This window comes from Salmo salar, chromosome ssa02 (assembly GCF_905237065.1).
Source record: "Salmo salar chromosome ssa02, Ssal_v3.1, whole genome shotgun sequence".
NCBI lineage: Eukaryota > Metazoa > Chordata > Actinopteri > Salmoniformes > Salmonidae > Salmo > Salmo salar.
Genome location: NC_059443.1, coordinates 54,403,681 through 54,466,196, shown reverse-complemented (window position 1 = coordinate 54,466,196; position 62,516 = coordinate 54,403,681). Strand labels below are relative to the sequence as shown.

At 42.2% G+C, this 62,516-nt stretch overlaps 5 protein-coding genes across 6 annotated transcripts; 2 read left to right on the top strand and 3 right to left on the bottom strand.

Moving 5' to 3' along the window:
* Window positions 1-3,957: 3,957 nt before the first annotated feature.
* Window positions 3,958-18,955, top strand: LOC106588405 (E3 ubiquitin/ISG15 ligase TRIM25). Its single transcript, XM_014177350.2, has 10 exons — window positions 3,958-4,263; window positions 5,799-6,509; window positions 6,920-7,015; window positions 7,222-7,455; window positions 7,623-7,791; window positions 10,437-10,481; window positions 10,728-10,838; window positions 13,311-13,430; window positions 15,038-15,097; window positions 15,870-18,955. The coding sequence occupies exons 2-10, from the start codon at window positions 5,901-5,903 to the stop codon at window positions 16,400-16,402; spliced, it is 1,977 nt and encodes a 658-aa protein (XP_014032825.1). The 5' UTR covers window positions 3,958-4,263; window positions 5,799-5,900; the 3' UTR covers window positions 16,403-18,955.
* Window positions 18,803-29,269, bottom strand: LOC106588413 (diacylglycerol kinase epsilon-like). 2 transcript variants are annotated; one of them, XM_014177363.2, is made up of 11 exons: window positions 28,145-29,269; window positions 27,661-27,844; window positions 27,362-27,481; window positions 25,743-25,886; window positions 25,219-25,376; window positions 24,812-24,860; window positions 24,228-24,341; window positions 23,778-23,849; window positions 23,106-23,233; window positions 22,664-22,775; window positions 18,803-22,273 (listed from the first exon to the last, which is right to left on the bottom strand). In XM_014177363.2, the coding sequence occupies exons 1-11, from the start codon at window positions 28,594-28,596 to the stop codon at window positions 22,055-22,057; spliced, it is 1,752 nt and encodes a 583-aa protein (XP_014032838.2). In that variant the 5' UTR covers window positions 28,597-29,269; the 3' UTR covers window positions 18,803-22,054. The 2 variants fall into 2 exon arrangements, with proteins under 2 accessions (XP_014032838.2, XP_014032853.2); XM_014177378.2 differs by having other exon boundaries at window positions 27,685-27,844; window positions 28,145-29,264.
* Window positions 29,270-30,528: 1,259 nt separating this feature from the next.
* cq067 (CQ067 protein) lies at window positions 30,529-34,599 on the top strand. Its single transcript, NM_001146412.1, is given in 3 exon segments — window positions 30,529-30,631; window positions 33,324-33,412; window positions 33,770-34,599. Coding segments are annotated over 3 exon segments (264 nt in total). The 5' UTR covers window positions 30,529-30,573; the 3' UTR covers window positions 33,887-34,599.
* A 1,878-nt stretch (window positions 34,600-36,477) lies between these two features.
* cbx8b (chromobox homolog 8b) lies at window positions 36,478-40,290 on the bottom strand. The gene is made up of 5 exons (XM_014177406.2): window positions 40,071-40,290; window positions 39,929-39,972; window positions 39,641-39,706; window positions 39,427-39,493; window positions 36,478-38,196 (listed from the first exon to the last, which is right to left on the bottom strand). The coding sequence occupies exons 1-5, from the start codon at window positions 40,137-40,139 to the stop codon at window positions 37,327-37,329; spliced, it is 1,116 nt and encodes a 371-aa protein (XP_014032881.1). The 5' UTR covers window positions 40,140-40,290; the 3' UTR covers window positions 36,478-37,326.
* Window positions 40,291-52,906: 12,616 nt separating this feature from the next.
* On the bottom strand, window positions 52,907-58,248 carry LOC106588430 (E3 SUMO-protein ligase CBX4). Its single transcript, XM_014177420.2, has 5 exons — window positions 57,952-58,248; window positions 57,723-57,766; window positions 56,661-56,726; window positions 54,995-55,061; window positions 52,907-54,718 (listed from the first exon to the last, which is right to left on the bottom strand). Exons 1-5 carry the CDS (start codon window positions 58,018-58,020, stop codon window positions 53,279-53,281), a joined length of 1,686 nt encoding a protein of 561 aa, XP_014032895.2. The 5' UTR covers window positions 58,021-58,248; the 3' UTR covers window positions 52,907-53,278.
* Window positions 58,249-62,516: the final 4,268 nt, after the last annotated feature.

The window sequence follows — 62,516 nt, the reverse complement described above, 5'->3', positions numbered from 1 at the left end:
GGTAATGAAAAGGGTCTCACCAGTCAATTACCTCATCAAACAACCCGACAGGAGGAAGAAGGTCCAACTCTATCACATAAACCTGTTGAAGAAGTACCATGGAAGAGAGGAGGAGGTGGCTTTGATGGCCATGGAGGGCCAAGGAAAAGAGGAGGTTCTACCACAGGTGCGCCATGGCCATACTCTCCTGCCGGAACAGTCGAGACAGCTAGACAAGCTGATTATTAACTTCGGCCGGGTCTTCTCTCCATTCCCAGGACAAACAGATGTCTTGTTCCACCATATCCACACTAAACCCAGCAAGAAGGTGCATATCCGTCCTTACAGGATTCCTGAGGCCCGCCGAGTCATCGCCAAGAACGAGGTAAGGGAGATGCTGAGGATGGGTGTGAGCGAGCCATCGACGAGTGAGTGGTCCAGTCCCATAGTCCTGGTCCCCAAACCCAATGGTAGTATGAGACTCTGCAACAACTTTAGGAGCGTGAATGCAATCTCTACATTCGACGCGTTTCCCATGCCCCGCGTGGATGAACTCTTGGAGCGCTTAGGAAAGGCCAAGTTCATCACCACCCTGGATTTGACGAAGGGATATTGGCAAGTGCCGGTGGCTCCAGAGTACCGCCCAAAGACTGCCTTCGCCACACCGGAGGGGCTTTTTCAGTATGTGAGGATGCCCTTCGGACTGCATGGTGCTGCTGCAACTTTCCAACGCCTCATGGATGCCATTCTACGGCCCCATCAAGAGTACGCAGCGGCGTACATAGACGATGTGGTCATCCACAGCGAGGACTGGGATAGTCACCTCCTACGACTACGGGCGGTGCTCATGAGTCTGGAAGCCACAGGGTTGACGGCCAATCCAAAAAAATGCTGCCTGGGTCTGTCCGAAGCGGAATACCTGGGGTACACCGTAGGGAATGGGAAAATACGCCCACAGGCAGAGAAGACCAGGGCAATTCGGGACTGGCCTCGACCCCAGACCAAGCGGGACGTTCGGGCCTTCTTAGGGATAACGGGATATTATTGCCGTTTTATCCCTGGATATGCAACCATTGCCAACCCCCTCACAAACCTCATCAAGAAAAACTTGCCAAACCGGGTAGAGTGGAAACATGAGGCGGAAGAGGCCTTTCAATTGCTAAAAGAGGGCCTGTGTTCTGATCCCGTCCTACAGGCTCCGGACTTCTCACAAGAGTTCATTGTACAGGTAGACGCCTCGGCTACGGGGCTCGGGGCCGTACTAGCTCAGGGTGAAGGCGAAGCAGAGAGGCCGATTCTCTTTATAAGTAGAAAGCTCAGCGATCGGGAACAGAGGTATGCTACCGTAGAGAAAGAGGCCCTAGCCATTAAGTGGGCCCTCGATTATCTCCGGTACTACCTACTGGGTCGGAGGTTTGCATTAGTTACGGACCATGCGCCCCTCACGTGGATGGCTGGTAAGAGAAACAATAACAACTGAATAGCCAGATGGTTTCTTGCTTTACAATCGTTCTCTTTCCATGTCATCCACAGGGCCGGATCGAGGAACGGGAATGCAGACGCGCTGTCCCGACGCGACCAAGACGGTGCGTCTGGCGCCCGACCCTCCGGTCCGGTCCTGAGGGGGGAGGTATGTGGAAGGACCACCAGAGGGCAGGCTGAGCTCACGGATAGTAGCACAACAAGAGAGAGGATGGATCCAGCAAGAAGGGAGGAAGATAAACTATCTCTGGAGAATGGCTACGGAGAGAGAGGTACTATCCAAGAAGATCCATTAAGACGGCGACGAATATGTGATTGTTGTTATAGTTTGAAGATAATCGTAATGTGATCCTGTGTCATCTCAAGAAGAAGATGTATGTTGTTCCTTTGGAGATTCTCATTGACTGTGTTGGAGTGTTTGTATTGTCAGAAATCCCTCAATAGAGAACTGTGTTGAATCAAGAAAACCTACTCGTTTATTCCACCTTTCCGTTTTAGAGTTGGTCCGCTCACATGACGTTATTTTTCCTGCAAGCATCCTTGCTAACTTTAGTTTATCTACTGAAACACATATTGTGTATTGCTGGCTAACATAGCTACTACTGTGTTACAGTGTGTGTGGGGGGAAGAGTTTTTACAAATCGGAGCCCTTTTGTATCTCGATTGTAAAACCTCTCTTTTAAATTGTAGATATGGCTAGCTACTAAACAGCAAGCTACAACATTTTTTATTTTACCTTTATTTAACTAGGCAAGTCAGTTAAGAACAAATTCTTATTTTCAATGACAGCCTAGGAACAGTGGGTTAACTGCCTTGTTCAGGGACGGAACGACAGATTTGTATCTTGTCAGGTCGGGGATTTGAACTTGCAACCTTTCGGTACTAGTCCAACGCTCTAACCACTAGGCTACGCTGCCGCCCCATTACAACCAGCCACCCAAAATTAGGTTTAACAGCAAACGTTAGCACATGACTGGAGTTGGCCAGATATTTAGCCTGGCAGCTGCTAACTTGTTAGCAAACATGTGTAACATCAGAAACTGTAAATAATTTTACTAGCTAGCTATGCAACATAATTGATGAGGGTTGACATTGGTTATGATTATGACCATGGATGCATTTCAATATTACAGAATTATAGGCATGATGCAAGATACGATTCCAAAAGATGTAAATAACAAGTATTGCATATCCAGCAAACTACCTAAGTTTACTAGCAAACAGTGAGGAAAAACAACTATACAACAATTTCCTGTTGTAAATCTCTAAAACTATAGCTGGTTTTACTATAAAAATATTTGCCTAAGCATGCCTGATAGACATGGCTGTAGGTAGATACTGTCTGCCTGCCTGCCTACCTACCTACCTAGGCATATTTGAATGGTCTGGTCACTGTGCAAAGGTTGAGGGTTACGCAATATTTCATTCTATTAGTCTAGATATTGTTCTGTGCCTGTGCACATGTATGCATGTTCAACTAGTCTACCCTAATGTTGATGTTACGCTGGCACGGTTCAACTGTTGTTCAAACTGTACAATAGAGTATTTGCTTTTGACTTATAGACAATACCGTGTGGTGCCTGGGCTTCTTCCTGGAGTGGACTCTAGATACAAAAACAGAATTCCTTTGCCTGTGTGTGTAACTGTAGCATAACTGTATCCAGTGAGCTGTTTCCTTCAAGGGATTAGACATTATTCTGGATTTCAAGCTAATGACTCATGAGGAGCTGAATGGCAGTTTGATCATGACAACTGTCCTCCCACAGCTTTACAAGTATTCCCTGAACTTACTGTATGTTTCTTTGGAATTGCAATTTCTCTCCATCATCTGCTGATCCTAAATTCTCTTAGCTACAGATTGTTGCACCAGATAATGTGATTTAACCAAAAAATGTTGGTATCCATTACTGGGTGTTATAGGATAGGTACTGTTTGGTGTAGCACAGAGAATTTTCAACCAACCTTAGCGATGCGGTCTTCATCCTTGATTCAGGGAAACAGGAGTCTCACAATGTCAGTGTCCAGGTGCATAAAGTAATCCAACAATATGTGCGCCGCCATCGTGTCTTTCAAGTCTTCTCACTCATTGATCGATACGGGTCTCTGTCATCATGACATGCAGAATTTTGGGGTGGACACCCACCTTTTGTTCAACTTACCTTCCCCTTGTGCAAAGCTAGGGGTTGGAAGCTCATGTTGGTGAAATCAAATTGGTTTCAAACGAGCAAGGCAGAGGCAAAAAGCCTGATATGGACAGTGGTGGTGCAGAGATGGCAGGAGCAGTAGAATAGCGATACTAAGGGCAGGCATTTATTCTAAGTACAGAGGAAAGTCGGGAAGGGGAGGATGGCAGGAAGAGACAGAAGAGAGGGAGCTATTTTTACAAGATTAGGGGTGGGACACAGCCGGTTAAATAAGACTTTATGGGAAAGCATCCAACAGGAAAGTGTGATTATTGCCAGGAAACAGAGACAGGGGAGCTTGTATTGGCATAGTGTGGGCAGTATGAGGGGGGAAGAGGCTGAGATCCAGATTAAGGGAGAAGTGGATACAGGAAATTAGTTTAAAGAGTATACTAAGTAGAACGTCATTATATACAGTCTATATTTTTTGTTATCTTTTTTTAAGAGAAACTGGGACACACTCCAGTACAGTAGCTGGCGGTAATGCACCATAACTTTGGATGCCAACTGCCGATAAACCCCACCGAAGAAGAATCCACAGACAGCTACACCGAACTCGTACATGTCAGGGGACGTACGTAGAACACGTTTGTCAGCTGTCAGTGCACTTTACAGCCTGGTAAGTTTGATTCCGTTGGCTACTTTACTTATTAAAATATACGTGTTCAGGAACATTTTATAAAAAATAAATAAAATCATGAAGGCCTAATACAGATACAGCTGGCCACTTCATTCAAGCAAATAATGTAATAACACAACATCTTTGGTAATAATTTCTCTATCCAAAAGGGGAAACGGTAAAGTTAGAATCAAAATAAAGTAGATAATGATTTCGCGCAACGATAGTATCTTCAAAACCCAAATATTCCGTAGCTGCACCACGTAAGCAAAGACTGTCAATAAGTTTCGTTTCGCCAGAGTGACGCACTGAAACTAGAATACAGTTCTCCACTAGCGACAGGATGTTCTTTCAAAATAAGAGTCTCCCTGCAAGGACATGGAAAGCTTTGTGACTATCCTTTTGTTTATTAACAGTAGTTACGTACAACTGTTTTTCAAAGCATTGCATCCACCTTGGAAAAATAACCAATTTTTTTTATTTCATTATTTATACCAGCGTTTCATTTGAAAGTTCACACAAATACTGTAATGCAAAAAAAAAAAAAAACGATGTTTAATTTTTTTATTTAACCTTTATTTAACTAGGCAAGTCAGTTAAGAACAAATTCTTATTTACAATGACGGGCCTACCCTATATACACTATGAATTACATACTGGTTTATAGAGAAAAAAACAACTATTATTTGTGCCGATATTCCCCAAGTTTTTACAATCATTGTAAAGCCGTAGTTATGTTGTTGCAACCTGTGTGAAATGGCTCGGTAGTTAGTCGTGCTTGCTAGTAGCGTTTCAATCAGTGACGTCACGCCCTCCAGACCTTGAAGTAGTTATTTCCCTTGCCTTGCAAGGGCCGCAGCTTTTGTGGAGCGATTGGAGGGGCCAAAGCAATACTGTTACACTGACAGTCATTTCTGAAGATTAAATAACTAAATGTGATTAATTTAAGGAATTAAACAAAGCTGTCCAAGATTTTAAGGTCAACCCTGTTACATTAACTGAACTCGCATTTTAATATGGTGAAGCTATTCCTGTAAAAGATTTAATTGGACATCTAATAGTCAAATCAGTGTAAAGGCAGGAGAGCTGGTTCTGCTCTTTTTGCCCATTTTCTGGTGTTCTGTGTTGGAAAACTGAGCGGGTCGAGAATAACACATCAACTCTGTTACTTTATTTATGGTCAACCCTGTTTATTTATGGTCAACGTTCAACCTTGCTACTTTATTTATGGTCAACCCTGCTACTTTATTTGTCACCCCCAAAAAATATTTAAGGGATTGGGATTATTATTTTTTTAATTAAGTTTAACATGTGCGTTTTGACATGTTAAAATTCAGCTAAATAAACTTTTTCGCTACCCCAGTATTGTGAACATACCAATAGCTATACCAAGTGGTCTTCATTTTTTTTTTTTACACTTAAAAAAAATACCTTGCATATAAGCACCATGTACATGGCAATTGATTACAATTTAATATCTTTAGAATGGGTTATCAACATTGCAATGTTTTGAAATGTGGGCTTTTATTTTGAAGGTTTCCATACAAAGGTGACGTCATCGTTTCTGCTGTTGGCAGAATAGTAGTTTAAACAGAATACTCACAGACAACACAACAGCGGACAGTTGTAGTTCCATCATGGCGGAGGATATGTTTTCCCTCATGAATCTCGAAGACGAACTGAGCTGTAGCATCTGCCTCTGTGCTTTCGACTGTCCGGTGACAATTCCATGTGGACACAACTTTTGCCAAGAGTGTCTCCTAGAAACCTGGAAAGACAACTACAGCTGTCCACAATGCCGGACCCACTTCACCACCAAACCAGAGCTGAAGAAGAACACCGTCCTCAGCACTGTTGTGGAAACGTTCAAAATGAAGTCGAATAAAAGCGCCCTCCCCAGTGAGATGGGCGACTTAATCATGTGGGATGCGGTCAAGATGGAGCCCAAAGAGGTGGTTATCTTGTGCGACACCTGTATGGAAGCCAAAGCATTCAAAACCTGCCTCACCTGTATGGCGTCGTTCTGCCTTGAGCACGTGAGGCCTCATCATGAGAACCCAGTGTTTGGCGCGCATCAGCTGAACGAGCCTCTGGGCGACCTGCGCGACCGTATCTGCCCCGACCACCACAAGCTGATGGAGTTCTACTGTGTCCAACATGGCCGCTGTATCTGTGGTGTCTGTCTGCAGCAGGTGCATAAAGGCTGTACCTTCTCCAACCCTGATGAACAACGGGCACTGCAAGAGGTAAGTTCACAATAGATGTTAATACATCCCATCCACAGTCAGGCATACAGTAGTGTTGTGCCAGCCCATTGCCCCCATGTAGTGCATTACAACTGTCTAGAGGTCTGGACTTTTTTATAAGGGAAAGGGGATAGACCAGAGCCTGTCGTTTCAATGGGAGCAAATGAATCATACAGAGCCAAGCACGAGCTAGTGAGATCCTATTGGCTCGTTCTAGCGCTCTTAACTGCTAGGCTACAGGCGTAAGGTCACTGGTTCAAGCCTCAGTACTGACTGTTTACCCTATTTTGCTACAGAAGGGATGTCATTGGTCAAATCACTAATCCTAAAAGAAAACCAAAGTTAACCCATCTTAAGAGTTAGAAATGTTTTATTTGGTTGAAGATGATATTCATTCATGTCTCATTCAGTCTGATTTGAGGGGCAAGTTGAGTCTGCTGGATGGAAAGATTGACAAGAACCAGATGGTCATTTCTCAGATGAGTGACCAGCAGAGCATGTTGAAGGTGAGATATCACTTTTTAAACCAGGGACTCAAGAAAATGTCTTAACTGCTGTGTTCACTAGGAAGTAATCAACATGTGAAGCCATTTGAAAGCTTTGAGCACCCGGAAAAACTAAATATCGAACAGCCACAGTAAGAGCGGTGTGAGATGCTGTGAGAGAGATCAATTTGAGAACTCCACGTATACTGTGTGTCCGTCTCCTCCAGGACTCTGCAGCCAGCAGGAAGAGAGCTCTGGAGGACGAGTACCGCCAAATCCGCGAGCTGCTGGACCGTGATGAGCGTGAGGCTCTGAACACTGTGGACCGCGAGCAGGAGAGCGGTCAAACCAAACTCCAGAACCTCATGAAGAAGTTCAACCAGAACATTGTGAAGCTTAGCGCAGCAAAAGATGACATCAACAGCCTGCTCAGTCAGACTCAGACCGTGGCTTTCCTACAGGTGAGTCCAGTGTAGATAAGGTGGCTTCGGTGAACTGCTCTCACTCAGGTGATGATGAGCAACCTTACCTGAAAGCAGAAGACTTGGGTCAGCTCCCGGCCTTAGCTCAGTGGTCTTGAAATTATATTATATCTTATTGTTGGTTTTTACCTTTTCCTTTGGGACAGGCCTCAGTTGACATGCCGGCAGTGGTGGCCTTTGACCCCTATACCCCGAAGGTCAACCTGGACTCTAAGGCCTTGGCAGTCTGGCATGCCTACTCTGCAGTCCTGAGGGAGCATCTCACACATGTACTGAAACAGCCTGTAGAGGCCAGACTGCAGATACTCAAACCAGGTGTGTGTGTATACAAGTGTATGAAATGTGCTTATGGGCGGCATTTCTATGATGCCTTGTGATATTTAATTTAATTCCAGAACTTTGCATGGACATGTTTGACAATGGTGATTTTATTTTATATTGGAGATCAATAAGGGATCAAACAATGAGTCCAATCAAACAATAATTCACAATCCAACAACTCATCCCTCAAATTGGTTACCAATCTGGTGGTGTGAGGCGTTTGCTTTCCAGATTCTAAGCATTATACTTAAAATACCTAAGTGAAATAGTCACCACTAGCCGGCCTCCGCCCAGTACCCTGCCCTGAACTTTAATCACTGTTACTAGACGGCTACCACCCAGTACTCAACCCTGCACCTTAGAGACAGCTGCCCTATTTACATAGTCATTGAACACTGGTCACTTTAATAATGTTTACATACTGTTTTACCCACTTCGTGTGTTTATATACTGTAGTCAAGGCCTATCGTATTTAACTACGGATTTAAATACAATTTCTATTCATAATGTGTATACACACCATCATATACATAGTGTACAAACCATTAAGAACACCTGTTTTTTCCATGAGACTGACCAGGTAAATCCGGATGAAAACTATGATCCCTTATTGATGCCACTTGTTAAATCCACTTCATTCAGTGTAGATGGGGGTATTAGACATGTTAAAAAAATTATTTTGAAGCCTTGAGACAATTGAGGCGTGGATTGTGTATGTGTGCCATTCACAGGGTGAATGGGAAAGAAAAAATATTGATGTGCCTTTGGTAGTAGGTGCCAGGCGCACCAATTTTAGTGTCAAGAACTGCAACGCTGTTGGGTTTTCACATGTGTATCAAGAATGGTCCACCACCCAAAGGACATCCAGCCAACTTGAAACAACTGTGGGAAGCATTGGAGTCAACATGGGCCAGCATCCCTGTGGAACGCTTGACACCTTGTAGAGTGGGGATGGGCAGGACGTTAAAAATCTCTCTAACCATAGATTTTAAAAATAAAATACTGTGAGACAAAGTGCCAGGCACGTCTTTCTCCATGCTCACTCTCCCGCCAATTCATACATATTCATTGTTGTCATGGTGTGAATTGTTTGTCAATGATTATGAAATCCCTGCTATTATCAACAGTAGTAGATGTAGGCTACTGTTAATCATTGCCATTTCCCCATTAATCTAGAATGTTTGGTTATGGTAATTTCCATTTATTCAATGTATTAATACGGCATAGCGTTCTCATTCTCATAGTGTGCAGGTTGTTTGGAGAGCTCAAACTGTCTGTTTATCATAGAAAGAATGTAACCAGCTACATTTCCTAATCTAATGTTTTGCTTGAAGTTAATCTAGCATTTTACCAGAGAGAAACAAAGAGGCTACACATCAGAGAGCTGTCTGTTGATAGAATGCCAGTTTGTGAATTCTCATCCGAGTGGAGAAGTGAAACTGAAGCAAAAAATGTGTCTTATACCGAGCAGAAACTACAACTAGATCCATGACAAATCACATGCTTATCAAGCACAAAGAACCGTTCTCGGCGCTGGACAAGCAACAGCAGACATCTCGCGTTGTGTCTTTTGCCACTGCAAAGTGCAGCTGTGGCCACCAGAGCCGAGCATGTAAAAGCATGCTTCCCAGGCGAAACAGTTCCGTAGAATTTGTGCATATTATTGTGACGTTTTTGTTAGTTATGGACTTTGGTGAGATTTTTTTGGGGCTGTTCGGGCAGACAAAAAATGTTCTGGAGGCAAGCCGAAGTTCAGAGCCGAAGTCACGCCCATTCGTCAGTGATTGGTCAACAATAGGGATTCTTCAATAAAGTCTGTCATTCAAGGAGACACGACTCTTTCATGCACATTTTTTTATTGTAAAAAAACTGCACAAAACATCTTAGTTAGATGTAAAATTGCGTGACTAAGATCGTCGGCAAAAACTCAAATGTAATTAATTTTGACGATATTTTAGATTAATTCTGACTATTTTGAGGAAGTGTATACTGGCTACAGCGTCTCAAAATGGACAAACAGTACTATTGCCGCTTTTTTCTCTCGTTTTTCAAGCGAAGGTCTTACGGGAGGGAGTATGCGAGCACACTCGTTCGGTTAGGCTAGCCAAGGTTGGCTAAGCGCCAGCCGAACTAACTGATGCCTTAACATAGCTCATTATAGTTTCAATGAATGGCAATCGAGCGATTAGAACTTATCTGTAATGGTTATAAGTTATGCATGGTTGCGTGCTGTTGGCATAGACAAATGCACACATTTTCCAGTGTGTTCCATTTATTATAATTTTGTCATTAGAGCACTCAAATTATGCAAGTACTAGAACAGTAAAATGTCATATGCCCATCCCTATTGTAGAGTCCATGCCCCGACGAATTGAAGCTGTTCTGACGGCAAAGGGTGGGTGCCACTCAATATTAGGAAGGTGTTTTTAATGTTTTATACACTCAGTGTATACATTTATTTTCCGCACTCTTGACATTGCTCGTTGTAATATTTCTTAATTCATTTTTTATTTTTGAGATTTGGGTGTATTGTTATTACTGCACCGTTGGAGCTAGGAACATAAGCCTTTCGCTACAACGGCAATAACACCTGCTAAATATATGTACATTACCAATAAAATGTGATTTCTTCCCAACAGCTGAGAGGTTTGGTCCTCCTCTGCTGCCAAACTTCCATGAAATGGGTGAGTGCCGTTATGCCCTCGTCTTTATAATAACTACATAATAACTCCTGCTGGCATACAGTAGCGGTTGTAACTTTCCAGAAAGGTATGGCTTTTGTCCGGCTAAGTTGTACAGCCACAATAGTTAGTGAAATAAGTAATAGACTCGTTGTGGTGGTCACTCATAGCCTAATCACGACCTTGGGCACTGTATTTACTTTGATACAGTGTGACACTATCTTAAGATTCATCTGGTCTTTGTTTCAGGAGGCATGCCACCACAAGGTCATCCGGGAATGCGTAGATCCCACAGCCCAGGAGCCCCCCTCAGGGCAAACCAGAGGAAGAAGCCTCCACACGATTCAAACCGAGGGAGAAGTAGGCTATTTTCAAGATGGGTCGTTGTGGCCTTGTAGCCTGATAAAGATTGCCTTTTTAGTGTCTAGGTACATTCTACCAAGACGCTACATTGAACCATTCAACAAACATAGAATGCGATGCACCGACTAGGTCTCTCCATTTCCTTATCAGACCAGACAGAAACAGGACAAATACAGCTCGTTCTATTCAGTCAGAAACATCGGTGACATGAATGGTTCAAAAACCAGATGGCAGATCATTGTTGTACTGTCAATAAAGACTTACTGCCAATTATAACACTATTTACACCTCTAAAGGGTCAACTATGACACAGTTACTTTTTTTGATCCTACAAGTCTCATCCATTTCTCCCTTTCGGAGTCAGACAAGAAACGAGATCACAAGGAAGGGAACGAACATAAGGCAGACTGAGAACAGATTTTTCTGTGTTTTTCTGTGTGTTTACAGTGGGGGGAAAAGTATTTGATCCCCTGCTGATTTTGTACGTTTGCCCACTTACAAAGAAATGATCAGTCTATAATTTTAATAGTAGGTTTATTTGGACAGTGAGAGACAGAATAACAACAAAAAAATCCAGAAAAACGCATGTCAAAAATGTTATAAAATGATTTGCATTTTAATGAGGGAAATAAGTATTTGACCCCTCTGCAAAACATGACTTAGTACTTGGTGGCAAAACCCTTGTTGGCAATCACAGAGGTCAGATGTTTCTTGTAGTTGGCCACCAGGTTTGCACACATCTCAGGAGGGATTTTGTCCCACTCCTTTTTGCAGATCTTCTCCAAGTCATTCAGGTTTCGAGGCTGACGTTTGGCAACTCGAACCTTCAGCTCCCTCCACAGATTTTCTATGGGATTAAGGTCTGGAGACTGGCTAGGCCACTTCTTGAGCCACTCCTTTGTTGCCTTGGCCGTGTGTTTTGGGTCATTGTCATGCTGGAATACCCATCCACGACCCATTTTCAATGCCCTGGCTGAGGGAACGAGGTTCTCACCCAAGATTTGACGGTACATGGCTCCGTCCATCGTCCCTTTGATGCTGTGACGTTGTCCTGTCCCCTTAGCAGAAAAACACCCCCAAAGCATAATGTTTCCACCTCCATGTTTGACGGTGGAGATGGTGTTCTTGGGGTCATAGACAGCATTCCTCCTCCAAACACGGCGAGTTGAGTTGATGTCAAAGAGCTTCATTTTGGTCTCATCTGACCACAACACTTTCACCCAGTTGTCCTCTGAATCATTCAGATGTTCATTGGCAAACTTCAGATGGGCATGTATATGTATTCTTGAGCAGGGGGACCTTGCGGGCACTGCAGGATTTCAGTCCTTCACGGCGTAGTGTGTTACCAATTGTTTTCTTGGTGACTATGGTCCCAGCTGCTTTGAGATCATTGACAAGATCCCCCCGTGTAGTTCTGTGCTGATTCCTCACCGTTCTCATGATCATTGCAACTCCACGAGGTGAGATCTTGCATGGAGCCCCAGGCCGAGGGAGATTGACAGTTCTTTTGTGTTTCTTCCATTTGCGAATAATCGCACCAAATGTTGTCACCTTCTCACCAAGCTGCTTGGTGATGGTCTTGTAGCCCATTCCAGCCTTGTGTAGGTCTACAATCTTGTCCCTGACATCCTTGGAGAGCTCTTTGGTCTTGGCCATGGTGGAGAGTTTGGAATCTGATTGATTGATTGCTTCTGTGGACAGGTGTCTTTTATACAGGTAACAAACTGAGATTAGGAGCACTCCCTTTAAGAGTGTGCTCCTAATCTCAGCTCGTTACCTGTATAAAAGACACCTGGGAGCCAGAAATCTTTCTGATTGAGAGGGGGTCAAATACTTATTTCCCTCATTAAAATGCAAATCAATTTATAACATTTTTGACATGCGTTTTTTCTGGATATTTTTGTTGTTATTCTGTCTCTCACTGTTCAAATAAACCTACCATTAAAATTATAGACTGATCCTTTCTTTGTCAGTGGGCAAACGTACAAAATCAGCAGGGGATCAAATACTTTTTCCCCCCCACTGTACTTCAATTACAGGTGTGCTGTGCATGACATGTTTTTTGTTTATGATCCGGTTTAACAGGGTTATGGCTGTTCAGTCTGTTCCGCAAACCTTATTTGGAGAGAGCGCTTAAAGGGATATTTCGACATTTTGTCAAATAAGCAAATTTTGGCTAGATGCTCCCATAGACTTCCAGTCATTGTGCTACTACTAGTTAGCAATCGCGTCAGAAACTACCCTCAACTTCCTTCAAACTAAATGCAGACACTAAAATGGTATCAATGAGTTCATCGGACTCTGGGTAAGTAAAAAAAAAAAAAGGGGCTTAATTGCCAAAAAGTCTAACTATCCCTTTAACCTACATGCTTTAGGCAGCAGCTGACTCATACAATATTGCGTAAAAGTACTGCCTGCAATCATTGGATATGAAAATATATTCTAAATTAGTTGTTTGTCTTCCCTCAGAAAATCCCCAAAAGCCACCTAATGCTCCCAGAGAGTTTACCACAACTGTTCCACACACACCAAGGGACCACCCCAGAGGACAGTCAGCAGAACCCAGACCCAGGAACAGAGAGGACCCAGGTAGAACTGTTGTTCATGCAAATAAATATCTATACACTGGGGAAATGTTGCTTAAAATGATATCCTCTGCTCAAGCAGCTGAATTCCATAAGTGAGCCTCCAATGACAAATTTGAATGCAATTCTGGATACTTGTCGCAACTGGGGGGTATTTCAGAAAGATGGTTTTACATATTTAGGATTCCCTGAAAATATCCCGCTTCTCTTAACCAGATGAGGGAGTACGTGATTTCTTGGTTCCAGAACATCTGCTTCTCGTTTAAGTAATTATGCTAAGCGAATTGCAGATTGGTTGATCCGACAACTGGCACGCAACATTCAAAAAGGGCCTCGTGTCGATGACAGAAATAAACTACAGCTATGGATTCAGAAAGACAGAGCCCAATATTTCACAAGTTTAGAACAAGAAACTATTGTAACATACAACAAATATGTTCACATATTTACCAAAAATGTAATATAGCCGCCGCTGCAAAAGCCAGAGAGGGTGCCTGGCAGAAAATTGCAGACCGAGTAAATGCTTAAGTGAAGCGGCACAATTCCAATATCTAATAGGCCTAGCTTACACACATGGGTGACTAGTAATGATGCTTTCACTTGATAGAGCACTGTTATTGCAGTGCTGGTGATATTCGTGTCACGGCTATAGGCTACTACAATTTACTTATTAGGCCATGTCACAATTGCAATGGTAGGCCCATTCCATAGCCTATATAGGATGAATAATTTATTGAGTGCTTTTCATGACAACATGGGCAACAATGTGTTCTATGTTAAGTTGTATCACCAATGATGTTTTCAAAATCTGCGGGATGAATTAGGCTATTTATCATTTTTCATCATGTTGCTTAGGTTTATTAATTTGAGATTAGCAAAGCATCGCAGCCTACTGTACCTGCAATTCTGTTAAAGACCTCCATGATTATATGGACCGCTTGATGGGCGGGGAATGCAACAAAGACATCAAAAAAATCTCTAATGAAAGGCACGCTCTTCTTACGGCTCTACGCACAGTTGCCTTGCCAAATCGTTCAGCGTCACCCTCGTACAGGAAACTTTCAGAGGCCAAAAAATTGCTACGTAATACAAAGTTTGTAGGCCTATATCAATTAAGGCGAAACTACGTTGGATTACATTGGCTATGTACAGGTTGAGTAAGTTGCCCAGATATTGATTGTGTGGAAAAGGTTCCAAAAAATAACCTTCTGAATAATTTCAAGGATCTAGTCAAGGTTCAATAGTTTGTTCCCTTCGTTGTTTGCCGTGCATTACAAAGGCTCTGATGTCAATTGTGTTTTCCGCAAAGGGACGGGCCATGGTGACGGACAACAATCTGATTGTCGGAGAAGCCCCGTCTTTATTCACCAGGACAGGCTAAGATCAAGTTAACCTCTTAGGTAGCAGGTTTGCTTCCGAAGCATTCGTTGCTATGGTTGGATCAGGCTATAGGTCGAGCTCTCTTTCTGGAACCGTAAATCTGGAGTTTGCTCAAATTCTGGTTTGACAGATCTCGCCAACTCCCTAATCCGGCTTTCTGGAATACCCCTCTGGTTTATCAAAGTCACCTATGCACTCTACTAAACTAATCTCATGGCATTTCTCTTACAGGACAACCAAATGTTCCCCCAAGTATCACGTCTGCAGCAAAACGAACTGACCTTCTACAATGTAAGTTCACAAGTGTTTACCGAAACCACGTAGCAAACCGACTCTGGCTCAGTCTAGGGAAGCTAGGATAGGCTATAAGTTTGCTAGAAGATACCGACCCTACCGTTACGCTTGTTTACACTGAGCTGCACTGGGGTCGGAACTCAATCATGGTTACATTAAGACAGCGTGGAGCCGGCGTGAGATATGGGACGGAAAACGTACCTCGATGCAGGGATGGGATATGCCACTGTGCTCCAAATTTGACCTTTTATCCACACTGCTCCATTGGAATCCTCTGGCAAGCTGCAAGTCTGTAACCTCCGAGTGTGCGTTCAACATAAGTCAATAGGGTGTTGTAAATGTCTCTAGGGGAGACGGCTCATATTGGTTGTTGTTGTTCATGTGATGACAAGTATAACAATATACAAAAAGGCATACCAAACAAAAAAGATTCAAACACTCAGCAGGAAATCCCCATTGGCTTGGGATGCTACTCTTGATCAGCTTCTAAGATTGTTACAGTAATTGCCAGTCAATCACTCGCACCTGTGAGCAATTACACAATCCTTAACCCTGCTGGTACTGCTAACATCTGGCCTGGCAGCTGCTGCCAGCTGTGGAGCGATGTCTGTAGTGGAAATAGACTCTGTGGTCTAACCACTTATCTCCCTGTATTCCTAACACTAGCTTGAAAACAAGTGCTGCATTCTGAAGGAACTTTTAGAAAAGTGTGTGCATGGGTGTGTTTGCGTGCGAGACAGAATCTTACCTCCTGTCTCTCCCTCACCAGATGGCACGGTTCTCACCCTTGACCCCAAAACGGCCCACAAGCGCATCGCCCTCACAGAGAACATGACCGTGGCCTCTGTGTCAGACGAGCCCACCCCTTACCCCGATGGCCCCGCCCGTTTCTCCGTCTGCAGCCAGGTACTCACTTCCAAGGGCTTCTCCCGCGGCCGCCACTATTGGGAGGTCAAGATGAGCAGCAACAACTTCACCGGCATCGGCCTGGCCTACAACAGCATCGACCGGAAGGGTCCGGCTAGCCGGCTGGGGCGTAACGCCCAGTCCTGGTGCGTGGAGTGGTTCAACGTCAAGCTGTCGGCCTGGCACGCCAGCAGTGAGACTGTACTGCAGAACCCGAATCCGACCCGCGTCGGCGTGCTACTGGATTGCGAAGAGGGAACGGCCACTTTCTATAACATACAGGAACGGGCATACCCTTTCCATACATTTGTGTTCCAGTTCGCCGAGGCAGTGTACCCGGCGTTCTGGCTTTTCTCCAGCGGCTCATCTATTAGCCTGTGCAAGCTGCAGTCTTGAGAAGTTAACACAACACACACACACACACACACACACACACACACACACACACACACACACATTCTTCTCACTCACAAATAATTAGAATATACAGCATCTGGGTCAATAAATGACTTAATCATACTGATATTAGGCTTGTATCTTTAAAGGTTATTATTTGGTTGTAGTCACTGACTATAGTAATAATGCAGTGTAGGTCATATCATTTTGGACTTTGGTCTCTTGTAACTACAGCAACCTCTAAACAGGCAGCATTTGTTAATCAGCAACTAATGAAAACTAAGCACTTGCATACAGGTAAAGGAACATTACAAATTATTATACAATATTATTGTATTGTCAAAAGCATGATGACATCCTTACTACCTTTGTTTTACTGCTGTTGTGATGTCAGCAGCATGCCGTGAAAGGAATTTAAGTCGATGTATTCCTTAATGGTTAATCAGACACAGCGAGTTACATTGGCTGGATAGAAGAAATGAGCTGACATTGTGATTATTCATGTCTGATTCGCAAGTGGTTACGTTACGTGTTATAGGCAAACATGACCTTACTAAGTGGTATTTCAACCAGGCGAATGAGTTCTTTCTCCTGTGCTGCAGTCCTGGCTAAATGTCTTGATCGTCCAGTTTATTTACAGATACATTTAAGTGGTCTGTGGGTAGCTGTTTTATCAGAGCTTATGATCTCTTGGTGTGGGTCTTGGTAGTCCACAGTAATCACATGTAATATACACAAAACAACATTAATAAACATGTGTCTAACATGTATGTTATCTACTCTATTATATATCTATTATATATCTATCTATATATATCTATTCTGTATATGAACAGTACCACAACGTTCAGAAGGCCATGCATTGGCACACCTATGCAAGAGAGTGGATGGCTTTTGCTGGTGTCAGGCATTCCGCATTAGGGAATGCCATATCCAATAACCACTGGATATAGAGAATCAATGAATAGAACAGAAAAGCATCCACATTATTCTTGATACCCCCAAAGGAAAAGTGGGTATCGTTCACTTTTTTCTTGATCTAATACATTTCGCTACAGTGTTTCACATAGAGCCTGTAAGTGAAGGGGGTTTCCGCATGGTGCAGTGTGAGGGTGTGCTGAAAGCGCTTCCTGACACTGCTACTAGGACACTGCTACTAAAGGCTTGATAGAACCTAGCCTGGTTGCCAGATCTGCATTTGGTTTAGAATTACAGTGAACAGGGCAGAGTTGGTTGATCTGGCAACCAGGCTAGATAGACCCAGCCTGGCCCATAAGAACAAGCAGAGGTCATTTAGACCCTGTGAACAGGAGTTTTTCCAACTCTGTGGGTTTTGTAAATAGGGATGATTTAGGGCTGGGGTTTTTCCTGTCTATGTGACCAGACAAAGGAAAAACTCTGGGCCCAAGTTATAGCTAATTTAGCTATAGCCCATAGCTAGGGCCTTCTCATGTCCAAGAAGGGTACATATCTGTAGCACAGTGATGGTCTGTTGGTGTTACTTTGGCCATCTGTGGGTGTCACATTGTCTGTGACGTGGGTGCATGCTTCTCATAATTCATGTCTCTGATATTGTGGATTGGAACTTTTCCGTTTATGGATATACAGCCATCGCTATGATCGGAGAGCAAGTTGAGAATAGCATGTGATGGATTCGTTTTGCTTTGCAAAGCCCCGTGCCAAATGAATAGTTGGTGTCATTGCCTTCTCCCTCTATAGAAACACTAGTTTTCCTGATTTAAGGGATTTCTACTGTTGGTGGAATGAAGGCAAGCTGATATTTAAGGAAAATATGAATTAATTTGCTGGATTTAAGCTATTATTGCCACTGGCTCTAAGAGATCCTCAAAGGTTTGGACAAAGTCCGAACGACTCGCGTACACAACACCAGATAAAGAGTAAAGATCAGAGGGCCATAGTCATGGTCCTTGTGTGTTAGCATGTTATCCTCTCTGTCCATTCCTTCGGTCTTATAAGCTCGGTTCTTAATGTGCTGATGGTGTACTTCGTGTTGGTTTGGTTTACTGACTTTCAGTTTAACTGAAAAATATTAGAAATGGTTGGTTGTGTTTTAAAGGGTAAGGTATAGATTGTGTATAAGGGGTTTAATCTTGTTAAAGACAACTTGATAATCTCCCCTCATGATTTACTATTATAAGCTATGTGTTAATATATTCCTCCAAAAATGTATCACATACAAATACATATAGTTACTAATGAGTGTGGTGTTTGTGGCTTATTTGTTCCACATATCTAGACACATATATTGCATTTGGTAATTAGATTACTTCAAACTGCAAGTGCACGGGAAGGAAAAGCACTGATATTGCTTTTCCTATTATATACTTGCAAAACTAACAATGAAATAATGTACATATTAGAAAACAATGACATTCATAATACATATGAAAATATTTATTGGTGTTTCCAAATTCTAATTTACATTGCTTATTACATTCAGTGAAATGATCCGTTTCAACATCTGTAGTAGCTTCTCTGTTTTTAATTGCTTTAAAGTGATTGTTTGCTTACAATAAAAGTAATTTATCCATCTCTCGATCCATCTTTTCTTTTTGAATGGCCACGAAGCAGATGGCAAATTTCGTACCATTAGATGGAGACAAAATGGAGTCATATGCATTCTGTTCTATTACGCCAGTAAAGTGCTGTTATGACTAACTGATTTCTTTGACACTTCCCACAGCAATCTTGTGCATTTATGTAGTGGTTTGACTGCAAAAACTAAATGTGTAGCTAAATATATCTCCAAATATACTGTTCCTCATGGTACGCTGTAAATTGTACTCGAATCTTTACAGGAAAAGGTATCAGCAATAGACTATCACAGGTCTCCTTCCACCGTTAAGCGTAGACATAATGACATGTACATAAACTACCAAGACTAAGATTATCCATTACCATTCAATATCTGAAGACAATCTAATGGAGAACATTCGGTGGCATACAGTACATGCTCTTCGACAAACCTCATTTTCCAAAACACATGGAATGAAAGTAGGCTTTCTCCAGCAATGCAATTACATTTCTAAAAAACCTCACAGCCTATAGAGTACCACAGTATGAGTCATAATACCCATAAAACATAGCGGTCACATCCCATGGGAGATTTTAGAAACACTTAAAATAAGGTCTGTTTCATGTAGGCTTACCCTGCTGTGATGTTTTGATAACCAGGTAAATCTCTAGGAAAAGGTGACCTTTATAAATATATTTGCCTGTATTTACCCCCCAAAAATGAAATGTTAATGTGGCTATCATAAAGAACTACAAATGCCGATCTGGACGAGACCGTCGAATTGAAGGAAAGGTAAGAATCTCTGGATTAATGTATCGAATGTTTGTTAAATGTAGTAATGAGGAAATTAGCAGAATATTTTAAAATTGACAGTTCTGTGAACGGGCTTGTGCAAATTTTAAATTGACACAATACCTGTTAGCAAAGGTATCAGCTAGAGATGACGTGCAGGAGCTTGCAGGGATTTGTAGTTTTGCATTTCTACGTTGATGCTAATTAGCATTTTCAAATCTAAGTGTAAATGGAGCAGAATATATTGAAAAGTCACCTTGTCCGAGAGATTTACATGATTATCAAAACGTCACGCCAGGGTTAGCCTACACGAAACACAGCCCTTATTAAGTGTTTTTAAAATAGGAAAAATGTATGGTGGAAAAACAATTGGAACCATTTCCCTGTTTTGACCGCTAGGTTTTATGGGTATTATGACACCTCCAGTGTGAGACTCTATACCCACTAAACTCAACTCTGGACCTCGAAGCCAGTTCCACTGCATTTTTTCCATTGTTCCCCTCTAATCAGGGACTGATTTAGACCTGGGACACCAGGTGTGTGCAAATCATTATCAGGTAGAACAGAAAACCAGCAGGCTCCGGACCTCATAGGGTAAGAGTTGAGTACCCCTGACCTATACTGTTTGAAATAACATTTCTGTCCACAGTCAAGATGCTCAGAACTGTTTCTAGAACATTCAGGTTTGTTGTAAACATACAGTAGAAGCGCAGATACACGTAAAATGGGTGTCCTCAAGCAACGAGACGATTACCCAACGGCTTAACACACACAAAGGGAATGTAAGCACTTGTATATCACAAGCATTGGCATTATATTGATAACTATGGACCTCCGAAGCTGTTTAGATGAACATTGACAATCCTCCCGTTATACAGTTGATGCCACTGGTTGGCTCTGGCTTAATCTCTTAAGCGCCAAGACTTTTTGGAGACGTTCCAGGTCATATTTTTTGCAGTCGCGCTGCACAGATGATTAGGAGTGCTGATCTAGGATCACTTTTCCCTTATAGCTCACACTGAATGAGTTTATATGGACAGGGGGGACCTGGTGGAACCAATCTGATTGCTGTGTTAACTATTCTGTTCTACTGCACGTGATTTGAAATAGAACGGCGAACGCAGTGATCAGACTGGTTCCACAAGCTTAGGGACCTGCAGAAGTGCTTAGGAACCAGGTGCGCAGCGTGCCAGCATAACAGTCGACCTGGAACACCACCTATAACTTCATATTATGGCTGTAACAAACCTGATATCATCTCAACTTTGACCCTTGACCTCACTAAAATGACAAAAAAGGTGACAAGAGATTCAGAAAAACCCCAAATCACAGATCCTTAAAACATTCAGTGGTAATAAACGTTGACAGTCGACACACCATAGATAGAATGGCTAGATGCGAATCTATTTCTATGCGACAGACATAGGGTGTCACCTAGCGGTTTGTCCAGTGCTAAGCAGCATGAAGACCTTAAAAAGTGTTTGAAATAAACAATCTTTCCATCGTAGACAACATAAACAAAATAGATACTGACAGTGTAATATACCTATGAATACTTCGACCAGTTGCAACTTGGTTATGAGGGATGGTACAATTCTAACTATATCCTATGGAGTAATTCCTACAGTGCAACAAGAAGTGCCCAACACAAAGGGGTCTTATTAAGAAAAGGACAAAATATTGCAAAAAAAGTAGGAGTACGTTAACAGACAGCGGTAGACATTTTGTCTCCAAAAATTACAAGGTCGAAATGATTAAACCTGTGAATAAATCCTTCATAAGCAACGGATATTTCACTAGGAATGGTTAACTAGGAGTCCTAATGAACTCATTTTAAGAAATATAGTCAAGTAACATTTTCTTAACACTTAGTAACCACTAACTAGTGTCTGCCCAATACAGCACATGTAATAGGGGATTTGGCCAGCGTGGCATTAACAGTGCACCATCATGAAATAGAGTTAACAAAACAAAGTCCAGTGATTGACTTACAAATATATATTCTATCATAGGAGTGCGAGTGTCGAGGTCAATGCTTCCTCCTGAGTCAGGGACACACGGGGTCCATGTTGGGAAACACTGCCAAACTGTTAGAACTATAGAACTATTAGAACTATGGAACTATGGTACAAGGGATCAGTGCAAATATACCATCCTCCACTGAAACATCTCCTTCCCTCCTTTACCCAGAGGCGGGAATATGCCTGAGCTCTCACGTATATCATCTGGGGAGTGTGCAAGCGTGGCATTACGTCATCAGAATTTACTATAACGAACAAAAGAAGGGGTATGGATGAAACATTGAGGAGGTGGAACTTGGGGGCTCAGGCACGAGCAGAGGCGGGACCTGCTGGCTTGGGAGAGTCATGGGGGGCGGAGCTCTCAGCCTCGGAGGTGCTGGATTCGTCGTCGTCGTCCGTCTGCTCGGCGCTGTGGTAGAGCATGAAGGCCTGGGTCTTGTGGGTGATGGTGATGGTGCACGGGCCCTGGGCCCACGGCTCCCCGTCCACCTGCATGGGCATCCGGGACGTCTTCAGCACCAGCTACAGAGAGATAGGAAGGGAGAGGTGGTAAGAGAGATGGGCGGAGAAAACGGAAGGAGAGAGGTGGAGGGAGGAGAAGGTAAAAAAAATATATGTTTTACTTTGGAAGAGCTGAATAGTGATGAGCACAGTAAAAGCATATTTTAAGTACATTGACATTCACTGTACATGAACCAACCACATTTACAAACAAAACTAGCAAATTATTCCATTACTTACAAAAGATGGCTATTCAAACTGGTACTGTATCTATTCAGCTAAGGTCAAAGTGACAGAACCAGGAAGGAAACACAGAATACACCAGACACAAATGTGTCCAGTACACCACTGCTGTCCTCTCACACTGTGGAGATAAAACAGCAAGTGGTGGTGATGGTGCTGGAACCTCACCCTGACTGTGTGGGCCTGGCCCAGACGCACCGGGTTGGCCATCTTGACTTGGATCTGAGCACAGTGGAAGGAGCCAAACACACCGACCACCTCCAGCAGCCCGTCATCCAGCCTGGGAGAGAGGACAGGAGATGAAGAACAGTTAGAAAGCAACTTAGAAAGGCTTTATAGAGCATTCATAAGCCCTAGATATATGCTTCACAAATCACCCTTTAGGTCGCATGACATTAGCTTATCAATGACCTCTGAAGCATCTCTAAAAGGCCTAATGTAGAGTTTATGAAGGCTTCACAAAAAAGGACAAAGTGATCTTTAGTTATGCTTTCAGTGATAATACACAGGCAACTTTTCAATGGACATAGACTGATGGTAGGGCTTATGAAGACTTTATTATATCCATTTCTGCATTGTCTAAGGTGCTGTGTGAGCCAGTGGTGCTCACCTCGTAGGGGGGTAGGGCTCGTCCCCCATGCCCTCCCACAGACGACAGCCTCCGCCCCAGTAGCCGATGTTACACACGATGATGCCCTCCAGACTGGGCAAGGCCACCCTCTCTCCATCCAGCTCCAACTGTGGGAGCACAGGCACGCACACAGGCACGCACGCACGCACAGGCACGCACACACAGGCACACACGCACGCACACACACACACACACGCACAGGCACGCACGCACACACACACACACAGGCACGCACGCACGCACACACAGGCACGCACGCACACACACACACACACACACACACAGGCACGCACGCACACACAGGCACGCACGCACACACAGGCACGCACGCACACACAGGCACGCACGCTCACACACGGATACACGGGCACGCACGCACAAACACACACGGGCACACAATATTATTAATGATATGAGTATCAGCTAGTTCAAGGAGGCATCCAAGGATTATACAACGCACAAAGAATGCTTGAGTTCATTTTAAGTTCGTGACATTTACCAAGGCAACGGAACATTCTATTCAATTCTTCCAGAGGCATAGAGGTGAAAGAGTGCACAACAGACATGAGAGTCGTTCCTTGAGGCCACTATGTGTGTCTGCGTGTGTGTTGTTGGTGTGTGTGTTGTTGTGTGTCTCCTTGCATGCCTTACCTCAATCCTCTTATCCAGGTCTTTGCATTCTTGAACTAAGCAATCTTTGGTGCCATACATGAAATATACAGCCTAGAAGGAAGGGCAGCAGTTTGACCATTATAAAGGGGAAAGCTGTAGGACACGTCGTATCAAAAGCAGGTCACGTTTGAACAAATTCAAATATGTTTTTATTTTCACCCAAATAACCACTCCTAGACTATTCTGAATCAGCCATTTACAGAACAACCAACCACATAATTAATATTCAGTCAGTAAAAGCATTTCCAAATGTATTTGACTAAGAGAGAAAGGTAGCATTAAAGCATTTTTCCCCAAAATTGACGTGTCAACCATTACACTCAAGCAACCATCCTGTATACGTCCTCTCATACCGTATGTAAATTCAACCACGTGAAGTAACTTGCATATGTTTGTTCATATTTACAGATGTGTCTTTGGCCGACTGACCTTGTTGATGATGCGGCTGGAGAAGAAGGAGGGGGTCTTCTCACGGTGGGTGTGGAAGTTGAGAGCCATCAGGGCATCCGGGCCCACTGAGAAATAGTTATTCATGGACAGGACCTGATGAGAATGGTACACATGAGTTAAGAGGTCCTTTACTGATCAAATCAAGGGTATAAACAATGAGTAACCAATCACGTAGGCTATACCAGTAAGCAGGAGTATTAAGTTAACCAGCTAACGTTGATAAACAACCATTTCACTTGTTTTTCTGGTTCATGAAAAATGTGTATACTCGTTGCTGTTTGTCGAGTCAATTTTAAGTCCTTTTTCTTAAAAATAAGTTATTTCAAGCAATTTTGGACAGTTAGCTGGCTTACTAATTGATACAGCTTTCTGGAACAGCCCCATGATTGCAATGGATCACTTGGTTGGAGCATGGTTCTGGCAGTGGAAACACCAGAGTTATAGGTGTGATTCCTGTATGGGCCACACACTGAATATAGTACGTGTTGCTGAATTATATCAAAATGCAGGGCAAATGGACAAGATCAAAAGAGGCTAGCTAGAGAGGGTGAAATGCAACTCACCTTTGGCTTACGAAAGTAGAGCCCCTTTGAGGCTACCTGAACTTTCCACCTGTTAGGACAATGAAGATCATACTGGATCATTTACAACCATGTTACAACACAAAATGGAACTAGGGATATTGAGGGTTGCAGCATTAGCACAGAAGGCTACGTTACATGAGCTTTGTAGCATTAGCACAGAAGGCTACAGGAATTGGATTTCGTAGTATTATAAGCTGTTACTTGACCTTCGTAGCATTAGCACAGCAGGCTACATTACTTGGGTTACGTAGCATTGTAGCATTAGCACAGGAGGCTACATGACTTGAGCTTCGTAGCATTAGCACAGCAGGCTACATTACTTGGGTTACGTAGCATTGTAGCATTAGCACAGCAGGCTACACAACTTCCTGTGGCTCTCCACTGACCTGTCCATCTTGACCACCTCTGCTTCGAGGACGTTCCGGAGCACCTGCTCCACAGGGATCTCCCCGGCGTAACCCGACCCCCAGCCCAGGGAGTTGGACAGGTCATTCCCCGTACCGAGGGGCAGGATCATCACCCTGGGGATGAACTGATCTTGGCCCTGGAGACCAATACACACACACGCATGTGAAACAGACGTCAGTGGGCTGCTAACATTATATCTTCCTCCACTGTCCCTATACCGGGCTCAAACCAGTGATCCTCTGCTCACAAACACACGTGACCGCCCTCCTTGACAATGTACCAACCGTTTGAGCTATCGAAAAATATCTATAGCGATTAGATGCGAATGCGATTCCAATGGAACATGCGCGCCATCTACAGACGTGTTATTCAATAATAACCAACAGCAGTTACAGAAACGTTGGTTACAACGTTAGTTACAACAGTCTCTTGGCATAGAGCTGCACGACTCATTTGCTCCTGCCCATTGTCATGTTACACATGTAAAAACACAGTCCTTTACCTTGAGCTTCATGGTGTCGATGGCATCCAACACCCAGCCCACGGTTCCGTCCCCCCCACACACCAGCACCCTCACACTGCCTGGCGGCAGCAGGGTGCACAGCTGCAGGGCCTTAGAGGGAGGCAGCTCCGACAGGTCAAACACCTGAGAGAGGAAGGGAGGAGAGAGGAAAGGAGAGGAGAAGAGGAAAGGAGAGGAGAAGAGGAAAGGTGAGGAGAAGAGGAAAGGTGAGGAGAAGAGGAAAGGAGAAGAGAAGAGAAGAGGAAAGGAGAAGAGAAGAGGAGAGGAGAGGAGAGGAGAGGAGAGGAGAGGAGAGGAGAGGAGAGGAGAGGAGAGGAGAGGAGAGGAGAGGAGAGGAGAGGAGAGGAGAGGAGAGGAGAGGAGAGGAGAGGAGAGGGAGAGGAGAGGAGAAGAGGAAAGGAGAAGAGGAAAGGAGAAGAGGAAAGGAGAAGAGGAAAGGAGAAGAGCAAAGGAGAAGAGCAAAGGAGAGGAGAAGAGCAAAGGAGAGGAGAAGAGCAAAGGAGAGGAGAAGAGCAAAGGAGAGGAGCAAAGGAGAGGAGAAGAGCAAAGGAGAGGAGAAGAGCAAAGGAGAGGAGAAGAGGAAAGGAGAGGAGAAGAGAGGAGAGGAGAAGAGGAAAGGAGAGGAGAGGAGGAGAGGAGAGGAGAAGAGGAGAGGGGAAAGGAGAGGAGAGGAGAGGAGAGGAGAGGAGAGGAGAGGAGAGGAGAGGAGAGGAGAGGAGAGGAGAGGAGAGGAGAAGAGGAAAGGAGAAGAGGAAAGGAGAAGAGGAAAGGAGAAGAGCAAAGGAGAAGAGCAAAGGAGAGGAGAAGAGCAAAGGAGGAGAAGAGCAAAGGAGAGGAGAAGAGCAAAGGAGAGGAGAAGAGCAAAGGAGAGGAGAAGAGCAAAGGAGAGGAGAAGAGCAAAGGAGAGGAGCAAAGGAGAGGAGAAGAGCAAAGGAGAGGAGAAGAGCAAAGGAGAGGAGAAGAGGAAAGGAGAGGAGAAGAGGAAAGGAGAGGAGAAGAGGAAAGGAGAGGAGAGGAGGAGAGGAGAGGAGAAGAGGAGAGGGGAAAGGAAAGGAGAAGAGGAACGGAGAAGAGGAAAGGAGAAGGGGAAAGGAGGAAAGGAGAGAGAAAAGGAGAGGAGAGAGAAAAGGAGAGGAAAGAGAAAAGGAGAGGAAAGAGAAAAGGAGAGGAAAGAGAAAAGGAGAGGAAAGAGAAAAGGAGAGGAAAGAGAAAAGGAGAGGAAAGAGAAAAGGAGAGGAAAGAGAAAAGGAGAGAAAAGAGAAAAGGAGAGAAAAGAGAAAAGGAGAGGAAAGAGAAAAGGAGAGGAAAGAGAAAAGGAGAGGAAAGAGAAAAGGAGAGGAAAGAGAAAAGGAGAGGAAAGAGAAAAGGAGAGGAAAGAGAAAAGGAGATAAGGAGAGGATAGCAGACAGAAAAGGGATGATATGGGAGGAAACAAAGGGGACACGGTGGATAGGAGGGGAGGGAGGAGATGTTTATGCATCACACCATCACGTGCCACCTCCACAATCACTTTAACTCGAAAGAGTGCCTATTGTGCACCAGTTCAATTTGACCTAGACATCTTAATAATTCCATAATATGCTACACAGAGGACTGACCTGGACAGGGTTGAGGATGGTGCGGAACTCTCCGAGCAGAGCCTCCCCCATGTTGTTTCCACTGCGAGTGTTGGCCAGGACCAGCACCGGAGTCCAGCCGCTCCCGCAGGCAGATGCCAGCTAGACACACACACACACACACACACACACACAGAGTTAAAATTAAAGTAAACAAAACCTGTTGCAAGCCACAACCCAGTCTTCTAACCTGACTCAAGAGGGAGTGATAGTTGCTAGTAATGCAACCAAACAGTCGGTTCCGATCCACCATTTGGGACACCCTAACCCCAGACACTGACCCCTCCCTGGGTGTGACCTATGACCTTGCTGTACTCATCGGGGTGCCTGCGGCGGAGCTTGTTGACGAGGTGGAGGTAGTGAGGGGGGATGATGATGCTGCGGAACTCGCCCAGCTCACAGCGCTCCCCGTCCGACAGGCTGGGCTTGCAGTCGTCGTGCACCGTGGTCTGACACCACACACACCTGCCAAGGGACAAACACACACCCATCAAACACAATTTATTTGGAGTTCACTGTAATGTCAAGGCAAAAGATGGCCAGCGAGCTGGTTACCAATATGATATTCATTCCTGTCAATTTGCAAATAAAGCAACTTCAGCTTCCCCATGATTGAAAAATGACAAATAGCACCCTCTCCATCTCTCGGGCCAGAACCATACACATAGAAGTTAACGCCTTTGCATCCCGCTGGGCTTCACTCTGATTAATGTGACAGACAAAAACTCACACACAAATGACAGCCTAGAAGCAAAATAATACTACCTGAAGTCACACAGCTTCGGTTGGTTCCCACATTGCTCCTTGCAGACCGCACAGACACTGCAGAGAGGGACGTTTCCCCGGACCCAGCGGTGCTCCAGTGTCCCATCCGTTTGGGACGGAGCCATAATCTCTTTGCACACAAGGCTCCGGTCGGCGCGACGCAGGCATGTCTCGTCGGCGCACACTCCGCAGCAGTCGCAGAACGCCCCTTGTAGAATGTGTTGTTGGCATACACAGCAATAGGTGGGCTTGTTGAACAGGTCGGTGCAGTGCCAACCGTGCTTGCTCTTGCGGAAGAAGTCTTTCATGTGTATTTTCCGTTTGGAGCGTTGGACACTGCACCACAAAGTAATGATCACGGGCACTACGACAGCGAGAGTGGTCCAAAACAGGAGTGTCCACTCTTCCCGTGACGATTGGTCGCGGTTTCCCTCGTCCATCTCCATAGACATTCGAGGAAGAGTGGTTGGTATTAACGCGAATAAACTAATCAAATCATAGAATATCACGAGAGTTCACCAATATAACCACTGTGCGCAAGTCGCGCATCATGATGTCCATGCTATAGCTACGCGAAAATTACAAACTTCTCGTTTTGCGAAATAACGCACCAAACAAGGCTCGAGCGAGATTATAAACATTGGCTACCGTTCATTTTTTTGGCTAGACGACGACCACCAACATTTGGAATATTAGCATACTGTTGTTGTTATCAGAAGCTATGCTAGCTATAGTTACTGGGCACCTGATGTGCTCCTTACCTACCCAGCAATGACAACATTAGAAACTGATAATCCATCGTCTGTAAAAAAATAAATAAACACGAAACGCATGCCCAGGAATTTATAATATTAAAGGTTGCATTGACATGACAGCTTCATTACTATATCAATAACACGACTAAACAATAGATTCATCGATAAAACATATGTTCCATTGCAAATACTGGCCTTCCCACCTAATGGCCGTTCAATCGCGTCAAAACCGTGTTGTATCATGGGTACATTTTGACTGACTGATCTGCAAATTACATTGAGCAGTTATTTACATAGAGATATATATAGGACTCATCTTTGTATCTGTGCCATTATAGCGTTTGCGACAAAATGGGCAGCGCCATTGAGGCTATCTCCATTTTGAAGTAGTCTATGTTCTTCTTCCCGATTGGCTGACCCAGTTGGACATGATTCCAAAAGGGTCACCAGGAGGGATGAGCCAATGAAGTCCCACCCAGATGACTACATTTAAAATGGTGGAAACCCTCAATGGCGCTGTCCATGCTAATAGCCTTTTGGCCACTAGAGGCCCCTATCATTCTCTATGGTTATTTATGCTGTAATGTGATTTGTAGATCAGTCAGTTTCGACTCGCCCATTATCAATAGTGTCGTTCGTTTTAATTGGCCAATATGCTAACGGGAACATGACGTACATTTTTACGTAGCGCTCAGCTGACTCTGGCAACTGAATAACAGATCAAAAACAGTTTGTTGAGGGGAAAGATTTAGAGCTTTTCGTTCAAAACGCAGACAGAGCTTCACATTCACTGATAGGCCTACTAGGCCTATAGGAAGTTACCCGTAATTTCTTAAATCTTATATTTAGGAAAAACAGACACATTATTTGGGCATTTTTACATGATGATAGAAAGAAGTTGAACAATAACTTTATTACATTACATTTGGCTGGAATGACTGTTGAAAACGCGGCACGCCGTCAAAAAATCTTGCAATCCAAACAGTGATAAGGCCAAAACAATATTTTTACGGCACTTCGATACTGAAGCAGGTTAGGAGAATTTGCAAAGGAGGTTAGGATTCTGAGGTTAAGGTTAGGAAACGGGTTATGGTTAGCGAACATGCTCTCCTAACCTGCTACGGAAATAACTTTGTATTGAAGTGCCGTAAAAAGAGTGTGGCCCAAGGCCGATAAGGCGCATGGCCTAGTTTCTGGGAAACCAAGAACAAAACAGAAAATAGCCTTTAAAAAAACCACTGCCTTGCGAAAAACACATCCATTATTCCATAAACAAATTATCTGTGTATAAAATGAGTTTTGCGCGCCATCAAGTGGATAGAATCAGCATTGCAAATTTGGAATCATAACGCTAAAACTGCAACTGGATACAGATGTAATTCATGCTAGAATAAAAATCAATTTGAGTACGGTAGCAAAGTTCAAACTGATGAAAAAAACAAGTACATTGCATGCTATAATCACCACCAAATAAATATACAAATAAATACATGTCTCATGCCAGAACAGCAGGCACAGTGACAGTCAACAGATGTTTTCACAGTTATGTGACCCTGTTTTGTGATATTTGGATTGGGGAGGTGATCGGTGACGTAAGAGGAGAATTTACCCCCTCATCTCCTACGGACTGGGGTCTCAGTGCAGAAGGAGCCGGACAGGAGAGCTGAGACCAAGATGAAGAAGTGTGTGGCATTTTCCCTCTGTCTGGTCCTCTTGATCATCTACACAGCAGGTAGGCTCATTTTGAAGAGGTAAATTGACTTTAGAAAAATGTATTAATTAACCTTTTGGTGGCTTGTGAGTCTTTTGAAGGTTTCTGATAAAAGTTTATCTTTGCATGTTTTTCTAAATGTTAATGCAATAGAAATGTTGTTTTAAGAAAATATGATTATGCAGTTGTTAAGTAGTAATTAATGCAGTAATTTATATGCTCAAATAATTACATGCATAAAGAAAAGTAATTGCTTCATAATTAAACTTACAAAATAAAAATGCAATTCAGTCGTGCACAGAAAAGCAAATATTGTGTTGCGTCATTGTAACTAGTAAATATGGAACTAAATACATTTCTGTTGTATGCAGATATTGCATGAAAATATGAAAATAAGCAAAACAAATAATTGTTCACGTAAAACAAAACAAATATGACAGAATTGTTTTAACTGCATGCACATAGCTCATTTAAATATTGTATTGATCTGCCCCCTATTGCAACATCGGGTACTTCTATTTTTAAGCTCTTATCAATGCAGTTTCAAAATCATTGCAAAAAGCCTGCATGAGCCCTGGGTAGTGCTTTGCCACGTCACTGTGTGTGCCTGGCGCTGTTGACAGAGCCAGCCAGGTTCATTTTCATACCCCCTCGCAGGTTGGCCTTTGGGGGTCACGTGCTCCATGGGCTGGCCTGGCTCTCTGGAGAGTGGGGGAAATGAATGGGTACTTTGTTGCTCCACCAAAAAACAGCCTCCTAATGATATTCTGCTGCTGCTGGGGGACAGACAGAGACAGAGCTCTATGAGACTAGGGTTGCATCTCCAATGGCACCCTATTCCCTATATAGTGCACCACTTTTGACCAGGGTCCAGTGCAGTATATAGGGAATAGGGTGCCATTTGGGATGTAGACCAGGGGCTGTTAATCTGCACCCTCAGCCTGGTACATTAGAGAGTACACGGCTCAACATGTACTAGCCAAACAAACAGAATCCACAGCTTCTCCCCTATATCCTCCACACGCTGGGTGTGTGATGTGGGGGTTGTTGTTGATGGTTCCAAATCGAATGCAAGTTTCTCTTCCTGTTTTAATGGCTGCACCTGAAATGGCAAGTCTGGAAATGTGGGTTAAAGTTGTATTTTGAGTTATAAAAATCAAGAGCAACCAGAGAGATACAGGAGGAAAGAGTGGGTGACAAATAATGACTGATTTCAGGAAAATTACAAGAATGTGGTTTTTGGTATATTGTGCAGAGAGTACCCTATGTCACTGATTGTTGCAATATTTAGCCACTGCAAAAGCATCATTAGCCACTGCAAAAGCATCAGCTACTCTTCCTGGGGTCCACATGAAACATGACATTATACATAGTACAGAATGTTATTAGTCAAGGACTGAAATACATACATTTAAAACTTCACACATAGCCTACATGCAGTGCCTTCAGAAAGTATTCAGACCCCTTGACTTTTTCCACATCCAGAGATGTTCGATCGGGTTCAAGTCCGGGCTCTGGCAGGGCCACTCAAGGACATTCAGAGACTTGTCCCGAAGCCACTCCTGCGTTGTCTTGGCTGTGTGCTTAGGGTTGTTGTCCTGTTGGAAGGTGAACCTTCACCCCAGTTGGCGGTCTTGAGCGCTCTGGAGCAGGTTTTCATCAAGGATCTCTCTGTACTTTGCTCCGTTCATCTTTCCCTGTCATGTGCCTTTTACTGAGGAGTAAAATTTTTGGTACCCTTCCCCAGATCTGTGCCTCGACACAATCCTGTCTCGGAGCTCTACGGACAATTCCTTCGACCTCATGACTTGGTTTGTGTGAGACATTATATAGACAAAAAAAATCTAAAAACCTGTTTTTGCTTTGTCATTATGGGGTATTGTGTGTAGATTGCTGTGGGAAAAAAGATTTAATCAATTTTTTAATAAGGCTGCAACGTAACAAAATGTGTAAAAAGTCAAGGGGTCTGAATACTTTCTGAATGCACTGTATCAGTGCATACACACAATATCTAGGTCTAATACATAGTACAGTGCAAATTACAATACAATATATATAAAAATGACTGTGTCAATTCACAGTTCCCTTTGTGCAGTAGGGTGTTATTTTATCTGTTTTTTAAATCTGGTTTTATTACTAGCTTGAGTTGCCTGGGGTGGCAGAGAGTTCCATGTTGTCATGGCTCTATTTACTACTGTGTTTCCCAGCCTCTTGTTCTGGACCTGGGGACTGTGAGGAGACCTCTGGGTTGCATGACTTGTGTTGTATCAATGGGTGTTCAAACTGTGTGTCAACTGCTTGAACAGACAGTTCAGTACCTTCAACAGATCAATACCTCACACAAAGACCAATAGTGATGCAGTCAATCTCTCCTCATCTTTGAGCCAGGAGACGCATGCCACTGACACGTTCCCTCCGTGTACATCTAAGTGCGATACGTGCTGCTTTGTACTGGACCAACTGCAATTTAACCTTTGTCCTTCTTTGCCGCACATGACCACACATCTGGGCAGTAGTCCAGGTCCGACAAAACTATGACTTTGCATGACTTTGTGGCTCTGCCAGCTAGTGACCACTTTGCAGAGCTGCCTTCAGGGAAAAAAGTATGACAATAAATGCCAACCTGCGTAGGCAAACAGTTTTTCAAAGAGTCAGCTCTTTGAAAAACGAAGAGATATGGATGTCTTGAAATTCTTTGTCTCTCTATCAACAGATGCAAACCCAATCATCAAGGAGAGCTATGCTAAGCAACTTCTGCGGACCAAGAGGCAGAAGCCCGGCCACCCCGATGAGCCAATGAGGGTAGGGTTCAAAGTGCAAGGGGCACAATTACAAACCTGCAGCGGTGTCATCCTTCTAAGAATCCATTAAAAAAAATTCACTTAACAGTTACCCTGTAATTTCTTCTGTTTTGATATGATAATGAGAGCTGCTTACGGCTTGAAAAACGAACAGCACTTTAGATAATATGTAGTCATACAATGAAACTGCTTGTCAGCTCTTTCTTTCCCTGGTCTGTTTCATTCCAAAAAAAGAAAAAAGACAGCCTACCCCATTCATGATTCTCTCACATTCTCTTCCCCCCTCTTTTGACTCTTGCCCCCCCTCCATCTCCACTTCTCTCTCTCTCTCTCTCTCTCTCTCTCTCTCTCTGTACAGGAGCACTTGCTCCACATGCAAGTTCTGAATCAGAGGGCCCAGGAGACCAACCTGGAACACTGGCTGAACCCCCACTGCTACCCCCGCTGTGACAGGAACTACGGACACCCTGTCTAACCCCCAGTGACCTCGCCTTGACTCCTCACAGCCCAGGTCCCTGTCTGTCAAACACAACCATAAAACATGCCTGCTTGGGTCCCCTGGGGCTTGTTGAGTAGGGAACAGGGTAGCAAAATGCTGTGTAACAAAAAAAAGTACCAGAAAGTACATAATTTCTCTACATTTCGAACAATATTCAGTTTCCTGCCTATTGAACACAATGTACAGTACCTATAATTAGCCTATAGGATGATGGTGCCTTTTGACGCTGATCAGTTTTGTATTTCCCTCCTGATTGGTTATAGTTAGAATTGGGGTAAACTGATTCTAGATCTTTTTTGTTGTTGTCTTCTGGCGAACAACTTTTTCTGTGTGGCGGAAGGCGTTGACGGCAAGAAGGATGTTGACAACTGTGATGACGACAATGATGATGATGGCCATGATAATGATATGAGGGTGAAGCTCAGAGTGTAACTCTATCACATGCATTTCATGGTGAAGCCTCAGCAGGGAACATTAGCGGCCATCAGTAGATACTGGTGATAAGAGCATGATCAGCTTATTCCAGCAACATTAGCATATAGGAAACATATACAATTATGTTAACATCATAGAGGATACATGATCCGGTTATATGTGGATACAGTTATGAGAAAATATACATTGTATTATGTAAAACAATGTTTAAAAAAAACAATAATTGAATAAATAATCGAATCAAATAAAAAGATGTTGGAAATGTGGTGTTTTTTTTTCTTCTTCAGTTTTGAAACTGGACTTTGAACAGGCTTCGGTAAGACTTCTTCAGAGAAAATAAAAACGTTCACTACTAAGAAAGAGGAAATGTGAAGCGGAAGATTTTCCATGGTGTCATAGGCAGTCATGTGGGTTGACCCCGCTGCTGACCCAGGGTTACGGTTGTTGCGGTCGGCCATGACCCGAGGTTACTATCGTTGTTTACTGATGTTTGGGGAATTTAAGACAGTGCCCTGCCCTCGAGTTCACTGTGTGACTCTGCACAGTGCTGTTACTTTCTCGCGCAGGAGGCTCTACAGAAGAACGGCATGTTATTGACCACAATGAATAACAACTTGTGAAAGGAAAGAGGGGTATTATTTGATACAAAGTATTAATCGCTTTATAGGCTAAAACTAGGCTAAATCCTACGCAGTTCTGGACGTGTGTAGGTAGTAAATATATCCAGACAAGAACAAATCCAGTTATTCTCCGAAGTGAACGTTGTGCAAATTATTTGTAACATTGCGTAATATATCATTAAACTGATAATGGCCGTATATGGCCGTATACGACTGAACCGGCACACATTTTACATACAATTTAAGAAATGTGCTGTTGGTGTTTGGGCTGATTGATTTTCAAAAATATCGATCAATTTTTGAAGCATTTGGTCAGTTTTATGTGAAACTTTTCTTGTATTGTATTATATCCCCATGATTCAACATCTAACACCCGACGTTGCATTGTAGCCTATCAATAGTCAGATTGTTCAATTACTATCTGCACGTGGCATGCGACCATCATCGAATGATTCTGCAAAACAAATGCACAGATAGGCGTACAAATAGGCCACTGGAACCAACCAAGTAAAAAAAAAACAGAGTAAGCACGGAACAATCATGCAAATTGATCATTAAACATTAGGCCACAGCCTATACAAAAATGACCGGAGTCTTATGTCAGGCAAATGCTTTTCCTGTCAGACATAAGTGTAATAGCAGGTTAAAATATACATTTCGTAGGCAATCTATGTTAGCTCTGATGACCTATTTGGTAACACAGGCCTACCTACCTTGTGACCCCACATAACCAGCGTGTCCATTCCGCAGATACTGATGGGCGCTGGATTTTATTGGTTTATGATTTGAGATTTTTTTTTGCAAAAGTACAATTCAATTCTTCCTGTAAGCCCAATGTGAACCACTTAGAATAATTATAGGCTACGGTTTTTTTCTGTGAAGAGTTTGCAGGACGACCTCTGAGGACAGCACAATTACATTTAAATAGAACTCAATATAAAACTCGTATTAAAATCCTTTATCAGCTGACTCTGAGTCCCTACTACCCTATTCTTTTAGCAATCTTTGTCATTTTAATAAAAATAAATTAGTATTGTATTTTTAATGAAAGCAAATTGGCCTATAGATTTGAGTTGCTTCCAGATTTGTTTTGAAAAAATCTGAATCATTACAAAATATATAAACCAAGGTCTCGACTTTCTAGGCCTTTGTGGACCGTTGCCAAAACGCACTAATCTCAACGAAAAATAGGACCTATTTCTATACTATAATAGGCACTACCATATTGCTAAGAAAATGTCATTACGAACCACGGCAAAGACGAAGTAAACCTATTCCTGCAGTTGGTCAATGAATCCGAAATATGGTCAACGTTATTTGAAATTAGGACAACGGGAAACATGCAAACTAAAGCAGCTTCCTAAATAAAAAAAATCCCATGTCACCAAAGTATTTCTGAAACCTGTAAATCTATAAAGCACATTTGCAACTTTCATCAGTCCTTTTCACAACCAAGGCAAAAAAAGGAATCTTAAAATCAGTTGGAAGAAATCCTGACAACCAGAAACAGAGACAATTGCAACGAGTTTACTGGAAAGCATCTCAAAAGCAAACTGTGACATCAGGTTGTGATCATTCTGTTACACTGAAAGCATTTCATTTATATGTCCAACACAGATGTCAACAGAAAGACCTTATGGATAATATGTCAATATACGTTCTTCATAAACATCAACCACCTTTCCCATTTTCATTAACCGTTTATAAAATCTGGAAATAAGACCTACATCTGCTGGCCTATAGCATTGTAATGGCTATATAAACTCTTATAGAGGACATGTAGGTCAACAAGACATAGATTTGATTCACTTTTTATTAAACCTTCCAAAAAGTGCTTGATACATTTTTGCAATGAATAGGGTAAGCTACACCTCAACTTGAAATGGCATGGCCTGGAACATATACTTCACACTATAATTGGTTTAGGATTTCTCTATATTTATTTTTCTCACTGACATGTGAAATCAAATGACAAATGCGCCCACATTATACCTCTTACGTTTTAAAGGTACTAGCTTGACATAAATATAGCCTGTCTGACAAAGTATATTGTTTGTTTAAAAGCGGATTGTTGAAAACTAAAAGCCATTTGTAAACAAGTAAACGCAGTACACAAGGCATGCAACTCTTTCAAATAGCCAACGGGTGATTAGCTTCAAATGGACTTCCTTTAATTTTGGTCATTACATTTAATAGACTTCCAACTATAGTATATATACACATCTGCACATACAATCCTGTAATTTGCTTTTATACATTACATAAAAAATCTGAATGATAAATGACACTATAAAGTATGGACTTTTCCAAATAATTTGGTACAAGATTGACAGAGCTGAAGACAATTAAAATCAGAGCCAATCATCTTTTATCTTTGAAGAATCCTTGATCTGTGCTACTCTCCCGGATAGTCACTGTCAAAAAGTTTGTGGTCACATCAGTCACCAGAACCTTCTCCACGTTGTTCAAGCAAGGCTTCCAAGTCACCTCGTCCGTTTGGCCCAGGATCCGCGACACAGGGATTTTGGCGATGAGTGAAGGCTTCCCCCTCTGTGGAAGCTCTTCGCTGGGTTGATGCACATTCTTTTTGGATAGGTGCTTTAGTTGGGGAGGGGAAAAGTAGTTTGAGGGGCACTCTTTAGTCCTGCAGGCCTGGGAGTCAGAGCCTATTCTGTGTGAGTGCAACATGCTCCTGTCTGGGCCGCAGTGCTGCTGTGTGCTCCCACTAGCCACGGGCCTAATTTGCTTGTGGGGATAACCACCCAGCTCCTCCTGGTGCCTGTGGGCTAGTTTATTCCCCCTCATCTCAGACCCCCTCTCTTCACCACCGGACAGGCCCAGCTTGGCCAATTTGAGTGGGCCATATGTCGCCTGCTCCTCTGCCCTCCTCTTGGGGGGCTCTGGGGCGGCGGGAGGAGCGCTGAAGGGATTGTCCTTAAATCGCAGCTTGGGTTTGGGCCCTCTTTTCTTGGGGACGGTCACAAAGCCATCGGGGCCTGGGGGCCTCTGGAGGACTGGTTGACGGTGCTCTCGGACCAGTTCTGGGGGCCTGACCCGCACACTCTCGCCCCTGTTGACGGTGCTGGGTGGGAAGATGGTGGGGACCACGGCCCTCAGCCCCTCTCGGGCTCTGGGGGTGATGACAGGCTCTGGGGTCGGGTAGGTGACACGTATCCCCCGGACTGCATCGCTCCTGAACTCGTACGATTTGGCTTTAGCTTTAGCTTGTGCCTAAACGGGGAAGGAAACCAGAGAAGAACCACTTTTGAACTGGGGAAAATCTTATCAACAACAAAGATGGAAAATTGAAAGTAGGCTATTGCAGTTGGCAATATGTGTAATGTTTTTCCACTGCTCCAATTTCAGTGGGTATAATGTTCTCTTTCATAAAGACTAATTTAAAATGTCAGTTGAGGATAGTCTATTTGTCATTACACATATATACTAAGAGTCTGCCAGCCGCTTTATAATGGCTTAATAAATAATGTGCACTTGCAATTAGCAAAACAATGTTATAACAAATAATCTAATTGTAACAATACATGTACACAACTATAAATGAAGACAGTAGACAAAATCTTAACTTGGCATAATATCCCCTGAAGAATTTACAGGCTACACCAGTTTGCTAGCACTTTTACATTTTCACAATAGTTACTTGTTATATATATGTATTTTTAGCTCAGTTTGAAAAGAGCTATTTACAGGCCTGTGAGAGAACCTGCATTTTAAATTAGATGCTGGTATTTAGCAATTTTCATAGTTGGTTTTCTTGAAAAGACAAGGGCATTCGTTTGATGAAGTCTTCAGATTTTAAGATTTCATTCAAAACCAGTCCCATGCAAACTTTTGGAATTAGCTATAACGATTGCTTTACTGACGATTACACGCTAAAACGTCATAAGTTTTAACCGTGCCGAATAACCGATGCACGCCTGAATAGACCCTCGCTTTTATAAGTACATTTTATATTCCAAACGTGTAGGCCTACATTGAGTTCATTTCGAAATATAAAGAATTAACCTGGCATGTTTATTGATCAATTTGGCTACCTGTCAATCCAACCAATTTACCATGATTCGGTAAAAAAAAAATGTATTAAGGTCTATTAGCACCAGCCTAACTAACTAATCTCCCTAAATACACATTCACACCTACACAAATACACATCTTGCACTAAATGTGATGTTGCCTTAATACCGGTAGACAAAAGGTGATTCTCATGGGAAAACTTGACGTGGATCCTTCAAACTTGCATATTTACGTGTTAGTGCAACAACAGCTATATATTAACCAGATGAAGAACCTGTGGATAAATAGTGGGTGGAGACTGTGGTATGTTTACATGCCACATGCTAGAAATCGTGTCCAACCATGCAGCCCTAAATTCAGTAGATTCCACAGTATCACTGCGTGTTGGATGGATTATTTTCAACAATGCATGCATATCAACATAGCTACCTTTAGCAGGAATGTCTTCGGTTTCGGGCCTCTCTTTTTGGGCCCAAATAGTTCCCTTTCGCGCTCCCTGAAACAGCAAGACACCCATTTTGAGTATCAAGAGAGTGAAGTGCAATAGGCGACTTGCGTGACGGATGCATTTTATTTTGCTGTGCTGCTAACATTGCATGCAATGAATGTACAACATGAACAGGCCCATATCCATACAATTTACCTCTCTTCGAATGCGACGAAGAGGCGGGAGTCCAATATATTTTCCTCCGGTTCCCAAGTGCTAAATCTATGGAGAAAAATACAATTGACAGAGGTTAGTTTCCCACTACACTGGGAAAGAAAGCATCGATACGGGCTAACGTTAGCTAGCTTGCTAACACTGCCAGCGTGCTGCGCTGACTTTGTCACTAGCAGATGCCACCTAGCTAGCAAGCGAACGCCACAGCTAGCAGCCAGCAACATCCATGTAGAAGCAAGGTTCTCTAGCATTAAATTCAACGCAACTTACTTCGGTGACCAGCCTTTCCATTTCACAAGGTATTCCATTCGACCCTGCGTGTCATCAGAAATAGAAAAAGAACGCTTCGTTAGGGAACTGCAGTGGCGCGTCAAAATAGATTATGCATGTTAGGAAAATGTGTTTCACATACTCTCCTTATTCGCCGTTTGATGATCGATTCGGCTGCGAAAACCCGTTCCCCAACTGCAGACAGCTCCATGTTTACTTCAATCCAGCTACCGTTAGCTAAAGCTTGGTGGTGAACGCTAGATATTTTTCTCCCCTGTCTCGCGGAGTGAATTCCAGACAGACCATAATACTCCTGCACAGAAAAGACGTCATCAAAAAAAAAATGATGTGTTGCCTAGGAACCGCAGTCGGTGGAACCATTTAGAGTAAGCCCATTGGGTTAGCCGTTGCTACGTGCCCGCGGTTGCTAGGTGAGTAGGAGGAGCGTCCACTTCTGGAAATTCTTAAGGGGAAAATGGTGGAGTTAGCGCGGTGGATCAATTACTCGGATTATTCGGAGATCTTTAAAAACACATGTCGCCAGATATTAAACGCAGAACATATGCAGAATGAAAATTAATGAACAATGTAATGTAATACGCCAAAGAGGTGAAGGAAAGCAGATTGAATGTGTGCACATTTCAGTTATCAACTGAACTGTCACACAATATTTCAGTTTAAAGTGCTCCTAATCAATAGCTTACAGTCATGATAAGGTAAATTGTATGAAGACACTAGGAGACAATATAGGCCTAAAGGAAATGTCCTATGTCTAAATAGAACATAGGCTATAGATCACATTCATGTGCAATAGTTTATCCTTATTCCAGTTCTCTTGAGCCCTACAAGCAGCGCCATGGGTGTTTTAGCTTTTTCTTTCTTTCTCTCGCAATAAATGGTGTCAATTATAGTCTCCATTCAGTAGGATATTCGTTTAAACCTAAGCTACAGTTTCCATACACGTTTGACTTCATTCAACGAACACAATCGAAGATGTCTAAATGTGTGGATCAGAGAACACATTGCACCTTTAGCTTAGTCGTAAGTATTTACCTAATTTATAGCCTTTAAAGTGTTCGAGTAGGCCATTGCCATCAAATTGTTAGGTAGGACCTCAAATAAAATGAATTAACCTGAACATAAACTTTAGACTAATCGGGAAAATATTGTAATTATAGCCTATCAAAAAGTTGAGCGAAATTGGCCTATAGTTTGAGTTAGGGTATGGAAGTAGGCCTATGTAGTGTAATTAATTGAGTAGAGCTAGGCTTCATATAGAAAAACAAAAGCTTTGAATAGAGCTTGTAGGCCTATACATGGGCCTCAATTAGGCAAAAAATATTTTCAACTCAACACCAAGTGATCATTGCACAACCACTCAACAAGGGATATATTTAGGTCTATAATTTCCACGAACCCGTCACTTAAAACTAAGCATAAAATCTCGTCCGTTGCGGTCTCTAATAATTCAGTCTTGGTAAATGAGTTCGCTGACTTGAAATAGGTGCTTTAAATAATTTGCTTACTTTCATTACGATCTGCTCAAATAATTAGACACGTGTGATAAATCCTGTTGTTTTCACAGCATAAATCAGTCAGCTAGGCCTACTGCGTTTATCCACGTTACAGCAACAACTGAAGGAGTATGTGGAATATATAGGCCATATGTAAAAGAAAGACAGGTTTGTCAGACCAAAATAGATCAAATAATAATAATAATAATATCCTAGTATTTATCGTTATTGTTAATTGGATAGGCCTACGTATGTATTTTAATTGTTTATTTATTAATACTAATAATAACGATAATATTATTATTATTGTTGTTATCTGTATTATCATTATTATGTCAATATTATTTCTCTAAAATAAAATGAATATGGCATTATAGCACAGATTCAAATGAACAGCATCCAAAGACTTGTCGGATCGGAAAAGGTCAATTTATATAATGTCCCGCGTGATGGATTATTGTCAAACTTCCCATTCGAATTATTTTTGGTCAGAGAATTAATTAGTCTAAATATTAATTTAAAGTGCATTCAACTGAAGGTTAAACTCACAACACCAATTGATTGGCGGCAGGTAGCCTAGCGGTTAGAGGCGAGCAAGCAACCGGAGGGTTGCCAGTTAGAATCCCGGGTCTGGCAGGAAGTGAGATGGCAACCGGAGGGTTGCTGGTAGGCCTATCAAATCCTAGATTCCATTGCCTGCTGTTGTGTCCTTGGGCAAGGCACTTAACCTCTCACAACAATAGCTCCCCGGGCGCTCAGTGTGGCAGCCCCCTGCACCTCTCCACAAAACCTGTTGGCCTATATGAACGGTTTGGGTTAAAAGCAGAAGTCACATTTCGGTTGGACCTTGTGTGCAATTGACCCGATAAACTGATTTTCTTAATCTGACAGCTACAAATCATTCGCAAATATATTTCATTGAGTACTAAAAATAACATATCCATATCCTCTTGAAACTTCATATTAATTCAGACCGCATCACCAAGTTCCCTTAAAGGAAACAGACTCCAAAAGTTCAGATTGATTTTCAAACAAGATTACAGGCCTATATTATGAACTAAATTACACGAACAAAAAGGCATTAATTTAACACAAACATCCTTCCATTTAAGAATATAGGCTCATATGAATGATGATTTCCTAATTAGGTTGATCTATTCCTAGTTATATAAATACAGCTATATCAGATAGGCTAATCAATCGGATAATATTCCTGTTAAGGCCAACACATGAGCTGAGATGGACGCACAACCATTTGACAAAAAGTATATTGATTAAAATATGTCTCAGATGTCGGCCTTTATTATGGTCAAAGTTTATTTGCACATGTGAGGAGCGACAATGTTTTCTACAACTTAGGTATTGGCATTGATCTCATTTCAATAGGTTTGCATTGTTAAAGCATGCAAAGATCACGCAAGCCTTCATCTTATACTTCTAGACTATAGGCTTTTTACTCTCTGGGATCATTTGGCCCCCGTGAGCAACTCGTTTAGGAGAAAACTCATATAGGCTTATTATAACATTGTTTCCCTGATAGACCCAGCCATAATCTATTTCAAATCATCTGATCTTGACTAATAAGCAATACTTAAATACCATTTTCCTATTGCTCGACAGGAATAGAGAGAGAGAGAGAGAGAGAGGTAGGCCTAATATATAATTGAAAAACCTAACTGAGATAGACTAATGGTTGATTCAGTGTAGCATGCATGTCGATTTTAATTTATAGCGGGCCACCCCAAAGCTTAGAGACATGCAGGTAGGTCCATGCACACAAAGCAAATCTCAAACGCTGACTGCATGCCTAAACCACAACATAGACTCTTCATTGGTTAATTAGACGCCTATAGGTCAATCTGGATCCATTGGAAATGACAATAGGCTAATGGCAATATTGCGCTGACAGGCTGCAATGGATATGGTTGAAACAAAGGACCCCCTCTTTGCCAATCAATGCATGTTATTGCATTGTTTGTTATGCTATCAATTAGGCCCATGACGGCACCCATGCAAACACATCAACATCTAGTCAATTACAAGTCATTTCCTAATGTAAATGCTCTCAAAATCCCTGTTGAGATAGAAGCAGTACAGGACAAAGAAGACATGCAGAAAATAGGCTAGATGGGATATTGAACCGTCCCTCATGTTATTATTCGTCATATGCATTTACATTAGGTTTTCATTTTGTCTCTTGTATTTTTCCACAAGCAAACATGATGCCAGTAATGAATTTTCTGCATCGCTTTACCGGAGGAAGACGGGCTGCGGGACTCCTTTTATGGGGTAAGCATTGGTCTCCGCGCGACTGCAGTGCAGCAGTGGTTGCAGCCATATATGGGTGCATGGTCGACCTGTTAGAAGATTATTGGTTCGCTCGTATCTGGGCAACCGCCATTACCTATTGCACAGAAAAGCGAAAAACGAACATCATGCAAAGGCAAGGACATCATGCACAAGGGGAAGAACGAATCTTAATTTCTCCTCTCCTATGCAGACACGCGAACACATAATTGCCACAAGCGCGCACGCACGCACTCTCACGCACACACAGACACAGTTATCATGTATTTCAAGTCCTCTGTGCTTATTAATTATTTTGGTGAAATTTGCATAACAACACAACTTCTTGGGGCTAGTTGTCTAAAAGCTTGGCCAACATCTGTCACATTTTGCATCGGACATAATTCAAATGTCACCTCTATTTTCATCCAGTTGGTCATTAAAGGAAGTCACATCTATAACCAAGACCTTCAAGCTATTTTCATTAGGCCTATAACCGAGATCACATTGCCGTGCACACAATATTGCAAACACAAATGTTCAAGGTTACACTTTTTGCTGATAAGGAGGAGGGATGTGGAATGTGTGCGCAGAGGGAGAGAAAGAGGCATCGGCAACTTCTGTTTCGATAGAGCTTAATTGTATAAATTACGGGGCCAGCCAAGGTATCTGTGAAAAGAAACAACGGTACAAATTTAAATCCACAAGACCCAACGCGTTACTATAGACTAGCATATTCATAATGTCAATCCTTTCCAAACATAATTTAGAACAATATAATTCCTATAGGAACAATTCACAGAGAATGGAATGTATAGGCCTAAATTAAGTAACATTGGTTTCAAAAAACAACAAAGTTGTGAACATTCTGAGATGACTGAAATAGACTGCCAAAAGTGATCACCGCTCTCGCGGATAGGGGTGTAGAATTAGAACACTATTATAAAATATATCTATATCTCTATGGTTGGAGGCAACAAGAACATCATTTATCTAATAATGTAATATAATAAACAAAAGTTAATAGTTTTGTTATATTGCCACATAGCCGACACTTAACAAAATGGGTTGGGTTTGTTCCGTTGGCAGGCTGGTAACATTTTTTTAACTTTATGATCTCCAGACAGTTAGGCTACAGATATTAACCTCATAACATTAAGATATCTCATTTATTTAATTTACATCCGTTTCGGTGGTGTCACATGCGCCCATTTTAAAACCTCGATAAAAAAATAAGCTGGATAGACTAAAAGAGACAGCCATTTTCTCTCTCGTTCTCTGCGCGTTAAGGTGTCGAAAGCAGTTTTTGTTTTATTCGGGGGCTCCGCGGCAATGGAATGAAATAAAATGGTCGAGAGTAAAATAGCTTCTGCTCTGCGGTCGTGGTTTGTCAAGGCGATGGGTTTTTGCGACACATCATCCCTGAAGTTTCGCAATGAGGCGTTGGGGCTAAGGGCAACTTTTGCTCTCGACTGTGCAGCTGTCACGACTCTATTTACAGTCAGTCCGCCATGTTGATGATCATTTAACTGTAATTCTTCACACTCTTTACACTGTCCCTAGTTGCGTTTGTAAATCTACTATATCAAAAAACTGCATGACAAATAGGGGAAGACAGATGATAAATCGGCCACAGGTTGACCTCATTTGTCATATTTTCCCACATAAATTAGACTCGCATTGTGACAAATGCAGGGCATAGCTACCATATAAGCCAAAATGTCAACATTTGTTTGCCAACACTGTCAAATAAGTAGGGTACACAGAAACATTGGTGTTATAGACAACAAAACAACATTTGAATCATGCATGAACAAACAACCAGGAAATAAATGCACAGCAACAGCCGATAGATTTATGAATGAGAAAACGTTCAGTGCCATTGTAAAATAACAAACAATATCATCACTCCAATCCAGTATGAAATATTTTCCTATAATACATAGATTTCCTGTCAATCTCCAATTTAGCAAATGTGTGTGTGTATGTGTGCAGGTTAGAGAGAGGACATGCTTTACTTCAAACAAATTGGACCAAAAAGTATACTGGACTTTAATCGAACTTGTTTTTAGGGCAGGGACACACGTTTTCCTTTTCGGGAGAAATTAATGTCAAAGGTGCATGCGAAATCATTGCAGCAATCTCTGCAATTCGGGAAAACGACGAGGCCTACAAAACATGCCATATAAACCCGGTTTTGCAGGTCACTTTGTAACTAGATACTCTGCTTTTTACAATTTGTTACCACATTGTCCATATAACTTCAAAAGGTTTCAAAATAATTTATGAGAATGGATTGGCTGGGGAGAAGAGTTGGCATGGGGAGGCGGATCAAGTTGGCTAGTTGATGAGCGAGATATTAGAAACTATTTTTGTTTGGCCCTATTAATTCCCATTATTGTGGGCAACGACTGATTTATGAAAATGTGGCTTTTTCCGGGTCATATAGCCTTCTTAGGCCTACATCTGATCAGCTAAACATTGTCACCTCCACTTGAGCGTAGCATATAGATTTAATTGTATCTGCATAGTTTCCAAGGTTAAGTTCATTTATGAGCAATTATAGGAGGAGTATCAATTTCTTCCTTCAATGGAAATGGTTCAATGACGCACCATGGTAAATCATCTCAATGGAAATCGGCCTGCAGCCTATAATTCTATAGCAATGTTAATGCTTCAATAATGCCATCCATTGAATGTTGTTTTTGGGGGGGGTTCTTGTGCCAACTTCTACAAGTAGACTACAACCCCGTGGAGCCTCCCGATTGCAACAAAACTAATGAATATGCTTGTAAATTAGCCTACATAGGCGATAAAGGCCTCATTGACCTTACATGTGTTGATTAACAGGCTTTCTAGCTTCAGTTGCATATTGACAAACAGTTTTGTTGGACAGGTTTATACACGTTGTGAACGAGACCATATGCATCCAAGGTGGATTTCATAGACCTAGGGTAGAAACTCAGCAATTTACTCACATGTGAACAACAACCATGGATTATGGGGTTGCACCCTGGAAGAAGGTAGCTGACTAAACTCAACTTCACGGTGAAGGAAGTCTCTGATTAACACCAGCAACAGAGTTGAGTAGAGACCAGGCTTCGTGGAATTCAGCTCTGACTACTTCCATTTGCCCAAGGTCAATACAAAATGTTTGCAAAATTATAAAAAGCTTACCTTGTACCTATGTTTGTCCTCTGTCGTTGCATGCCTTTCTTTGTTTGCTGAAATCCATACATTTTCAATAAACGTTAATCATATATAACCGCAGACTTTTTGCTCATTGCTGTTGCTCTAAGATGGGAATTCAGCACAAATGTGCGTGTGCCCATTGAATCCCAACAAGGAAACAGTCGGTGGTTGTATTTGATTAACGTTTTATTAAAAAGTATTGATTTCAGCAAACAAAGAAAAACATGCAACTACCAAGGACAAACACAGGCACAAGGTAAGCGTTTCATAATGAAAACATGTTGAAGTATTGACATTGGGTGAATAGGTGGAGTTCATCAGAAACAACCTTCACCATAGAGTTGAGTTTAGTCAGCTTGGCATAAGGAATTAGATAAGATACTGTCCTTCAATATATATATATATATTAAAACTGACCATGCATGAGATGATCATCTGAAACTAGGAGGGCTTATTGTAAAAGAGCAGTTAGGTTACTGTGATTGTCCTTAGGCCTACATGCATTTGCCCCAACGCCTTTGACACAACTTAAAGCACTATTGCATAATGAGTGTGACCAACACATATGTCTACAGAGTTGTCTAGACTTGCTGCTAACCTTTGTGCTCGGCCTCCGACTGCAAGGCACTACAGAGGGTAGTGCGAACAGCCCAGTACATCAGTGGGGCCAAGCTTCCAGGACCTCTATACCAGGCGACGTCAGAGGAAGGCCCTAAAAATTGTCAAAGACTCCAGCCACCCTAGTCATAGACTGTTCTCTCTGCTACCGCACGGCAAGCGGTACCGGAGCACCAAGTCTAGGTCCAAGAGGCTTCTAAACAGCTTCTACCCCCAAGTCATAAGACTCCTGAACATCTAATCAAATGGCTACCCAGACTATTTGCATTGCCCCCCCCCCACCCTCTTTTACACCGCTGCTACTCTCTGTTGTGATCATCTATGCATAGTCACTTTAATAACTCTACCTACATGTACATATTGCCTCAACTAACCGGTGCCCCTGCACATTGACTCTCTACCAGTACCCCCCTGTATTTAAAAAAATAAAAAATAATTGAATACATTTTTTTTTTTAAATGTCACCTTTATTTAACCAGGTAGGCTAGTTGAGAACAAGTTCTCATTTGCAACTGCGACCTGGCCAAGATAAAGCAAAGCAATTCGACACATACAACAACACAGAGTTACACATGGAATAAACAAAACATACAGTCAATAATACAGTAGGACAAAAGAAAACAAAAAGTCTATATACAGTGAGTGCAAATGAGGTAAGTTAAGGCAATAAATAGGCCATGGTGGCGAAGTAATTACAATATAGCAATTAAACACAGGAATGGTAGATGTGCAGAAGATGAATGTGCAAGTAGAGATACTGGGGTGCAAAGGAGCAAGATAAATAAATAAATACAGTATGGGGATGAGGTAGAGATAGATAGATGGGCTGTTTACAGATGGGCTATGTACAGGTGCAGTGATCTGTGAGCTGCATATTGTCTCGCTATTGTTATTTTACTGCTGCTCTTTAATGACTTGTTACTTTTATTTCTTATCTGTATTTTTTTAAGCTGCACTGTTGGTTAGGAGCTCGTAAGTAAGCATTTCACTGTAAGGTCTAAAACTTCACAAGAACCCAAACTAGTTTAGCAGTGAGAGAAACAAGATCATGCTTTCAGGGAGTTTGTGGCATTAACTATTTGTACGGGGGGGTAAGGTCTACAGTAAGGTCTACCTGTTGTATTCGGCGCATGTGACTAATACAATTTGATTTGATTTGATCAATAAATAATCTAAATTCAGCAGGCAGGGCCGGTCCTAGGCATAAGCGACACCCCCCAAACCTCCCCAATTTTTTGTTTGTTTGAGGAATTAATCTAGCCAGGTATCTAAACTCGTAGTAACCATGGTCGAATTACTGACTAGGCACGCAGGGCATATGCCCAGGGGACCTGACCACCAAGGGGTCCCCATTAATATAGTTAGTTTCTATAGTTAGAAAAAGTACCCAATTGTCATACTTGAGTAAAAGTATAGATACCTTAATAGAAAATGATTGAAGTAAAAGTGAGTCACTCAGCAAAATACTACTTGAGTAAAAGTCTAAAAGTATTTAGTTTGAAACATACTTAAGTATCAAAAATAAATGTAATTACTAAAATATACTTAAGTGTCAAAAGTAAAAGTATGAATAATTTCATATTCATTATATTAAGCAAACCAGACTGCATCATTTTCTTGTTTATTTTAATTTACGGATAGCCAGGGGCACTCTCCAACACTGAGAGATAATTTACAAACGATGCATGTATTTATTGAGTCCGTCAGATCAGAGGCAGTAGGGATGTCCAGGGACGTTCTCTTGATAAGTGTGTGAATCTGACCATTTTCCTGTCCCGCTAAGCATTCAAAATGTAACGAGTACTTTTGGGTGTCTAGGGAAAATGTATGGAGTAAAAAGTATATCATTTTCTTTATAGTGAAGTAAAAGTAAAAGTTGTCAAAAATATAAATAGTCAAGTTAAGTACAGATACCCCAAAAAACGACTTTAGTACTTTCAACTATTTTTACTTATGTACTTTAAACCACAGGTTAGTGACTCTCACTCATCATGTAACATCGGAATAAGACATGGCAATAGGCCACTAAAATGTTTTGCCCGCAAGGTGGGGGGGGGCGGCAACAAAATTTCACTTAGGGCCCCAAAAGGCTAGGGCCAGCCCTGCAGCAGGCCAGGAAGCGAGGTTAGTACTGCATCTATTTTAACCTCCTGCTTGTGATGAGTGCCAGTGCAAGAAGCAAGTCATGCGGTTTCTACAAGATTGTGTTGCAAGACCACAGTTCATCATCTTTTGCTCACCCAAAGACACAATGTAGATCTGTATCACCCTAACATTTTTTATTTCACCTTTACTTAACTAGGCAAGTCAGTTAAGAACAAATTCTTATTTTCAATGATGGCCTAGGAACAGTGGGTTAACTGCATTGTTCAGGGGCAGAACGACAGATTTGTACCATGTCAGCTCAGGGATTCAAACTTGTAACCTTTCGGTTACTAGTCCAACACTCTAACCACTAGGCTACCTGCCACCCCTGATCATCTGATCATGCATAGTCACTTAGCCCATAAAGAAGAGATTCGGCTCATAACTTTCTTACCATTTTATTCTTTGCAAAACACATCAGAAGAAGCCTTTTGAGATTAGTCTGCTCACATGAACAACAATGTCCCTCTTAAAGCAGTTACAATGCATATTTGAAGAACCAAGTGCTGAAAGGGGTTTCAAACAGAACATTGAGAAGGTCCCATGAATGAATGTTTTTTTGATGATACCAATATAGGCTATAGACTAGCCTAGGATACCATATACCTTGCCCTTGCAATGAAAACACTGAATGCTATTGAAACATTAACAGTGTTATGCAACTCTTATAGGCTCAAGTTAACAGTGTTATGAGCCCACAAAAGGCCATAGGCCTATCAAACTCATAAGCATTAGAGTGTTGGCTATGAGAACATGGTTCATAATTACTTCTGTACTTCTAGTTATAACGGAGAATGAAGGAAACAGTGTGAATAAAAGAGTAGCCAAACATTTCCTTAAATGCACTGAAAATTAAAGACTACCTGTGTTAACTGTAATGTTGATTTAATCACCCATAGTTTACATTCTGAATATGACATTTAGGTGAATTCATCATTAGTTCAACAAAACTTCAGGGATGAATGTGATTGTTAGTTGGCCTACACGACCTTCTAAAATTAATACTATATAAATAATTTCCAACTTCCCTTCATGTTTCACATTAATAGTGAATAGCTACAATAAATAGGATCAATTATAAACATAGCATTGTTTTAAATGAATAATATCCATGTTATGGGTCTTGAAGAAAGAACTAGGCCAATGGGACTTGAAATGCCACATTGTTAGAGCTACAGGGAATGAATGATATGAGTGGGTATTTCACATATTTACAATAATTGAAACCAGTAATATCTATCTTCCTAAACGTTACCCTCAGATAAGAGGCTAAGGCCATCCCCTTCACAGCAGCCATTCACCCCCCTCAGCCAGCCTACAACAGTGCAAAGTACATGTTAACTCCAAGGTCCTTCATTGACTTGTGCAGTTTGACCCGGGAGGCCCTGTTTGTTTGGCTCTCCCTGTCGTCTCATGTGGCATGATCTGTCCAAGCAACAAACTTCTATCTTCCTAATTTGAATCTGTCCATCTTGCAAACACACACACATATACAGTACCAGTCAAAAGTTTGGACACACCTTCTTATTCTAGGGTTTTTCTTTATTTGAACTATTTTCTACATTGTAGAATAATAGTGAAGACATCAAAACTATTAAATAACACATATGGAATCACGTAGTAACCAAAAAAGTGTTAAACAAATCAAAATATATTTTTGATTTTTCAAAGTAGCCACCCTTTGCCTTGATGACAGCTTTGCACACTCTTGGCATTCTCTCAACCAGCTTCATGACGTAGCCACCTGGAATGCATTTCAATTAACAGGTGCACCTTGTTAAAAGTTAATTTGTGGAACTTCTTTCCTTAATGCGTTTGAGCCAATCAGTTGTGTTGTGACAAGGTAGGGGTGGTATACAGAAGATAGCCCTATTTGGTAAAATACCAAGTCCATATTATGGCAAGAACAGCTAAAATGAGCAAAGAGAAACGACAGTCCATCATTACTTTAAGACGTGAAGGTCAGTCAAGAACATTGGAAGTTTCTTCAAGTTCAGTTGCAAAAACTATCAATGGCTATAATGAAACTGGCTAACATGAGGACCACCACAAGAAAGGAAGGCCCAGAGTAACCTCTGCTGCAGAGGATAAGTTCAATAGAGTTACCAGCCTCAGAAAATGCAGCCCAAATAAATGCTTCACAGAGTTCAAGTAACAGACACATCTCAACATCAACTGTTCAGAGGAGACTGTGTGAATCAGGCCTTCATGGTTGAATTGCTGCAAAGAAACCACTACTAAAAGACACCAATAATAAGAAGAGACTTGCTTGGGCCAAGAAACACGAGCAATGGACATTAGACCGGTGGAAATCTGTCCTTTGGTCTGATGATTCCAAATTTGAGATTTTTAGTTCCAACCGCCGTGTCTTTGTGAGACACAGAGTAGGTGAACGGATGCTCTCCACGTGTGTGGTTCCCATCGTGAAGCATGGAGTAGGTGTGATGGTGTGGGGGTGCTTTACTGGTGACACTGTCAGTTATTTATTTAGAATTCAAAGCACACTTAACCAGTATGGCTACCACAACATTCGGCAGCAATACGCCATCCCATCTGGTTTGCGCTTAGTGGGACAATCATTTGTTTTTGAACAGGACAATGACCCAAAACACATCTCCAGGCTGTGTAAGGGCTATTTGACCAAGAAGGAGAGTGCTGAATCAGATGACCTGGCCTCCACAATCACCTGACCTCAACCCAATTGAGATGGGTCGGGATGAGTTGGACCCCAGAGTGGAGGAAAAGCTCAGCATATGTGGGAACATCTTCAAGACTGTTGGAAAATCATTCCTCATGAAGCTGGTTGTGAGAATGCCATGAGTGTGCAAAGCTGTCATCAAAGCAAAGGGTGGCTACTTTGACGAATCTAAAATATAACATATAAAACACTTTTTTGGTTACTACATGATCCATATGTGTTATTTCATAGTGTTGATGTCTTCACTATTACTCTACAATGTAGAAAATAGTCAAAATAAAGAAAAACCCTTGAATGAGTAGGTGTGTCCAAATGTTTGACTGGTACTGAACATGCGCACACACAGCCCATCATTTTGCAACGTCGCTACACATGAACGCACAGACACACACACACGTGTTCACTTGCGTGCACACACACCACACACAGGCAAATAAACTGAAAGAGGGTGTCATTTACCAATAAACAATACATAGACTTTTTCTTTCTCAATATATAGACCTGAAACAAAGACTGTAAAGCACAACGGATATAAAGCCTTTATCAAAAGTAAATAATATTTACATGAGTAAGTGCTTTTTCACTGAGCCCTGATACCATATGTCAGAATAGCATGTACTAAAGTAGTTTGTAACTCAATTAGAAGCCTACATCATCAAGTATGATAAAAACTCTGGGTCTCATTTAGAGAATGATAGCCAAAGTTACGTACATGCAAATTATAGAAGGGTTAGAAACCCGAAACAAAATGAATCTCAACCCCACTAAATGCAAACTGTAAGGGTTCTTATTTACATTCAAACATCTGAAAATACCAATATGTTCCAACACACATTTGTACAAATTCACACAGTTGCTGTTAATCCCTTGTCCTCAGATCGTCTTTTCCTAGCTTCGTTACACTGTAACGTATTCCTTAAATGTCACCGTGAGACAGTTTGTTGTAATATCCGTGATGACTATATTCCCAAGGAAAGGCTTGAATGAAGGAAACGGCTCCCCTTTCACAGTCTGTTCTGTTGTGATGGCCAATGGCAGTTTTGTCTGTTCTGCAGTCTTCTCCTCCTCAGCAGAAGGAGCCACCTGTGTCTCTGTGGGAACTGGAGCCTCCCGCCTGGACCTCACACAGCTGAGGTCCATGGGCTCGTCCTGGTTAGACTCCAGGAAGTCGTAGTCCTGGTGGCCATTGTGGCTATGGTGGCCATTTTGGTCCATGGAGTTGCTTTGAGGAGGTGAGGACACAGTGCAGGGTGCACTGATACTCCGGGAGTTTAGAAACTGTTTACAGCCACCCCGGTCCTCGCCCTTGTCTGCCTCCGAAAGGTGACGTTTGAGGGCTGGAGAAGAGCCGTTTCCTGGCTGAGTCCTATGAACCCCCATCTCAAAGGGCCAAGGGGCAAGGTTAGGTTTGGTGGTCAGCTGCAGGGGCTGATCCTCTGTAGCCTCCTTCTGACCCCTGACATTGAAATGTTTATTCTGCTCTGTCGCACTAAGCTCCATTTTGGGTGAGTCGACCTTGTCAGCAGGACACTTAAATACGTTAGATCTGTTAGACCCTTTGTTGTAGTCTTTCGCGAATCCATTGGTGAGACCCAGTTTCTGGACGAGCCTCATCTTTTCAAGTTGATTTTCTGCAGCATCATCATTATTGTCCGGCTGTTCGTCAAGGTTCATCAAGGGTTGTTCGTCAAGGGTTTCCACATCTCCATTTTTAATTCTTGCCGCCTGCATGCCGTTCTCCATGTACTTGCTCATGACAATGACGATGCGTCCGTTCTTGTTTTTGTTCTTGACGATCTTCAGCTTGCTGTCGCTGACACCGTTGGCCTTCAACAGCGGTGCGTCCTCTTTGTCCGTGGCCTTGCTCTGCTCCGATTCGCCACTGTGGCCGTTGAGGTGAGCCGGAAGCTTCTTTAGCTCCATGGTGATATCCTTGACTTTGCTCAGGCAACCAGAGTCCTTGTCCCGGACCCACTTCTGCTGCAGCGCGGGAGGCAGGTTCCAGCTGTGGTTGGTGGGCAGTTCCGGAGCTTTGGTGGCCTCCCTTGGCTTCATGCACTGGGTGCTGTCGTACATCTTGGGGTCAGGCTGGTAGTGGTGATGTTTCTTGCTGTTGAGCTGGTAGTAGAGCTTCTTCTTTCCGTTGGCCTGCTGCTCGGCCTCCCTCTCCTTGGCCAGCAGGGGCTGGTACTGGTGGTGCTTCTTGCTGTTCAGCTGGTACTGCTGGGTCTGCGAGCGCACTGTCTGGATGGGATCCACTTTCTGCCGGTTGTCCTCGTCCAGGGTGGTCTCCTGAAGGCCTGAGAGGACGCTGGATCTCCGGGCAAAGGACGGGACCTGCGAAAAAACAGCTGTTGGTTAACTGATAGAGCGGACTTGTTGACATCCCCATTTCACTGATTTTCTCTCTGTAATGAAGGTTAGAAAAATGCTATCATCAAATGGTGTCCTCTAGATGACCTTTGGGTGAGTCCTGAGCCCTAAACTTGTGTTTAGTTCTAAACTTGTGTTTAGTTCTGTGAGGGCCTTTCATAAATAATTGTAACATTTATTTGATCAAATATATCGTAATACGGGGGTTAATTATCCCCTCCAAAATATGTGAAGACACACCTGGCCCATCAGGTGCTTTGGCTTTGGCCCTCTTTTGCGATATCCCATAAGCTGCTCGTATCTCTCCCTGTGAAAGACAGAGAACACCACCATGTCACTCAAACCATCCACAATAATGATGATGTACTAACAATAATGAAATACAGTAATGCAATGCAGTGATTTATGGGAAAATCCCATGCACCATTTAATCCTAATTGGTGACATGAAACATCAGTGGAATACCCCTCAGTCATATACCCATGTTTACCACTAGATCCTCTAACTGAACCCATGAGACATGAATTACAAATATCATGCTTTATGTAGTGTAGGGCCTTCAGGCTTATATCCTTATTACTTGTTTACCAGGCATTTCTGCATATCAAAGGCCTTCTCCTGTCAAATATGCTATGGTTTAGGCCTGACTAAATCTGCATTACTCCAAAATAATTTCCACATGGAATTAATAGTTTTTAGTTCAACATTCAATCCATATAAGGATGGAATAGATTCAGGGCTTGAATTAACTACACATCTACAGACTATGTAACCGGTGGATAGGATATTTTTCCTATAGCCCACTGTTTCCCATGCTTTCTCAAGAGCAGTAATTCAATACCCAATGAGTACTGATGTCACCCCCCCCCCCCTTTCGCACATCTAATTACGGTGGCGACGTCTTATATTTTCATAGCCTGGTACTCTGCCCGGTGATGCCCCCCGGAGAGTCACGTAATTAGCTACAATAAAAACTCCCCCGTTTACAGACAGAGATAATGGCGAAAACAGACACCGCCCTCCGTCAACATTTTCCCTACTGAGCGACCTCTCTCTTTTAAAAGCTGGTTTGCGCACACTGCGGGAGAGAATGACTGCAAACCCGACCACAGGCCGAGTCACTGCATGGTTTTTGCGCCATAGTGCAGTTGTAGCTGTGTGTTCACGTCCAGAAAACCCCCACAGGAGGTTTAGCAATTACCGGTGAATAGTAACGCTTATCCAGCAAACAAGACATCTTGAAAAGGCACACGGTGTCTTCAAGCGGTTGCTTCTACGGTTGTTACAGGGATATCGCCTATTACTAATTACTATTACAAATTACTAGTGCACTTTTTGTCTATCTAATGTTGTTATCAGTGCCTTTCTCATCCAATACATGCTGAGATGAAGCAGGGATGGGGGACAAGACAAAGCATGCAGTCAAGGAATGTTTGGCCCTGGTGTCTGCATAAGCATATAGCCTGTGAAAGATGATAGCCTATTGTGGTATGGGCAAACTAAAATCAAACCATCTATTGTTATAAGCCTAAGAATATCACATAGGGACAATTCAATGTCCAATATGGTCGACTACGAAATTGTAACAGTCATAACGCAATCTTTACAAAATGTTTTCAATCCGATTTGTGTGGTCACTGTGTAGGCCTACTGTTATTATAGGCCTACTGAGATAAAAAATACAAATTAAAAACATTGTGATCGCATCATGTCCTTTTTAGGGCTTTTGAAAAGTTTTAACATTGCCAGAGGAAAATGTAATTCAATTAAGGCCACATTTAGGCACACCGCGAGATAGAAGTGGTGCGCTATGCGCGCACACGCACAGACAAACACACAGAGCAGCGCCCCCCACCCCCATTGACTACGCAAGGTTGTCACGTCAAATCGAGTCTGTCAAACTCACCTGTTTTGGAAAGCGTCAAGCAGCCGCGGGTCGAGAATGTTTTCTTCTGGTTCCCACGTGTTATATCTATTGAGAGAGAGAGAGAGAGAGAGAGAGAGAGAGAGAGAGAGAGAGAGAGAGAGAGAGAGAGAGAGAGAGAGAGACATTACTATCAACATCAACAGAGGTCGCCTTCTATCAACCATATATCAAATGTGGCCGTCATCCGCTTGGTTGCAGACAGAATCCATTGTAAAGTAGCTAGGCAACTTCTGTAATCAGGTTAGCTGTTAACAGTTAGCAGTCAGTCTTGACCAAATAGGCCTACATCAAAACATAAACATTATTGATAAATGTGTAATAAAGTAAGTAGCCTATACTCTGGAAATAGGTCATTATAAAGTGTTAATAATTGCTTGGAAGTATACTTCACAACGTCAACACAAGCAAAACAGCAACTCTATGGGAATCATGAGGGTGATTAGGGTAACGTGGGGTAACAAGTCCCCGGGGTAACTGCCCCCATATATTTCTCACACAAACCACGTTGTCACCCGTCTAATCTACATTTTTAAGTCACTCTAACAAAACGATTCTGAGGTAAGGTGATTTAATGATGGTCATTTAGAAAAACGTACATATATATTCAAATTACGTTAGATCTATACACTTTTTATAGATATACCATTATGGCAATCCAATGAAAAGTGGAACCTTACATCAAAACCTCATCATAGTGAGGATATTAATAGTGAGATGTGCAATGCCATTTTGTTTCAATATTTGATTTATTTAACTTAAATAAGACACCTAGATTTTAGCTTTTAAGAGTTAATTACTAGAAAATGTAATTGGGGGGCTAGTTACCTCACGTTACCTTCATTTTCGCTTAACACATCAATTAGTGATGGCATCCTAAGCGCCATCGAGCGAATCAAACATTCGCTTCAACGCGCGCAAAGACGCACCCGCCACACACACACACAAACACACACAAACACACACACTTGAAAACTTGAAATATTAATTTGCATTACTAAGGTAGTACTAAAGTATGCTATAGTATTTTAAAAGCTAACTTACTTTGGAGACCATCCTCGCCACTTGACTAGGTATTCCATCCTCCCCTATACGCAGATGAGAGAACATATTGGTTAATTTGACTATAAGCGGTTCTTTGACATTATAGTCTTACCTGCAAAAACACAACAACATCATTTACTTCCATCAATTACGCAATATATTGTATAGTGATACAAAAGAACCCTGTTTGTGGATACTGAGCAGTCATATATTTGAAGTGTTTTCAAACCTTTCGATTCCGCTTCTTCTCGATGCTCTCCACCGCAAAGACGTGCTCTCCCGCGGCGGGTAGCTCCATTTTCGATGCAAAGGGAAGGTTTCTCTTCCAATGCCTGTAGAAACTGTCACCCTTCCCGCTTTTGTGCTGTTTTTCCGTCGTTCAAATTGATACGGGAGATTTCCCTTCTCTCCGATCTTCCCTCTCTTTCCCTCTCACTCTAGTCGGAATTCGTTGGCAGTGGCAGTGCGATCCGTTTTGCTTTGCACACGAGAAGGGGTTGCAGAAAAGTGTTAATGCAAAGAGCCATTGATGTGACGTCAGGAGGAGGAGGCGCTTTTGGGGGCTGGGGCAGTTTCATGCTTTAGCCCATGGATGTGTAGGGTGAAATGGAACTGCAAAAGAGGGTGCTATGAAAAGTAGAATATTGTGTTATGATATGTCAAATTGGGAATTGTAACGGAATGCCTTTTACGCATGTCATCCAAATGATGAAAAAAGGAATCAAGGCTACCATTGCCTATGCTCCATGCCCATCTCCTTTGATCCATTTTAATTAATGTAGCCTGTTTGTTAACGTATCCATTAACGTTTTCACAAGTGTTACAAGTGTATGGTAGATATTTATAAAGGACACAGCCCTGGTTTCCGTTTGGCTGAAACCGATGGATAAATGAAGTGAACGTCATTGTGTGAGTGACTCATCATCAATAGGCCCTACTGAAATTCAACTTTGGGTTCCCACACCAAAACAAATATATTCAACAGTTAATTATGGGTATGTAGGCCCTATTGTAGCCCATAACTGAATGATACAATAAATGGTACCTTGAGCATTTAACCACGATAGAAAACAAGCATTATGCACACTGAAACAGTATGTGCAGCTAATTAAGCTATAGAAGATTGTATGAATCACTCCCCTATCTAATTTACACATTCTACTAATAATAACCATCATCACCCTCATACGATTGTGATAACTGTAATATGGATTTCCCAGGTTATTTATGATCGTTTTCCAAAGACTTCACACAGGGATCTTTGAAAGAATGTCCATGAACGTGAGCTTTGCTATTCGCCTTAGTGACTTGGCTACCATACCCAATGGCTGAGCAAGGACGCGTCGTGCCGGTAAATATATTCCATAAATATCTACCCTCTCCATCCATATTATCCTGTCCTTAATACAAGGTCACATGTAAGCCCTTTTCGAGCGCCAGTGTCGCGGTACGGGGGATCTAGTGAATTTTCTCTGCACATCAATGGCCCGTGGTTGTGTCAGAGATATGTAGGTCACATCAGTTAGTCTTAAACCCGGTTGGCATTTCTTCCACCGCGTTTATTTCTGCCATCCGACTATGACGGGCACCAGCCGCTGCGTTATCACTTGGGCGATAGACGCATGGGCCTACCTCTGGCACATAGAAAAGCCAACATAATGTGTTCTCTTTTTTTGCACCTTACAACAGCACAGTTATTGCCGCTGGTGGTGGTTCGTGTGTGTCTTATGCCCGCTGTCTTTTTGAAACATGAAAAAAGGCTGGACATGTTGACAAGTAGGCTATAGTCACCGCACACGCACGGTTGTACGTACAACGGTTGTACATGCACACACACGCACACACACGCGCATGCACACGCACACACGTCGATTTGGCTTGTCAAATGATCTGTTATATTGTATAAGCCTTACACATTGTAAAATGATTGGTATTTGTCTACATTGTTATTTATTTCGTTATATGTTTTCGGTATAAAGGCGGGAGCGTCGAGTATTATTTTAAACGTAAATAAAATTCAGCAGCGCAAGGGTTAAAGGAGAACAGTTCATGCAGGCGGCAATGTTCAGCCTATTGCAGACAGGCACGACTTCCTTTCCTTATAAGGCAATGAGCTCAAAACGCCAGACAAATATCACATTAACTAGTTGAACGACCAGATTCACAAGAGTATTTGCGCACAAATTCACTCCCATACCCACGCTGGCTATCAAAACATTCATTATTTTTCAATGGGTTCAAAGGAAAGACCACAAAGCATTGTCATTGTGGCTCGAGCAGCAAGCTTCGAGCCGTCACAAAAAAAACAGCAATTCTATAACATTCGCAATCTTCTTCGAAATAAATGAGGCATACCGTTGACTGCAAGGGCCACAATACTCAAATACACTTATTTTGATGAAAACCATTTGAAACGAAGTTTTGCCATCTTTTTTAGTAGATACAGTATTCTCCAATGACACCTGACTCTTGATATGCCCATGGAAAAATCCTATTTGTATGTCACCAAAAGGCTGTGACTGTCGTATTACCTAACTTGTATAGGCTATGCGTAATATTACAATTTATGAGCCATATCAGTTAAAGATTTAACAATGGATGTAATTGGAATGATAAAAATGGACACCAACACATCATTTCCACTTCACTCTTTCAACTTGCGCATGACACATGTTTCAAAGGTTCAAGGGAACGCGATGCACATGCAGCCTTATTAATATGTTATCGTGTCCATGCAAACTCCATACGATGCTCATTCAATAACCCGACATATGAACTGACCCTTTCAGCAACTGAAAGCTCAATGGCACCTGTAAAAAAATCCAGCAAAGGGATCTACATGGCCAATCTGAGGAACAATTATATCATAGACTAGGCCTGCAGCATGTCATAACTGCAACCAGTCATTCCAAAACTACAGTAATTTGATGTTTATTAGGGGCATTTCTTATGAAGTCATCCCTGATGAACCTCTAACCCACAGAGATAACGCATGATTCATCTCACTATAATAAACCTATGTGAAATCCAGGTTCAATGTTTTATTGGAGATTTCCATTCTTACATAGAATGATGACCACACATGAGACTGCAAATAGCCTACCCAATTTCCTCTTAACTTTAAATGACAGTTTATGCATAAAGGACTTTCAAAGTCATTCATTTGTCTTGATAGAAAATGATGTTCCTGATAGCACAAGGCATACCAAATAGGTTTCAATGGACTGAGTGATCTATTTCATTTAGGTTACAGTTGCCATGGTTGTTGGGATGAACAACCAGATTGTATAAAGAATTTGAGAAGACTTGTAGTGTGATATGCCCTCCTTTCAAGTAAATCCTCTATTATATACGTCAAGCTTTTATAAAACAACTAACTGAATGCCTGACATGTACTTCATAGCCTCCATATGTCAAATGGGATTTCAACTAAATGTATTGAGCAAAATGAATAAACCAAATTAAACATATACACTTAAAACAAATGGTTCGATATAGTGCCATATATGGGTTCTTTGGCTTGTAACCAACCTTTATTTGAAGGTTCTATAAAGAATAATGCTCATAAGGTTCTAATTGGAACTTGTATGGTGCTATAAAGAGCCCTTTCCTAAGGTTCTATAAAGAACCATTAAAAAAAGGTTCTATATAGCTTCAAAAAATGATTTCGCTATGGTTAGAACCCTTTTTGAGACTGTATAGAACTATTTTCTTAATGGTTCTTTATAGAACCTTTATGGAAAATGGTTTTATAAAGAATCTTTCTCAATCAACTCAAAGGCTCTTTGTAGAACCATACAGGTTTTTCTATTCTGGTTTAATAGCCATATTATATTGTTAAAATTCCATAGGTTTTATTATTGTGTTTATTAACAAGTTGAATCAGGTGTGCTAGCTCTGGAATGGCCGGGGCTCTGGAACGGCTTTTTAGAAACAGACAACCATTACATTAGGTCTACAATAACGGGTCCAATGACATGCATTAGGTATGGGAGAGAGAAAAAGAGGAATTATGTTAAGCAATGGGAAGTATAGGGGACATGGTTGGTCAGAAATTGAAATTATGGCCCTCAGAACAAGGGTAGGGGATGGTGCAGGGTAGGTACAAAGAAGAGGAGGGCATTCGGGTCAGGGGTTTTGAAGGGAATCGTTGCTGCATGTATGAATCTGTTTGAAGGGATGTGGGCAAGAGAGCAGGGAGAGCTTGGCAGTGTACAAAAGGGGCGGTATGTAGTGACAGGATTGTTTATACAACAGGGCGACATCTGAGTAAGATGACATTTAGCCTACATGTAGGAAATAAACGGACTTTATGTGCGTCAGAGAGAAGAAACCTGACAAAGATCAAATGACGAAGAGCTTAAATTGCGACCAAGAAACTCTCGGGGTGTGTATGGAGAGAAGACATGAGAGTTTACACAAGAGGAAGGGACCAGGAATGAGGAATTTATTGTCCAAGTATGTAATGGTGGAGAATGATAAGAATAATAAAAATGATTTAGAACTGAAAGGGACTGTACAGGCAGGTAAATCAGGAAGAGTCTCAGGTGGATGTGACAGATGGGGGAAGGGATGAAGAAAGGTTTGAGAGTTGAAGCAGGAGAACAAAGTCTTGGCTGCGGCATTGACTAACTCAAATGGATAATATAGCATGGTATTTACATAATATTTACACCATGTATATGCTAATTAGGTGGAATTAATGACACCTGTTAAACTCTTATAAACGATCACAATTTGGAAGACCAAACAAGTGGTTGCCAATGGAGGTCTTCGTCATTCGGATCAGTGACT

Excerpts from the sequence above, each read along its gene's own strand:
- LOC106588405 (XM_014177350.2), top strand. The coding sequence starts at position 5,901 with ATGGCGGAGGATATGTTTTCCCTCATGAATCTCGAAGACGAACTGAGC. Across the intron at positions 7,016-7,221 it reads ACCAGCAGAGCATGTTGAAG|GACTCTGCAGCCAGCAGGAA; the intron begins GTGAGATATCAC and ends CGTCTCCTCCAG. Across the intron at positions 15,098-15,869 it reads ACGAACTGACCTTCTACAAT|ATGGCACGGTTCTCACCCTT; the intron begins GTAAGTTCACAA and ends CTCCCTCACCAG.
- LOC106588413 (XM_014177363.2), bottom strand. The coding sequence starts at position 28,596 with ATGTCTATGGAGATGGACGAGGGAAACCGCGACCAATCGTCACGGGAA. Across the intron at positions 24,342-24,811 it reads TCTACTTTCGTAAGCCAAAG|GTCCTGTCCATGAATAACTA; the intron begins GTGAGTTGCATT and ends CATTCTCATCAG. Across the intron at positions 22,274-22,663 it reads GCCAGGCCCACACAGTCAGG|CTGGTGCTGAAGACGTCCCG; the intron begins GTGAGGTTCCAG and ends ATCTCTCTGTAG.
- cbx8b (XM_014177406.2), bottom strand. The coding sequence starts at position 40,139 with ATGGAGCTGTCTGCAGTTGGGGAACGGGTTTTCGCAGCCGAATCGATC. Across the intron at positions 39,973-40,070 it reads TCAAACGGCGAATAAGGAGA|GGTCGAATGGAATACCTTGT; the intron begins GTATGTGAAACA and ends GATGACACGCAG. Across the intron at positions 38,197-39,426 it reads CGAAGACATTCCTGCTAAAG|GCACAAGCTAAAGCTAAAGC; the intron begins GTAGCTATGTTG and ends TTCCCCGTTTAG.
- LOC106588430 (XM_014177420.2), bottom strand. The coding sequence starts at position 58,020 with ATGGAGCTACCCGCCGCGGGAGAGCACGTCTTTGCGGTGGAGAGCATC. Across the intron at positions 55,062-56,660 it reads CTTGACGCTTTCCAAAACAG|GGAGAGATACGAGCAGCTTA; the intron begins GTGAGTTTGACA and ends TGTCTTTCACAG. Across the intron at positions 54,719-54,994 it reads CAAAGCACCTGATGGGCCAG|GTCCCGTCCTTTGCCCGGAG; the intron begins GTGTGTCTTCAC and ends GTTTTTTCGCAG.